Source organism: Ranitomeya variabilis, chromosome 1 (genome assembly GCF_051348905.1).
Source record: "Ranitomeya variabilis isolate aRanVar5 chromosome 1, aRanVar5.hap1, whole genome shotgun sequence".
Taxonomy (NCBI): Eukaryota; Metazoa; Chordata; class Amphibia; order Anura; family Dendrobatidae; genus Ranitomeya; species Ranitomeya variabilis.
Window position 1 is genome coordinate 1,022,032,137 of NC_135232.1, and position 72,089 is coordinate 1,022,104,225.

Consider the following 72,089-nt stretch of genomic DNA (forward strand, 5'->3'; position numbering starts at 1 on the left):
TTCACATCAGGTTTTTGCCATCAGGCACAATCCGGCGAGTTTTGAAAAAAACGGATCCATTTTTTTCCGCCAGATCCGTTTTTTTCTCTTAGAGTTGTATTAGCGCCGGATTGCGACTGATGGCCACACGTTTCATCCGTTTTTTGCCGGATCCGTCAAAAAAGCTGTTTCCGCCGGACGGAAAACACATACAGAGGGACGTTTTTCTGTCCGACGAAAAAACGCACGGCGACGGATCCGGCAAAAAACGTATGAAACTGAGATGTGAAATGATGAATCCGGCCTTGGAATCCGTTTTTTCATGCATGTTTCCATTCAAATCATGCACATTTTCCGTTTATTTATTTCCAAAAATGGCATTAAAACCGAACATAAACCGCAACAAAAAAAGCATTAAAACTGCATCAAAAACTGCATCAAAACTGCACCAAAAACTGCATCAAAACTGCACCAAAAACTGCATCAAAACCTGGTGCAGTTTTGGTGCGGTTTTGAAGCAGTTTTGGTGCGGTTTTGATGCAGTTTTTGGTGCAGTTTTGATGCAATTTTGGTGCGGTTTTGATGCAGTTTTTGGTGCGGTTTTGGTGCAGTGTTGATGCAATTTTGGTGCGGTTTTGATGCAGTTTTTGGGGCAGTTTTGATGCATTTTTTTGTGCAGTTTTGATGCGTTTTTTAATGCAATTTTTGGCACGGTTTTGATGCATTTTTTAATTCGCTTTTGGTGCGGTTTTTGCGCAGTTTTTCTGCGTTTTGGAAAGCTAAATAAAGATGTATTATTGAACAAAAAAAAAGATTTGTGATGTCATTATTGTCCAACCTCTTTTACATTTGTCCAACCCACACTCCATTACACACACAGATAGACATATAGTTGATAGATGAAATGGATAGACAGATCTACATATAGATAGATCTGTAGATGCATACATCTATCTATTCATATATCTATCTATAGATATATCTGGATAGATATATCTATTGATAGATGTATGGATAGCTTAGGGTGTGTATCCACTGTCCGGATTACATCCGAATGAGCTGCAGATTGGATGCTGCGTACTTGTAGTCCCATCGGATGATGCCTGCACACACCCCAAAAGACCCCCCGCACAGCCCCGCACAGCGCTGCACACACCCGAACAGTCCCGCACAGGGCCGCACATATCTGAACAGTCCCGCACACATCCAAACAGCCCGCAGACCCTGCTCACACCTGAACAGTCCCGCACAGCGCCGCACATATCCGAACAGCCCGCAGACCCAGCACACACATACACGCACACCGTCACTGCCCACACACTTCCCTCCTCCCGAACTGCAGCGTTTCTCGGAGCCACATCCGCATGCAAACTGCAGATCTTTTTTACATCTGCGGTTTTGCTGCGGATGTGCCCAACTCAATGAAAGTCTAAAGGTGCAGAAACGCTGCAGTTCCGCACAAAAGAAGTGACATGCTGCGAGAAAAAAAAGCTGCGTTTCCGCAGCATGTGCACAAGTCTGCGGCTCACATAGACTTACATTAGTTGTGCACTACACTGCGGATTTGATGCAATTCAGTGCGGCAAAAAACGCTGCGGATCTGCAATCAAATCCGCAACGAAATCCTAGCAAAAAAGCCAAGCAAAAAACATCTGTGGGATTTGCACTTTTTTGCAATTTCATTGCACTTTGAATTTTTTTCACATTTTCTGTTACACGACATGGTAAAACCAATGGTGTCGTTCAAAAGTAGAACTTGTCCCGCAAAAGATAAGCCCTCACATGGTCATATTGATGGAAAAATTATGGCCGTGGAAAAAAGGGGAGCGATAAATGAAAACAAAAAAGCTCCAGGGGTGAAGGGGTTTAGAAACATGGATATGGACATATCTATGGAAATAGATAGATATATAGAGATATCTGTATGTATGCATCTATCTATTTGTTATCTATCTATCTATCTATCTATCTATCTATCTATCTATCTATCTATCTATGTGTAATGGAGTGTGGGTTGGACAAATGTAAAAGAGGAGGTTGGACAGAAATGACATCACAAATCTTTTTGAAGATAGAGGGTGAGAGGAGGGAGGGGTTGGGGTGTGTTTTGGAGTGGGTGTGCCAGGTGCAGAGTTACAGGCGAGTGCAATGCATCATGGAACTTGTAGTATTAGAGCACAGTAAGTCAGGAGAAAGGAAGTTGTTGATTAACCCCATGAGAGCTGGATCCAGCACTGAAGATGTGCTGCTACAGCATGATAAAAGGTAATATTGCTAAAATAAAGACAGTAGATGTTTTCAGTGGCACATAATAGCAAGATTTATGAAAAAAAAAAAGGTTATAGTAGTGGACAACTTCTTTAATGCCACCTGATGCCCCTCTAAAAATACGCTTTGTATTTGTACGCTTTAAGAGTCCCTCCTTCATAAATTAAACAAGATTTGTCTCCTTATGTGTCACACGTGGCCAGCTAAGGTTGTTAAAAGTTACAATGACATTTCCCTGAGAATTCATTTATATTGGTTGAAAGCAATGTTGAACTTTGAAAAACGCATCAAAAGCGCTGCGTGTGAACATAGCCCAAGTGGTGGAGGAACATTTTGGTCTGGGGTAAATTATTTTGCCTTATACACAAGTCATTAGCCTGGAAAGGATGTACCACAGCATATTTCCCTGAAAAATCCATTTTGGTTACGTTTTTGTATGTTTTTTGGTGCACCTGTAAAAATGGCGTGAAACTCTGACAACAATGCTTACAGCTGAGACCTCGTAGTCAGAAAGGCTTCCAGGGGCAATCCCCATAATGTTCCTGTGTCATTTGAGCAGTGTTTCCATCATTTTATGATGTTTTTAGACCTTAAAAAGACCCCGGGGGGATCGCGGTAAAAATACTCGGGTTTCTCATAGACTTACATTGGGCTCGTTGTTTGGGTCGAGTACCCAAGTATTCCAATTTGATCAACCTGAGCAATGAGCAGCCGAGCATTTTAGTGCTCGCTCATCACTAGGAGACATGCTTGGAAAAACTTAGGCTGGTTTCCAAGCCGATTCCGTTTGATTCCACCTATTGTCCGGTTAGTGGATGAATTGATAATATTCTTAAGAGACAGTGGCACTTACTCCATCAGGATCTTCTACACGTCTCCGAATTTACCTCTCAACCTATTTTGTCTTATAAATGTGGCCACAACTTAAGGGATAAACTGGTTAAATCGGATGTTAGTACCTGTAAAGTTTCCAGTAGTGTTGAGCATTCTGATACCGCAAGTATCGCGTATCGGCCGATATTTGCGGTATCGAAATTCCGATACCGAGTAACGATATTTTCCGTATATCGGATACCGGAATCGGAAGTTCCCAGAATTCAAACTGCCCGAATTCAGCCAATGAGGACTGATTAGAAGTGTGGGCACATCCTGTTCTGCATGGTGGGCATGGAAGTACTGGCATGGCTCTGATTGGCTGCTGAAATGATGTCATGATGCACTATAAAAGTTGCTGCCGCCATTTAGGGCTCACTCTGCTGTGAATTCAGTTAGGGACAGGACGCTGTGTTCTGACTGAGGGCCAGTTTAGAGATAGCGATTTGCTTCATTGTGCTTTACCCAGGCTAATTTAGCAACCGCTGTGTGAGAACCTTGCTTTTGCCTTGCAGCGCTGTTCACAGCTGTCTGCAAGGACTCTGTGTGAGTGCACATCGCTCTGTAGTCTGTGTGCAGCCACAGCCAGTTGTATTCAGCTCAGGGTGCGTCACTGCCTCATACCGTAAAATACATTGTCCTTTATTGCTATTAGTGCAGCCTGCTGCACTTTTTTTCAAATATTTCCTATTAGTGGCTTTCCACCCGTATCCAGCTACATTGTGGAAAAACACTACATAGGATAACCTAGAGGAGGTTTTTTTGGCCTCGCAGCGCTGTTTACGGCTGTCTGCACGGTCTCCATGAGTGCACATCGCTCTGTAGTCTGTCCCCAGCCACAGCCGGTTGCAGGAAGCTCAGGGTGCATCACTGCCTCATACCATTAAATCCATTGTCCTTTTTTGCAATTAGTGCAGCCTGCTGCACATTTTTTCAAATATTCCTATTAGTGGCTTTCCACCCGTATCCAGCTAAATTGTGGAAAAACACTACATAGGATTACATTGAGGAGCTTTTTTTTGGCCTTGCAGAGCCGTTTACGGCTGTCTGAACGGTCTCTGTGTGAGTGCACATCGCTCTGTAGTCATTTCTGCAAAAAAAAATAAATAAATAATAAAGTTCACCAAACACACCACTTTACAGTTATGTAGGCCACATTAGCTCATATTAAAGTCTAGTCCACACTTTAGAAAATTAGTGTTTCTTATACCTGTTAGGAGCTGTTCAGGAATAAGCTCACTAAGCCCTTAGTACTTTTCTGCTTATCTTTATCAGTCAACCAAGATGAAGAGGGCAGGGAGTAAGGCACGTGGGCATGGAGCAGGGAGAGGACGTGGGGATTCTGTGCCTGCTGTGGGCACCAGTGACTCATCATCACCCAGTTTCAGCAGGGAACAGTCCTTCATGCGCAGCTTTGTAGGAGATCGCCGCTGCTGCGTGAAGAACAAATTGAAGCCATTGTCAGATGGATGGCAGCTAACGCATCGACTTCAATTAGTGCCACATCCTCTCAGGCACAGAGCACTGGAGAGCACCCATCTGTCTCTTCACCACCTGCCAAATTGCCCAGGCAGTCAGAGAGCCCAGGACAGGAGCCATCTCTACTTCTGTTCTCTGAATCTCTTGGCTTGGAAACAGGGAGCCAGCCAAGCAGTACTGGAGAAATGGAAGAAGAGTCAGTGTGCAGTGATGCCCTACAGCTTTGTCTCTCTGACTCTGAAGAGGCGGGTGGGCCAGTGCCTCCGGTCACCACACCGCAGTACGCATCTGATGATGAGACTCAGGTGCCACTTTCTGGTCCGTACTGTGCTGCCGAGACTACCCAAGAGGAGCAGTTGGTGGCAGAGGGTAGAGTAGATGATGAAGTCCTTGACCCATTGTGGCCTGAGGTACAGGAAGGTGGTGGGAGCAGCTCTGAGGAAGAGATTATCTGAACGGGCCAAAGAGGGAGAGGGAGGGGGAAGACTGCGGTTCCTGTAGCCTCCACTTCGGCACCCGTTAGGAGCATGCCTCTTCCAAAAGCCAAAACGGGCGCTCCCAAGACTTGCAGTGCCTGGTCCTTTTTTGACACAGTTGCAGATGACATTTGCTTTGTCAAATGCAAGGTGTGTCATCAGAAAGTCAAAAGAGGGAAAAATGTCAGCAACCTCAATACCACAAATATGTGGAAACATGTGCGGACCAAGCACGCGGTGGAGTTACAAAAACACACTGAAGACCTAGGTCAACCAACAGCGGCACCTACAACCTCTTCAGCTCGTGTTGTTGCCTCTTCCTCCAGCTCACACACAGCTGGTTCGGCTTCCTCACAGGGTCGCCATGGAAGAACCTCTGGCACTGTTGTCCAGAGACCCACAGTAATTCCACCCGCAGCACCACGTTCCCAGTCATCCTCGCACTCCCAGCCCAGTCTACAGCCATCGGTAGCACAGGCATGGGAGAAAAGGCGGCCATTCTCGGCAAACCACCCCCGAGCACAGGCTCTGAATGCTGGCATTGCAAAACTACTGTCCCTTGAAATGCTGTCATTCAGGCTGGTGGAGACTGACAGTTTCCGTAACTTGATGGCATTGGCAGTCCCACAATACAATGTGCCCAGCCACTTTTATTTCAGCAGGCAAGCCATCCCTGCCCTGCACAAGCATGTGAAGGGACACATAAAACATGCGCTACTGAACGCCGTCAGTAGCAAGGTCCACCTCACCACTGATACGTGGACCAGTCACCATGGACAGGGGCGATACCTTTCCCTCACTGCCCATTGGGTTAATGTTGTTGAGCCGGGTACAGATCGTGCTAGTGGTGCAGGACGTGTTCTGCCAACTCCAAGGATTGCAGGAATCCAGTCTGTCCGCATTGACTCCTCCTCATACACAAGTTCCTCAGAATTATTGCTGCAGGAGCCGTCACAGTCCACCTCCACATGGACCCGTGAACGTTTACCTGTTACGACCGACATGAGCACAGCTGTGGCCAAACGTCAACAGGCCGTCTTGAAACTAATTTCTTTGGGGAATCGAAGCCACACAGCGCAGGAGCTCTGGAATGCCATCAAGCAGTAGAGCGACGTGTGGTTTGTGCCAGCGAATCTTCAGCCAGGCATGGTAGTGTGTGACAATGGCCAAAATCTGGTGGCAGCTCTGGCCCTAGGCAACCTCACTCACATCCCATGTCTGGCACATGTGCTCAACTTGGTCGTGCAGAGTTTTTTGAGGGACTATCCGGATCTTGATGCACTGCTGCACAAGGTCCGCCTAGAGTGTGCTCACTTGCGGCGTTCCAGCACGGCAAGATCGCACATTGCAGCTCTGCAGTGCCGATTCCACCTTCCGGGAACATCGTATCATATGTGACCTACCCACCAGGTGGAATTCCACGTTACATATGTTGGAGTGGTTGTGTGAGCAGCAGCCAGCAGTAATGTAGTACCAGCTGCATCAGGTGCAAAGAAGTCGCACTCCGCACCGTTCAGACTTCACAACCACTGAGTGGGCCACTATGAAGGACGTCTGCCAGGTTTTGCGTTCCTTCGATGATTCCACGCGGATGGCGAGTGCAGATGATGCACTAGTCAGCATGACTGTCCCCCTTATCTGTCTGCTTCAACAAACACTGCAAGCGCTAAGGAATGATGTTGTGGAAGAGGTGGAGGATGAGGAGTCACCAATTCCATCAACTTCTGGACAGTCAGCGCTACGTGGTTCCTCACAAAGGCCTAGGCAGGGGACACTTTGTGAGGAGGATGAGGAGGAGTCAATGGAGGAGGAAGACATCGGTCCAGAGGAGGGAGTTACACAATTCTCCAGTAGTCAGTGTGTAAAGCGAGGGTGGGGTGATGCAGAGCAGGCAGAGATCACGCCTCAAGCAGGGGACAGCGTTTCTTGGCCAGTTGGCAGTCTGCAGCACATGGCTGATTACATGCTGCAGTGCCTGAGAAATCACCGCCGCATCGCCCACATTCTGAACATGGCTGATTATTGGGTGTACACCCTCCTAGATCCTCGCTACCGGGACAACTTACAAAGCCTCATAACACCGTTGAACCGGGAGCGTAAAATGTGGGAGTACCAAGACACACTGGTGAATTCCATCATCTTCTTCAGTCCAAGTGAGAGCAGTGCTGCTAGTGCTTTACAAAGCAGCTCAGTGCATCGAGGCAGTGGAGGAAGCTCTGCACAAAGAGGGAGCAGAATCAGTGCCTCAGCACAAGGCAAGACCAGTATGGCCCAACTATGGCACAGTTTTGTGTGCCCGCCACACATGTCTACACTATCACAGACGGCTCCAGTCAGCAGGAGGCAACGTTTCCATCAGATGGTGACAGACTACATGTCTTGCCCTCTTACTGTACTCCCAGACAGCTCTTCCCCCTTCAAATTTTGGGTCTCTAAGCTGGATACATGGCCAGAGCTAAGTCAGTATGCATTGGAGGTGCTGGCTTGCCCTGCTGCTAGTGTATTATCGGAACGCGTCTTTAGTGCCGCAGGTGGTGTACTAACAGACCGTTGCATGCGACTATCCTCCGATAACGTTGACCGGCTTACTTTTCTGAAAATGAACAAGGCCTTGATCTCGCAGGAATTTGCCACTCCTCTACCAGATTAAATAATTGGTTGGCTACAGTATCCAGGTCTCCTGTTGCGTTCATATTTCTACCACCTGAACTGTAATCTCTGAGCTCCAACACCGCCAGTTGATGCTCAGAAGTGCAGGCTGCACAGTCAAAACACATGACCCAGTGTTATTGGGTTTCAGTAACGTCAGCTGATCCCCAGCTGTGTAGCCGGCAATGTGTCCTGCAACCGCCACGCTGACTCAACTACTGAAATTTAAGGGAACCTGTCCCCCCCCAGGTGTTTGTTACTGAAAGAGCCACCTTGTGCAGCAGTAATGCTGCACAAGGAAAAGGTAGCTCTTTTAGTTTAGCTCCTTGCACACGCAGAACTTAGCACTTATAAAATGTGTCCCCTCACACCGTGAGATTGTCCCGGAGGTGGGACTTTCCTTCGTAATGGGACACAGCACAGCCATCATTCCAACCCCCTTGGTGCCATGCGCCGCCTCCTCAGCGTTGTTTGAATCTGTCCCATAGCCAGCGCTGTTATGTTATCCCTTGGCCATGTGCACTTACCGCTGCCCGTCTTCTGATATCATTTGTTGTCAGGCTGCCTGCGCCTGTGCGGACGCGCTGCCCGAGATCCCGCCTCGCAGTCTCTTCTGATTTAATCACACTGCGGGCCTGGGATCCATGGGCATGCGCAGTGCATATCTTCACCTCAGGCTCTCACTCATCTCCCTCCGCCTTCTTCAGACTGTGCACCGTCAGCTGATCCCTAATAGCATGCCACGGCCGTGACGCCGCACAGTCTGAAGAAGCCGGAAGGAGGGGAGTGAGAGGCAAAGATATGCAATGCGCATGCCCATGGATCCCAGGCCCGCAGTGTGATTAAATCAGAAGAGACTGCGAGGCGGAATCTCGGGCAGCGCGTCCGCACAGGCGCAGCCAGCCTGACAACGAATGATGTCAGAAGACGGGCAGCGCTATGTGCGCATGGCCAAGGGATAACATAACAGCGCAGGCTACGGGACAGATTCAAACAACGCTGAGGAGGCGGCGCACAGCACCCAGGGGGTAGGAATGACGGCTGTGCTGCGTCCCATTACGAAGGAAAGTCCCACCTCCGGGACGGTCTCTCGGTATCAGGGGACACATTTTATAAGTGTTTAGTTCTGCGTTTGCAAGGAGCATAATAAAAGAGCCACCTTTTCCTTTTGTATCCTTAGTGCTGCACAAGATGGCTCTTTCAGCTACAAACGCCTTGGGGGGGTTAAAGGTTCCCTTTCAACTTCCTCCAATCAGGCTTCGGCCTACACTCTGTTCCTCTGCTCCTCCTTGATTCCCTGGGCTCCAACACCGCCAGTTGCTGCCCGGAAGTGCTGTCTGCACAGTCAACAGTTGCTCCTCTGTTATTGGGGTTCAGTAAGCCAGCTGCTCCCCTGCTGTGTTGCGGCAATACCTCCAGCCTGCTCCTCCTGCTGTCCCTGGGCTTCAACACCACCAGTTGCTGCCCAGAAGTACTGTCTGCACAGTCAACAGTTGCTCCTCTGTTATTGGGGTTCAGTAATGCCAACTGCTCCCCTGCTGTGTTGCGGCAATACCTCCAGCCTGCTCCTCCTGCTGTCCCTGGGCTTCAACACCGCCAGTTGCTGCCCAGAAGTACTGTCTGCACAGTCAACAGTTGCTCCTCTGTTATTGGGGTTCAGTAACGCCAGCTGCTCCCCTGCTGTGTTGCGGCAATACCTCCAGCCTGCTCCTCCTGCTGTCCCTGGGCTTCAACACCGCCAGTTGCTGTCCAGAAGTGCTGTCTGCATAGTCAACAGTTGCTCCTCTGTTATTGGGGTTCAGTAATGCCACCTGCTCCCCTGCTGTGTTGCGGCAATGTGTCCTGCGACCGCCACGCTGACACAACTACTGAAATTTAAGGGAACCTGTCCCCCCCAGGTGTTTGTTACTGAAAGAGCCACCTTGTGCAGCAGTAATGCTGCACAAGGAAAAGGTGCCTCTTTTCTTTGTGGTCCTTGCACATGCTGAACCTAACACTTATGAAATGTGTCCCCTCACACCGTGTAACCGTCCCGGAGGTGGGACTTTCCTTCATAATGGGACGCAGCACAGCCGTCATTCCTACCCCCTTGGCGCCGTGGGCCGCCTCCTCAGCGTTGTTTCAATCTGTCCCATAGCCTGCGCTGTTATGTTATCCCTTGGCCATGCGCATTTAGCGCCGCCAGTCTTCTGACATCATTTGTTGTCAGGCTGCCTGCGCCAGTGCAAACGCGCTGCCCGAAATCCCACCTCGCAGTCTCTTCTGATTTAATCACACTGCGGGCCTGGGATCCATGGGCATGCGCAGTGCATATCTTCACCTCAGGCTCTCAATCATCTCCCTCCGCCTTCTTCAGACTGTGTGCCGTCAGCTGATCCCTAATAGCATGCCACGGCTGTGACGCCGCACAGTCTGAAGAAGCCGGAAGGAGGGGAGTGAGAGGCGAAGATATGCAATGTGCATGCCCATGGATCCCAGGCCCGCAGTGTGATTACATTAGACGACACTGCGAGGTGGGATCTTGGGCAGCACGGCCGCACAGGCGCAGCCAGCCTGACACCAAATGATGTCAGAAGACGGGCAGCGCTAACTGCGCATGGCCAAGGGATAACATAACGGCGCAGGCTCAGGGACAGAATCAAACAATGCTGAGGAGGCGGAGCACGTCGCCAAGGGGGTAGGAATGACGGCTGTGCTGCGTCCCATTACGAAGGAAAGTCCCACCTCCGGGACGGTCTCACGGTGTGAGGGAACACATTTCATTAGTGTCTAGTTCTGCGTTTGCAAGGAACATAATAAAAAGAGCCACCTTTTCCTTTTGCAGCATTAGTGCTGTACAAGATGGCTCTTTCAGCTACAAATGCCTGGGGGGGGGGGTTAAAGGTTCCCTTTCAACTTGCTCCAATTAGGCCTCAGCCTACACTCCGCTCCTCCTTGATTCCCTGGGCTCTAACACCGCCAGTTGGTGCTCGGAAGTGCTGGCTGCACGGAGAAAAACACTTGCCACTGTGTCAGTGGGGTTCAGTAACGTCAGCTGTTCCCCTGCTGTGTAGCCAGCAACATGTCCTGCAAACGCCACGCAGACACAACAGACAATAAGCTGCCTCCAGTGCAGGTTTCGGCCTACACTCTGCTCCTCCTGCTGACCCTTGGCTCCAACACCGCTAGTTGGGGCTCTAGGAAGACATAGAATAGGTCCCCCTGGTTCCAGTACCATCAGCTGGTTCCGGGCAGAGCCTTTGGCTTAGGTATCTCCTTCTGGGTATCCGAGTTCCACCAACGTCAGGTGGTCCTTGGTAGTGCCTTCTGGCATGGGTACCTCCTGCTTAGTAACCGGGTTCCAGTAACGTCAGCTGGTCCTCGGTAGTTCCATTGGCTCTTGTACCTTCGGCTACCCATCCGGGTTTCAGTACCGTCAGCTGGTTCTCAGCAGTGTCTTTTGCTCTTGTACCTTCTGCTCCCCATCCTGGTTCCAGTACCGTCAGCTGGTTCCGGGCAGAGCCTTTGGCTTAGGTGCCTCCTTCTGGGTATCTGAGTTCCACCAATGTCAGGTGGTCCTTGGCAGTGCATTCTGGCACAGGTACCTCCTGCTTAGTAACCAGGTTCCAGTAATGTCAGCTGGTCCTCGGTAGTTCCATTGGCTCTTGGACCTTCGGTTAGCCATCCGAGTTCCAGTTCCATCAGCTGGTTATCGGCATTTTCTCAGCCTTCTTGTACCTTCTGCTACATTTCCAAGTTCAAGACCCTAAAGACGACGACCCGGAAGACCGAGAAGCAGAAGAACAAGAGGCTGCAGAACAAAGAGCAGAAGAACATTAAGCACAAGACTAAACATCAGAGCAAAAGATATTATCTAAATTATAAGCAGAAGAAGACTAAGTAGTGTATGGGGGTGAGTTCGTTCCTCCTCGTGGTGCCCCTGGAAAAAGCCTGCTGCTGCAGGCCTATCTGAACGCGGACAAATCCTGTTGTAACTCTTTTGTGACAGGCAGAATGGAAGGTGTAATCTTCAAACTGTTATAGATAACAACTACAGGAATGCCTGTCACAAATAAGAATATGATGAAGAAGTAGAATATGAAGAAGAATAATAGTTTAATAAAAAGAATATGAAGAATGTAACAAAAAAAAATAATTGGTAGAAGATGAAGAAGAAGATGAATAAGGTGAAGAAGAAGTTGATGTCAAAGATGCTGCTGCTGAGGATGATGAAGAAGAAAGTGTCGGAGAAGTAAAAAAGAAGGTGAAGGTCATGGAAGTAGTGAAACATCAATATCTGACAAAATAAAAAAAATCCTAACATAGTCGATATCTTTGTAACTCTGAACGTCTTAAAAAAAAAATTAAAATTCCTGCTATTCTATTTGATTGGGCTAAACCTCTATGCCTTTAATGTCTCCGCCACCTCCCCCAAAACATCCTACATTATTCTTAGTTGTTTTCCTTCATGTAGAATGAACCTACAAGGAAAGAAAGGGTTTATTTTAATTCCGATATTTTGGTCCCATTGACTTGCATTGGTATCGGTATCGGCGATAGACGATATTTTTTTTAATATCGGCCGATCCAATCCGATACCGATACTTTCCGATATCGGAAGGTATCGCTCAACACTAGTTTCCATACAATGAACACTATGTACTGCCAGACAAGGACATTTTCCCTGCCTGGGTTGTGCATGTGGTGGGAATATGTTGAAGGGCGATTTCTTTTATCCCCCCACATACTGGGAAGAAATTCTCTATAAAGGATAGATACACTTGTACTTCGAGTATTGTTATCTATATGATTGTGTGCCCTTGTGGGCTGGTGTATGTGGGTGAGACTTCCATGGAGGTTAAAGCATACATCAGTAAACATAAAAGTACTATTCGAACCAAATTACTTGATTTTCCAGTCCCTAAACATTTTTTGGGAGTGTAGACACTCAGTAAACCAACTTAGGTGTATGGGGCCGGATCGGGCCTCAGTGGCAGCCTTCTGCCTGTGCAGTAACTGAACCTGCGTCCGAGATGCAGGTTCAGTTAAACCCTATTGCCATGCGGGCTCGGGATGGCAGCTGATGTCAGCACACACGTCGCCGGCGTATGACGTCATTGTAATTTGCCGGCGAGTGCGCACCTGGACTGTGTTGAGTTAACTTTGCCGCAGGAGCGTGGCCAGGTAAGTAGAAAGTTTTTTTAATTTTTATTGAAAGCGGCAGGGGGGCAGGATGGGACACACAGGGGCAGGATGGGAGACACGGGGAAATGATGGAGACACAGGGGGAAGAATTGAGATACAGGGGGAAGAATGGAGACACAGGGGGAAATATGGAGACACAGGGGAAAGTATGGAGACACCGGGGGCAAATGGAGATACAGAGGGAAAGAATGGAGACACAGGGGGAAGAATGGAGACACAGGGGGAAGTATGGAGACACAGGGGAAAGTATGGAGACACAGGGGGAAAGAATGGAGACATAAGGAAGAATGGAGATACAGGGTGGAGTATGAAGACACAGGGGGTAGAATGGAGATACAGGGGGAAGAATGGAGACATGGGGAAGAATGGAGACAAAGGGGGCAGGATGGGAGACACGGGGGGCAGGACGGGAGACACAGGGGGCAGGATGGGAGACACGGGGCCGGATGGGAGACACAGGGGGCAGGTTTGGAGACACAGGAGTAGGATGGAGACACGGGGCAGGATGGAGACACAGAGGGCAGGATGGGAGACAGATCAGAATGATGGAGACACGGGGAAGAATTGAGATACAGGGGAAAGAATGGAGACATGGGGAAATATGGAGACACAGGAGAAAATATGGAGACACGGGGCAGAATGCAGATACAGAGGGAAAGAATGGAGACACAGGGGGAAGAATGGAGATACAAGGGGAAGTATGGAGACACAGGGGGAAGTATGGAGATACAGGGGGGAGTATGGAGACACAGGGGGAAGTATGGAGATACAGGGGGGAGTATGGAGACACAGAGGAAAGGATGGAGACACGGGCAGAATGGAGATACAGGGGGAAAGAATGGAGACATGGGGAAGAATGGGGATACAGGGGGAAAGAATGAAAACACAGGGGGAAGTATGGAGACACAGGGGGAAGTATGGGGACACAGGGGGAAGTATGGGGACACGGGGAAGTATGGGGACACAGGGGGAAGTATTGGGACACGGGGCAGAATGGAGATACAGGGGGAAGAATGGAGACACAGAAGAATGGAGATACAGGGGGAAGAATGGAGACACAGGAGGAAGTATAGAGACACGGGGCAGAATGGAGACACGGGGCAGAATGGAGACACGGGGCAGAATGGAGATACAGGGGGAAGAATGGAGATACAGGGGGAAGAATGGAGACAAAGGGGGCAGGATGGGAGACACAGTGGGCAGGATGGGAGACACAGTGGGCAGGATGGGAGACACGGGGCAGGATGGGAGAAACAGGGGGCTGGATGGGAGACAGGGGGCTGGATGGCAGACATGGGGCAGGATGGGAGACACAGGGGGCAGGAAGAGAGACACAAGGGGCAGGATTGGAGACACAGGGGGCAGGATTTAGACATGGTGCAGGATGGAGATAGATGGGGCAGGATGGAGACAGATTGTAAGGTCAGGTAGCGAGAATGTTTTTTTTAAAAATTTTTATTGAAAGTGTCAAGCCGCAATGTGTTTCAATGGCAGGATGGAGACGGGGCAAGATGGAGACACAGGGGGCAGGATGGAGACAGATGGGGCAGGATCATGGGGCAGGATGGAAACATATGGGGAAGGATCATTAGGCAGGATGGAGACAGGTGGGGCAGGATAATGAGGCAGGATGGAGACAGATGGGGCCGAGTCATGGGGCAGGATGGAGACAGATGGGGCAGGATGGAGACAGATGGGGCAGGATCATGGGGCAGGATGAAGACAGATGAGCAGGATCATGGGGTAGGATGGAGACACATGGTGCAGGATCATGGGGCAGTATGCAGACATGGGGCAGGATGGAGATACCTGGTGCAGGATCATTGGCAGGATGGATAAAATGGAGACAGATGGGGCAGGATCACAAGACAGATGGGGCAGGATCACAGGACAGATGGGGCAGGATCACAGGACAGATGGGACAGGATCGGACATCACATGGGGCAGAATGGATACTCAAGAGCTGCAGGATGGGAGAACATATGGCTGGAGCCAGGAATGAGACACACTGGCACCAGGATGGGGTATAGTATTACCATAAGGGCTAATTAAGGGATATTATTACTGCAGTGATGTATTTATATCATTTTTTGTGGATACTGTTTTAAATGCAGGAGGCGGTCCTGTTACTGTGCAGAGTGACACTATGTCACCTTTTTTCTTCATCTGGTGTTGTTTAGAAGTTGAGAAAAAATTAAGTAATGTGTTCTGCAAGTGGTGTTCTGTGTTATTTCCTGAAGAGACGAGCCCTGGCTATAAGTGATGGCGGTCTGGTCTGGATGAAGATGAAAAGCAAAAGATGAAGGACTTCACCTAGAGATGTCACTGGTGAGTCAATGTGTTATCTGTACACTGACACTATACACTGTATACTATATAAAACGGTCCTGTGTACAATGGAAATTATTACTAAATCACATTGGCGCTCACCACTTAATGACTGTCCGGCCAGAAGTGTATAAGCGAGGGCAGTTCCCCAGCTGCTGGAATCTAATCAGAATATGTGCTGATTCTGTGAAAGTATGAATAGTAACCTCAGTATATGATGCCGCGCTTAGAGGAATATGGCCAGAGATGCCGATGTAAAGAATCGGCAGGTAGAACTAGTCACCTACTACCTACATGAATAAAGTAACTCTAGGTGTTGTATCCTAAATAATCTGCATATTGCTAGATGTGTGCAAAACACACGGGGGCAGATCGACACTAAATATTACAATAATCTTAATAGGATCTCTTAGTATCGATCTACCCTATGATTCCGGCTACTACGGCCGGCCCAACAAACTGACTAAGGGGTTTCGGTAACTTAATAGACATAGGCATATGGATAGTAAGGTGGTGGGGAGCAAAACAGCTGTGCTGCACCAGAGGAGCCTTGCCCGGTGGCATCCCTGGATACAGCTGAAAAAATGGCCGCCAGTACCTGCTTGCGTTTACTCACGTGTGACGTCACAAAACTAAGGAGCAGCATTAGGGCCAAAAAGGGTAACCAACGCCCAACCAACCAAGAAGGTCGTTTCCTTTCGAAACGCGTTGGTTACCCTTTTTGGTCCTAACGCTGCTCCATAGTTTTGTGATGTCACACGCCACCTTACCATCCGCTTCTCAGCAACTTCACGCTCCAAACTGCGCATGCGTAGCTGCATGCAATCCATGACACAGACGTTGGTACGCCATCACTAGGGTAAGTGCCATATCGCATATGCCTATGTCTATTGAGCTACCGAAACCCCTTAGTCAGTTTGTTGGGCCAGCCGTAGTAGTAGCCAGAATCAAAGGATAGATCGATACTAAGAGATCCTATTAAGATTATTGTAATATTTAGTGGCGATCTGCCCCCATGTGTTTTGTATACATCTAGCAATATGCAGATTATTTAGGATACAACACCTAGCGTTACTTTATTCACTGAGGTAGTAGGTGACTAGTTCTACCTGCCAATTCGTTACATCGGCATCTCTGGCCATATTCCCCTAAGCACGGCATCATATATTGAGGTTACTGTGTTCAATGTCACCAGTGATTGCTGTATTACCTTTACACTGACATTATATACAGAGCTTCTGTGTATAATGTCATTGATCACAGTTAGTGTTGAGCGATACCTGTTATGATCTGGTGGCCTAGGAGCAGCATGAGACGTACCCTGGAGAAGGTGGTGCCTGTACTGACCGCAGACCCTGAACTTAACACCGCAACTAGAAGTAGCCGTGGAATGTACCTATCACTCCCTAGACATCTTGACACAGCCGGAGGACTAATTACCCCTAGAGATAGAAAAGGGAAAACTATCTTGCCTCAGAGAAAATCCCCAAAGGATAGACAGCCCCCCACAAATATTGACTGTGAGAGGAGAGGGAAATAACATACGCAGACTGAAATCAGAATTTAGCAAAGGAGGCCACTTCTAGCTAAATAGAAAGGATAGGACAGAGTACTATGCGGTCAGTATTAAAACACTAGAAAATATCCACCACAGAAAATACAAAATCTCCACATCTAACTAAAGATATGGAGGGTATATCTGCATCTCCAGAGATACTAGCTTGGCTAAACAAATCCTTATGCAGACCAAGCTGGACAAGACAAAAACATAGAAAAGAACTGAACAATAAGGCCCACAGCATGTGGACTGCAAAAATCAGGGCCAGAACTTATCTTTGTTGAAATGAACAGCAAAGCAGGAGAGACCAGGCAGGGATGTGAATCCTCCAGGAACAATGGACAACTGGCACTGAAAGGGTCAAACAAGACTAAATAGCCCAGTCAGATTTGCAAAAAGTGGACACACCTGATGAATGCTGCGATCCAGAGACAGCAGCGCTACCACTTATAACCACCGGAGGGCGCCCAAGAGCAGAATTCACAACAGATACCTTCCGATATGCATTGGTATCGGTATCGGATAGTATCGGCCGATACCGGCAAAATATCGGATCTCGCCGATACCCGATACCAATGCATTTCAATGGGACGCAAAGTATTGGAATGGTTCCCAGGGTCTGAAGGAGAGGAAACTCTCCTTCAGGCCCTGGGATCCATATTCATGTGTAAAATAAAGAATTAAAATAAAAAATATGGATATACTCACCTCTCCGGCGGCCCCTGGACCTTACCGCTGTAACTGGGAGCCTCCGTTCCTAAGAATGAGCGCGTGAAGGACCTGCGATGACGTCTCGGCTTGTGATTGGTCGCGTGAGCGGTCACATGAGCGCTCACGCGACCAATCAGAAGCCGCGACGTCATTGAAGGCCCTTCACGCGCTCATTCTTAGGAACGGAGGCTGCCGGTTACAGCGGTAAGATCCAGGGGCCGCCGGAGAGGTGAGTATATCCATATTTTTTATTTTAATTCTTTATTTTACACATGAATATGGTTCCGATACCGATTCCCGATATCACAAAAGTATCGGAACTCGGTATCGGAATTCCGATACCGCAAGTATCGGCCAATACCCGATACTTGCGGTATCGGACTGCTCAACACTAATCACAGTATAACCTGTACAATATATATAGTTCTCATGTGTATAATGTCACTGTTTATCACTGTGTTACCTGTACACTAATACTGTATACAGAGCTCCTGTGTTTAATGTCACCTGGATCACTGTATTACCTGTACACTATACATTGTATACAGAGCTCCTGTGTATAATCTCACCGGTAATCACTGTATTACCTCTACATAGACACTGCACACTAAGTACAGATCTCCTGTTTATAATGCAACTTATGGTGATATTAATATTGTGTTGTTTTTTTTTTTTATTAAACCCTTTACCCCCAAGGGTGGTTTGCACGTTAATGACCAGGCCAATTTTCACAATTCTGACCACTGTCCCTTTATGAGGTTATAACTCTGGAACGCTTCAACGGATCCTGATGATTCTGACACTGTTTTCTTGTGACATATTGTACTTCATGATAGTGGTAAAATTTCTTTGATATTACCTGCGTTTATTTGTGAAAAAACAGAAATTTGGCCAAAATTTTGAAAATTTCACAATTTTCCAAGTTTGAATTTTTATGCAATTAAATCAGAGATATGTCACACAAAATACTTAATAAGTAACATTTCCCACATGTCTACTTTACATCAGCACAATTTTGGAACCAAAATTTTTTTTGTTAGGGAGTTATAAGGGTTAAAAGTTGACCAGCAATTTCTCATTTTTACAACACCATTTTTTTTTAGGGACCACATCTCATTTGAAGTCATTTTGAGGGGTCTATATGATAGAAAATACCCAAGTGTGACACCATTCTAAAAGTTTATTAACCCTTCAGGTGTTTCACAGGAATTTTTGGAATGTTTAAATAAAAATGAACATTTAACTTTTTTTCACAAAAAATTTACTTCAGCTCCAATTTGTTTTATTTTACCAAGGGTAACAGGAGAAAATGTACCCCAAAAGTTGTTGTACAATTTGTCCTGAGTACGCCGATACCCCATATGTGGAAGTAAACCACTGTTTGGGCGCATGGCAGAGCTCGGTAGCGAAGGAGCGCCATTTGACTTTTCAATGCAAAATTGACTGGAATTGAGATGGGACGCCATGTTGCGTTTGGAGAGCCCCTGATGTGCCTAAGCATTGAAACCCCCCACAAGTGACACCATTTTGGAAAGTAGACCCCCTAAGGAACTTATCTAGATGTGTGGTGAGCACTTTGACCCATTAAGTGATTCACAGAAGTTTATAATGCAGAGCCGTAAAAATAAAAAATCATATTTTTTCAAAAAAATAATTTTTCGCCCCCAATTTTTTATTTTCCCAAGGGTAAGAGAAGAAATTGGACCACAAAAGTTGCTGTCCAATTTGTCCTGAGTACGCTGATACCCCATATGTGGGGGTAAACCACTGTTTGTGGAGAGCTCAGAAGCGAAGGAGCGCCATTTGACTTTTCAATGCAAAATTGACTGGAATTGAGATGGGACGCCATGTTGCGTTTGGAGAGCCCCTGATGTGCCTAAACATTGAAACCCCCCACAAGTGACACCATTTTGGAAAGTAGAACCCCTAAGGAACTCATCTAGATGTGTTGTGAGAGCTTTGAACCCCCAAGTGTTTCACTACAGTTTATAACGCAGAGCCGTGAAAATAAAAAATCTGTGTTTTTTCCACAAAAATTATTTTTTAGCCCCAAGTTTTGTATTTTTCCAAGGGTATCAGAAGAAATTGGACCCCAAAAGTTGTTGTCCAATTTGTCCTGAGTACGCTGATACCCCATATGTGGGGGGGAACCACCGTTTGAGCGCATGGCAGAGCTCGGAAGGGAAGGAGCATCATTTGGAATGCAGACTTAGATGGATTGGTCTGCAGGCGTCACACTGCGTTTGCAGAGCCCCTAATGTACCTAAACAGTAGAAATCCCCCACAAGTGACCCCATATTGGAAACTAGACCCCCCAAGGAACTTCTCTAGATGTGTTGTGAGAACTTGAACCCCCCAAGTTTTTCACTACAGTTTATAATGCAGAGCCGTGAAAATAAAAAATCCTTTTTTTTTCCACAAAAATTATTTTTTAGCCCCCAGTTTTGTATTTTCCCAAGGGTAACAGAAGAAATTGGACCCCAAAAGTTGTTGTCCAATGTGTCCTGAGTATGTTGATACCCCATATGTTGGGGTAAACCCCTGTTAGGGTGCACGGGAGAGCTCGGAATGGAAGGAACACTGTTATAATTTTTCAACGCAGAATTGGCTGGAATTGAGATCGGACGCCATATCACGTTTGGAGAGCCCCTGATGTGCCTAAACAGTGGAAACCCCCAATTATAACTGAAACCCTAATCCAAACACATCCCTAACCCTAATCCCAACGGTAACCCTAACCACACCCCTAACCCTGACAGACCCCAAACCCTAATTCCAACCCTATTCCCAACCGTAAATGTAATCCAAACCCTAACCCTAACTTTAGCCCCAACCCTAACTGTAGCCTTAACCCTAGCCCCAACCCTAACCCGAGCCCTAACCCTAACCCTAGCCCTAACCCAAGCCCTAACTATAACCCTAGGGCTAACCCTAGCCCTAACCCTAGCCCTAACTCTAACCCTAGCGCTAACCCTAGCCCTAACCCCAACCCTAATGTGAAAAAAGAAATAAATACATTTTTTTAATTTTTAAATTTTTTGCTAACTAAGGGGGTGAAGAAAGGGGGTTTGATTTACTTTTATAGCAGGTTTTTTAGTGGATTTTTATGATTGCCAGCCATCACACACTGAAAGACGCTTTTTATTGCAAAAAATATTTTTTGCGTTAACACAAACGCAAAAAAGAGAGAGAGCTATAAGTTTTCCATATTTTGGTCCACAGAGTCATATGAGGTCTTGTTTTTTGCGGGATGAGTTGACGTTTTTATTGGTAACATTTTCGGGCACGTGACATTTTTTAATCACTTTTTATTCCAATTTTTGTGAGGCAGAATGACCAAAAACCAGCTATTCATGAATTTCTTTTGGGGGAGGCGTTTATACCGTTCCGTGTTTGGTAAAATGGATAAAGCAGTTTTATTCTTCGGCTCAGTACGATTACAGCGATACCTCATTTATATCATTTTTTTATGTTTTGGCGCTTTTATACGATAAAAACTATTTTATAGAAAAAAAAATTATTTCTGCATCGCTTTATTCTGAGGACTATAACTTTTTTCTTTTTTCTTTGATGATGCTGTATCATGGCTCATTTTTTGCGGGACAAGATGTTGCTTCCAGCGGTACCATGGTTATTTATATCCGTCTTTTTGATTGCGTGTTATTCCACTATTTGTTTGGCGGTATGATAATAAAGCGTTGTTTTTTGCCTGTTTTTTTTTTTTGCCGTGTTCACTGAAGGGGTTAATTAGTGGGACGGTTTTATAGGTCGGATCGTTACGGACGCGGCGATACTAATTATGTGTACTTTTATTGTTTTTTTTTATTTAGATAAAGAAATGTATTATAGGAACAATATTTATTTATTTTTTTATTTCTTTTGGAATTTTTTTTTATTTTTTTTTACACATGTGAATATTTTTTTTTTTACACTATAACATTGCCCCGGGGGGGCATGATGTTATAGTGTAAGATCTCCGATCTGACACTTTGCTGTGCACTGTGTCAGATCGGCGATCTGACATGCACAGCTCCTGGAGGCTTCTCGGCGCCTGCTCTGAGCAGGCGCTGTGAAGCCACCTCCCTGCAGGATCCGGATGCCGCGGCCATCTTGGATCCGGGCCTGCTGGGAGGATGAGGTAAGAGACCCTCGGAGCAACGCGATCACATCGCGTTGCTCTGGGGGTTTCAGGGAAGCACGCAGGGAGCCCCCTCCCTGCACGATGCTACCCTGTATCGCCGGTACACTGCAATCATGTTTGATCGCAGTGTGCCGAGGGTTAATGTGCCGGGGCGGTCCGTGACCGCTCCTGGCACATAGTGCCGGATGTCAGCTGCGATAGTCAGCTGACACCCGGCCGCGATCGGCCGCGCTCCCCCCGTGAGCGCGGCCGATCGCGCTGGACGTACTATCCCATCGGTGGTCATACGGGCCCACCCCACCTCCACGGGATAGTACGTCCGATGTCAGAAAGGGGTTAAAAATTAGTATTGTAGTATTCAGTCACTATGTGGTGGTAATATGTTGTATGGTCATGGTGTGATGGTATTTGTTCCATGTATGTGCTTTTATTTGGTCACTATGTGGTGGTAATATGTGATCTGGACATGGTGCGGTGGTATTTGTCCCTTGTATGTGATATTATTTGGTCACTGTGGTGGAAATATGTGGTCTGGACATGCTGTGGCGGTAGTTGTTCCTTGTATGTGGTATTATAGGTCTCTATGTGGTGGTAATATGGTGTCTGGTCATGGTGGGGTGGTATTTGTCCCTTGTATCTAATATTATTGGTCATTTAAAAAATTGAAAAATAAATAAAAATATACCTAAATTGTAATGGATTTTTTAACAAATGTTTAATAGGTTAGAGTAGAGTAGAGCTCGGCCAAAAGAGTCTACCTTGTCGTGGTAGCGGCTTAAAAAATATTTTGGCCAAAAGAAAAGCTGCTGGCTATATGTGTGATCTGGTGATAGGAACTGTTAATGTGTGATTGGTGAGAAGTGGAGTTTTTCCAAGACAGAGTGGTGGGGCTGTGGACAGTTCGAGGGGTGGAGGCGGGGCTGTGGTGGAGCCTGGGCGGAGTCTCAGGGGGCCCTGAAAATTTTGCCAGTATGGGGCCCCAAAATTCCTAGCGGCAGCCCTGGTGTCCCTGTGTAGAGGAGTGGGTGGGATAGATTGAAAATCTTGAAGAGAAAAGAGATGACATGGATTTCATTACAACCCAGGGGACTCAATGTTGATTATAATTTGCCGATATGCATAACCTGATCCCCCTATCCCTTTGTTATTTAATGGAATCTCATTAGTGTATTGTTTTTTATGTTTTTTCACTATTCTTTTCTTTTCTCTTTTTTATATAGGAAATGAGATCCGGGTACAACTCGAGAATATGGGGAATGGGAGTCCTGAAGATGAATTTCAGTGATTATTATGTCTATGTCCAAGTTTGTATCATTTTATTACTCCCTCTGTTCATCCCCCGATCGTTATTTTTATTCACATGTATAAATATGAGATATATCTCTGTGTATATGTGTCAGCCTCCCATGTGATTAATGTTACTGTACATTGATATATTTGGTATGGTGATTTAATTTTGATTGATAAAACCTATAGATTTTTTATAACAATGCTTTAGCTTGTTTGTGCTTTATATATGATCCTTAGAGATTGCTGTGCAAAATTACATACAGTTGAGATGCCTTGATACACTGTGTTCCAAATTATTATGCACAAAGAGTTTAGGAGTGATAAGGTTAGAATTTTTTTGTTTGTCATTTAAACTCATTGATGGTGATGTGTGTCAGGGCTCTTTATATCACTGAAAGCAATTGCAGATACCTGTGCAAATTAGTTTGGCACGTGTGTCCAAATAAAGGCAAGACTACTTAAGAAGGCTGTTCCACATGATTAAGCAGCCTATATTTTTTGCCAAAATGGGAAAGAAAAAGGATGTGTCGGCTGCTGCGAAGCAACAAACTGTGGAGTATTTAGGTCAAGGCATGACTACAATCAACATTGCCAAGACACTTCATCGTGATCATCGCACAATCTAGAAATATGTAGCTGATTCCCAGCACACACGTGTGCGTGCTGATAAGGAAAAATTGAAGACTCTTTCCAACAGGCAATTGCGTAAGGTTAAAAGAGCAGCTGCAAAAATGCCTTGTCATAGCAGCAGACAAGTTTTTGAAGCTGCTGGTGCCTCCAACGTCCCCAGAACAACAAGATGCAGGGTCCTTCAGAGGTTTGCAGCTGTGCGTAAGCGATCCTGTCGACCACCTCTATCCTCTGCACACAAGCAGAAATGGCTCCAGTGGGCCAAATGATACATGAAGACTGACTTCCAAACTGTTTTGTTCACCGATGAGTGCCGTGCAACGCTCGATGGTCCAGATGGATGGAGTGGAGGATGGCTGGTTGATGGACACCCCATGAAAACACAGCTAAGGCGCCAACAAGGAGGAGGTGGAGTAATGTTTTGGGCTGGAATCATGGGGAGAGAGATTGTCAGCCCCTTTATGATCCCTGAAGGGGTAAAGATGAACTCCATAATCTATGTGGAGTTTCTAAAACAACACTTCCTGCCATGGTTCAAGAGGAAGAACCGTGCTATCCGCAGCAAGATAATTTTCATGCATGATAATGCACCGTCTCATGCTGCAAAAAACACATCTGCATCTCTGGCTGCTATGGGCATAAAAGAGGACAAACTTATGGTGTGGCCACCATCTTCCCCTGACCTCAACCCCATTGAGAACCTCTGGAGCATCATCAAAAGGAGTGTCTATGATGGCGGGAGGCAGTTCACATCTAAGCAACAGCTCTGGGAGGGTATTCTGTCCACATGCAAAACAATTGAAGCAGAAACCATCCAAAAACTGACAAATTCAATGGACGAGAGAGTTCAGAGGCTTCTTTCGAACAATGGGTCTTATGTGCAAATGTAACATCACCTAGAATAAAGTTTTCACTTGAAAACTGTTTGATTTCATTTTGTAATAAGCTGATAATGCTTATAACTTCACAATTGACGATTTTTTGTTCAAAATAATAAAAAAAAAGGTTGAAAACTCTGCTGTGCATAATAATTTGGAACATGCATTTTGGGTGTTTATTTTTTTTTTTAAAAGATACTGTTTTCATAGGCAGTTTGTTCCAAAACATTGCAATTATACTAGAATAGTAGATGACTGGAAAATAACAATGACTGCAATTCAGATAGGTAATTTAGAGAAAATGTGAGGAAATATTATTTGCATAATAATTTGGAACACAGTGTATTGATAAATCGCTCATTTAATATAATTGGGTGACTAAAGAGTTTTTCCCTTTTGCAGTGCACTCATGGTGCCATGGATATGACCTGTTGTGAGCATCCCTCCGTCTCTAGGCTGCAAGCTGCGCACTGGACTCGGTGTCCGGAAAGTGCGATCGTGTCACTTTGACATGTGGTCAGGCTCCTGTGGCCTGGGCGGTGGCGCATGCGCATGTGGGCGCTTGCTTGCCGGCTGTGCGACAGCGTGCAAAAATGCAATTTGGGCTGCTTATGGCAGTGTAAGTACATACAATTGGTCTGCAAACACTGCAGTTTAGGTACCAATACTGTCACTGTTGGACTGGTGAGTAAACTGGGACCAGGGGCACTTTTCCTAGCCCTGGCTCTAGGGGGCGCCCTGACTCGCCCTGCTCCCCGGGATACCTCAGATGGCGAGGATGCCAGGCCTCTGCCCTTGTCCTGTCTCCTAACAGCAGCCCTCCTTCTGTCCCCTTCCCCCACCCGGGGAAGAGAGGCGCTACCGTGTACCGCGGTACACCAACCCGACAGACAGGGAAACAAAGACAAGGGTAAAAGAAAATTCCACTCACAAATAACAGGAGTATTCACCAGGGTGTGAAGGATGGGGGAAGAAAATAAAGCAGGTAAGGATGAGGAGTTTCCAAGCGTACAAACCAAAAAACTGTCGCACAATAATATCCTCCAGCTCTCCAGACACCAGCTCCTCACTACTCCAGGTCTATCTAGCAAGTGCTATCTCAGACAAGGACCTAGCCAGAAGGCCTAGCTTTTATAGGAGAGAGGAGTGGCTAACCAAGCACCGCTGAATGCAAGAATTACCACATGGTCGATTAACCCCTGTCCTGCTGAAAGCAAACAAACACATTTAATATACTGGAGAAGTGCATCTTCTCAGCGGTGGAGCAGGAGCCATCAGACGCTGCGGTCTTCTGGTACTGCTCTGTCGCGGTAACTCCGTGACAGTACCCTCCCTTCTATGAGGGACCTCTGGAACCTCAGGCCTGGTTTATCTGGGTGGACCACATGAAATGCCCAAACCAGTCTGGTCGCATGGACGTCAGAAGCTGGAACCCACATCCTCTCCTCAGGACGTACCCCTTCCAATGTAACATGTATTGAAGTGACCGACGAAGAAGACGAGAGTCTAAAACCTTTGCTATCTGGAACTCCAGATTACCATCGACAACGACAGGAGAAGGTGGCAGAGGTGAAGGTCCGGCAGATGCCACGCACTTCTTGAGAAGTGAACGGTGAAAAACATTGTGGATTTTAAAAGTAGATGGCAGAGCAAGGCGGAATGCTACCGGATTGACGACGGCTAAGATCTTATAAGGACGAATAAACCTGGAACCCAATTTCCAAGATGGAACCTTTAGCTTAATGTTCCTGGAGGACAGCCACACCAAGTCACCAACACACAGGTCCGGACCCACCAAACATCTCCGATCAGTCACACTCTTATATTTGGTACCCATCTTTTGCAAGTTATTAATCACCCCTGCCTTATTGTAGAAATAGAAGAACAGAACCATTCCTCCTCTGGTAAACCAGAAGGAGGATCACCATTGAAGGAACTAAACTATGGATGGAACCCATATGCCCCCAAAAACGGGGACTTACCAGTTGATTCCTGACAGTGAATATTAACTGCAAATTCAGCCAATGGTAAGTAAGTCACCCAGTCCTCTTGATTCTCAGACACAAAACATTTAAGATATGTCTCTAAATTCTGATTAACCCATTCAGTCTACCCGTTATACTGGTGAAAAGCCGAAGAAAAAGACAAATGGATCCCCAGACGGGTGCAAAACGCCCTCCAGAATTTGGAGATAAACTGCACCCCCGGTCCGAAACAATATCCGTAGGAATCCCATGCAGTCTTATTATTTCCCTGACGAAGATTCGCGCAAGAGTTTTGGCATTAGGCAAAGCTGGCAAAGCAATAAAATGAGACATTTTGCTGAACCTGTCCACCACCACCAGGATTACAGTGTTCCCTGCAGACACCGATAGATCCACAATAAAATCCACCAACAAATGAGTCCAAGGTCTGCTGGGAATCTCCAATGGTAGGAGAGCCCCTACTGGACGAGTATGTGAGGTCTTAGAACGTGCACAGATATTGCAGGCAGCCACATACTCCTGAACATCCTTATATGCACCTGGCAACCAAAAAAGCCGAGTAAGTAGATCCGCGGTGGCCTTATTCCCCGGATGTCCAGCCAGCACCGTATCATGATGTTCACTGAGGATTCTAAGACAGAGATTGACCAGTACAAACAGTTTACCAAGTGGACAGGTAGCAGGGGGGTCCCCCTGAGCGTCAGCAACCTCTCTTTCAAGACTGGAGCATATAGACCCCATCAATACCCCTTTTTGTAAAGTAGGTACCAGTTTGCACTTACCGCCTCCCCTAGGAATGCAACGGGACAAAACATCTGCCTTAATATTTTTGCTAATGTTAAAGTTAAACCTGGTAAAGAATAATGCCCATCTCGCCTGACGAGGTGTAAGACATTTTGCCGACTCCAAGTAAACCATTCCTATGGTCAGTGATCATCATCACTGGGTGAACCGCTACTTCCAAATAATGACGCCACTCCTCAAATACCCATTTGATAACTTAGAGTTCCCTATTACCAATAGCATAGTTTCTCTCAGCTGATGAAAGTTTTTTAGAAAAGTATGCACATGGTTGCCATTAACCAGGAGACACACCCTGCGACAATACAGCCCACACCCCACCTCGGATGCAGCCACCTCCACAATAAAAGGCTGAGTGACATCAGGCTGAATAAGAATTGGTGCAGAAGCAAAACACCTTTTCAATGTGTCAAATGCCTCCCTGGCAGGACTGGACCACTTGGAGAAGTCCGTCCCTTTTTAGTCATATCAGTGAACGGTTTGGCTAATACTCAAAAGTTTTTTATGAATATATGGTAGTAATTGGCAAAACCCAAAAACCTTTGTAAGGCCTTCAATCCTCAGGACGATCCCACTCCAATACCGCCTGGACTTTCGCTGGATCCATGCGAAAACCAGTGGCAGATAATACATATCCAAGGGAAGGGATCTCCTCAACTGAGAACATACACTTCTCAGGGTTTGACATACTATTTATTGTCACGTAATATGTGCAGGACTTGTCTGACATGTTGCTGGCGTGAGTCAAAGTCAGGTGAATAAACAAGAATGTCATCCAGGTAGATAACAACAAACCTGCCTGCTAGGTGACTAAAGATGTCATTAATAAAGTGCTGGAAGACGGCGGGTGCGTTCGTCAACCCAAAAGGCATCACCAGCTTCTCGTAGTGTCCTTCTGCCGTATTGAATGCAGTCTTCCACTCATCCCCCTCCTTAATGCGGATGAGGTTGTACGCCCCCCTGAGGTCCATCTTAGAGAACCACTTTGCCCCAACAATTTGATTAAAAAGGTCAGGGATAAGAGGTAGCGGATACGGATCACAGACAGTGATCGCATTAAGTTCCCGGAAATCCAGGCAAGGACGTAACCCGCCATCCTTCTTCATGATGAAAAAGAACCCCGCAGCAAGAGGAGAAGAGGATGGTCGTATATGACCCTTAGCCAGACTTTCCATAATATAGTCCTTCATGGCCTGTCTCTCTGGACCTGAGATGTTATAGAGTCTGCTCTTGGGCAGCTTGGCACCAGGAACCAGATTGATGGCACAATTATAAGGACGATGAGGGGGAAGCTCTTGGTTCCCTTGCTCAGAAAACACATCCTCGAAGTCTGACAGGTAATGGGGCACAGACTGGGTATCCACCCTTGCTAACCGGGTACCCAAACAGTGTCCTTGACAGTATGCACTCCACTTCACGACTTCCTGTGTCTGCCAATCAATTACCAGATTGTGCAGAGCGAGCCAAGGAATTCCCAGCACCACAGGTGAGGGCAGGCGCTCAAGCACATAGCAGTTTAACACCTCAGAGTGTATGGCCCCTGTTATGATCCCTAGTGGCTGAGGATCACAAATAGATAAGCAAGTGATTAAACTAAGGACGAGCTCTAGGGAGATGGTAACTGGACTGATCGCAAATCTGAACCTATCCAACACAACTAGAGGTAGCCGGTGAACGTGCCTAAAAATTTCCTAGACGTCTCGAGCCAGCCTGAGGAACTAGCTACCCCCTAAAGAGAAAGAAAGACCTCGCTTGCCTCCAGAGAAATAATCCCCAAAGATATAGAAGCCCCCAACAAATATTAACAGTGAAGTAAGAAGAAGGCACATACATAGGGATGAAATCAGATTCAGCAAAAGAGGCCCACTAGTACTAGAAAGCAGAAAATAGAGCAGGGGTCTATGCGATCAATAAAAACCCTTACAAAATATCCATCCTGAGATTTCAAGAACCCACACACCAACTAACGGTGTGTGGGGAGAAACTCAGCCCACTAGAGCAACCAGCAAGCGAGAGAATTACATTTTAGCAAGCTGGAACAGAAAACATGATAAACACTGCTGATCAAAAAATGAGCAAACAAAACTTAGCTTATCCTGGATGGACTGGGAGCAAGGTAGTCAGAAGGAATCTGAGTAGCACTGATTACATCGACAGCCGGCAACAAGTGGAAGTAAAACAGAGCTATATAGGAACCTCCCAGAGGATAACGAACCAGCTGATAGCCAGAGACCAGCAGGATAACAGACAAAGCCACCAGGGGGAGCCCAAAGCAAAAGTCACACCATACCACCAGTGACCACAAGAGGGAGCCTGAACACAGAGTTCACAACAGTACCCCCCCTTGAGGAGGGGTCACCGAACCCTCATGAAAACCACCAGGGCGATCAGGATGAGCCACATGGAAGGCACAAACCAAATCGGCTGCATGAACATCAGAGGCGACAACCCAAGAATTATCCTCCTGACCATAGTCCTTCCATTTAACCAAATACTGGAGCCTCCGTCTAGAAATACGAGAATCCAAGATCTTCTCCACCACGTATTCCAGTTCTCCCTCAACCAGCACCGGGGCAGGAGGCTCAACCGGAGGAACTACAGGCACCACATACCTCCACAACAACGAGCGATGGAACACATTATGAATAGCAAATGATGCTGGGAGGTCCAGACGAAATGACACAGGGCCAAGGACTTCCAGAATCTTATAAGGACCGATAAACCAAGGCTTGAACTTAGGAGAGGAGACCTTCATAGGAACGAAGCGAGAAGACAACCACACCAAGTCCCCAACGCGAAGTCGGGGACCCACACAGCGACGGCGGTTGGCAAAGAGCTGAGCCTTCTCTTGAGACAGCTTCAAATTGTCCACCACATGATTCCAAATCTGATACAACCTATCAACCACAACATCCACTCCAGGACAGTCAGAAGGCTCCACCTGACCCGAGGAAAAACGAGGATGAAACCCCGAATTACAAAAGAAAGGAGAAACCAAAGTAGCAGAACTAGCCCGATTATTAAGGGCAAACTCGGCCAACGGCAAAAAAGTAACCCAGTCGTCCTGATCAGCAGAAACAAAACATCTTAAATAAGTCTCCAAGGTCTGATTAGTTCGCTCGGTTTGGCCATTCGTCTGAGGATGGAAGGCCGACGAAAAAGACAAATCAATGCCCAATTTAGCACAAAAGGTCCGCCAAAATCTAGACACAAACTGGGATCCTCTGACAGAAACAATGTTCTTAGGAATCCCGTGCAAACGAACCACATTTTGAAAAAACAGTGGAACCAACTCGGAGGAGGAAGGCAACTTAGGCAAGGGCACCAAATGGACCATCTTAGAAAAACGATCACACACCACCCAGATGACAGACATTCTCTGAGAGACAGGGAGATCTGAAATAAAATCCATGGAAATGTGCATCCAAGGCCTCTTCGGGACAGGCAAAGGTAACAGCAAACCACTGGCTCGAGAACAGCAAGGCTTAGCCCGAGCACAAATTCCACAAGACTGCACAAAGGAATGCACATCCCGCGACAAGGAAGGCCACCAAAAAGACCTGGCCACCAAGTCTCTGGTACCAAATATTCCAGGATGGCCCGCCAATGCCGAAGAATGAACCTCGGAGATGACTCTGTTGGTCCATCTATCCGGGACAAACAGTCTCTCCGGTGGACAGCGATCAGGTCTATCCGCCTGAAACTCTTGCAGCACACGTCGCAAATCTGGGGAGATGGCAGACAAAATCACCCCTTCTCTAAGAATACCAGCCGGCTCTGAATCTCCAGGAGAGTCAGGCACAAAACTCCTAGAAAGAGCATCAGCCTTCACATTCTTCGAACCAGGCAGGTACGAAACCACAAAATCAAAACGAGAGAAAAACAACGACCAACGAGCCTGTTTGGGATTCAGCCGCTTGGCCGACTCGAGATAAATCAAATTCTTGTGATCAGTCAAGACCACCACACGATGCTTAGCTCCCTCGAGCCAATGTCGCCACTCCTCAAATGCCCACTTCATAGCCAACAACTCCCAATTACCGACATCATAATTCCGCTCGGCAGGCGAAAACTTTCTTGAAAAGAAAGCACATGGCTTCATCACAGAGTCATCGGAGCTTCTCTGCGACAAAACAGCCCCCGCTCCAATCTCGGAAGCATCAACCTCTACCTGGAAGGGAAGTGAGACATCTGGCTGACATAAGACCGGAGCCGAAGAAAACCGGCGCTTCAGCTCCCGAAAGGCCTCCACAGCCGCAGAGGACCAATTAGTCACATCAGAACCTTTCTTGGTCAAATCCGTCAAAGGCTTAACAACACCAGAAAAATTAGCTATGAAGCGACGGTAAAAATTAGCAAAACCCAAGAACTTCTGAAGACTCTTAACCGATGTAGGCTGCGTCCAGTCATGAATAGCCTGAACCTTGACTGGGTCCATCTCAATAGTAGAAGGAGAAAAAATGAAACCCAAAAAAGAAATCTTCTGGACTCCAAAAAGACATTTTGAGCCCTTCACAAATAAAGCATTGTTACGCAGGACCTGAAAGACCATCCTGACCTGCTTAACATGAGACTCCCAATCATCCGAAAAAACCAGAATATCATCCAGATACACAATCATAAACTTATCCAGATATTCACGGAAGATGTCGTGCATAAAGGACTGAAAGACTGAAGGAGCATTAGAAAGTCCAAAAGGCATCACCAGGTACTCAAAATGGCCTTCAGGCGTATTAAATGCAGTTTTCCACTCATCACCCTGTTTTATACGCACAAGGTTATACGCACCACGAAGATCTATCTTGGTGAACCAACTAGACCCCCTAATGCGAGCAAACAAATCAGTTAACAATGGCAAAGGATACTGAAATTTGACCGTGATTTTATTCAAAAGGCGATAATCAATACAAGGTCTCAGGGAACCATCCTTGTTAGCCACAAAAAAGAATCCCGCACCAAGAGGGGAAGAGGACGGGCAAATATGTCCCTTCTCCAAAGACTCCTTTATATAACTCCGCATGGCAGCATGCTCCGGCACAGATAAATTGAAAAGTCGTCCCTTAGGAAACTTACTACCAGGAATCAAATTTATAGCACAATCACAGTCCCTATGAGGAGGTAGAGAATTGAGTTTGGGCTCCTCAAATACATCCTGGTAGTCTGACAAAAACGTAGGGACTTCAGAAGGAGTGGACGAAGCAATTGACACCACAGGAGCGTCACCATGAATTCCCTGACAACCCCAACTTGACACAGACATAGCTTTCCAATCCAGGACTGGATTATGAGTCTGCAACCATGGTAGACCCAACACGACAACATCATGCAAATTATGCAATACAAGAAAGCGAATCACCTCCTGATGAACAGGAGTCATGCACATGGTCACTTGTGTCCAGTACTGAGGTCTATTCGTAGCCAATGGCGTAGAGTCAATTCCCCTTAGTGGAATAGGGAATTTTAAAGGCTCCAAATCAAAACCACAGCGCCTGGCAAATGACCAATCCATCAGACTCAGGGCAGCACCTGAATCTACAAAGGCATTAACTGGGTAAGATGACAGGGAACAAATCAGGGTAACAGACAAAATGAACTTAGGCTGTAAAGTACCAATGGTGACAGATTTATCAACCTTTTTTTTGCGCTTAGAGCATGCTGAGATAACATGAGCTGAGTCACCACAGTAAAAGCACAACCCATTTTGCCGTCTATAATTTTGCCGTTCACTTCTGGTCAGAATTCTGTCACATTGCATAGATTCAGGTGTCTGTTCAGAAGACACCGCCAAATGGTGCACAGGTTTGCGCTCCCGCAACCGCCGATCAATCTGAATGGCCAGAGTCATTGACTCATTCAGACCTGCAGGCGTAGGGAACCCCACCATGACAGTCTTAATGGCTTCAGAAAGACCTTCTCTGAAATTTGCAGCCAGGGCACACTCATTCCACTGAGTAAGCACCGACCATTTCCGAAATTTCTGGCAGTACACCTCTGCTTTATCTTGCCCCTGCGAGAGGGCCAATAACGCTTTTTCAGCCTGGTTCTCAAGATTAGGTTCCTCATAGAGCAATCCAAGGGCCAGAAAAAACGCATCCACACTGAGCAATGCAGGATCCCCTGGCGCCAATGCGAAGGCCCAATCTTGAGGGTCACCACGCAAAAAGGAAATGATAATCTTAACTTGCTGAACGGCATCACCAGAGGAACGAGGTTTCAAAGAAAGAAACAACTTACAATTGTTCTTAAAATTCAGGAACCTAGATCTATCTCCAGAAAACAACTCCGGAATAGGTATCCTAGGCTCAGATATAGGACTGTGAACAACAAAATCCTGAATACTTTGAACTCTAGCAGCAAGATGATCCAGACTGGAAGCCAAGCTCTGGACATCCATGTCAGCAGCTGAACTCAGAGCCACACCAAGATTAAGAGGAGGAGAGAAGCTAGCACAGCAGCTAGACACACGGCAACAACAAGAAAAAAAAAAAATTCCTCAAGGCTTCTTTTCTCCTGCTTCTGCCATGCAATTAACACTTTGCAGGCTGGCTGTACTGTTATGATCCCTAGTGGCTGAGGATCACAAATAGATAAGCAAGTGATTAAACTAAGGACGAGCTCTAGGGAGATGGTAACTGGACTGATCGCAAATCTGAACCTATCCAACACAACTAGAGGTAGCCGGTGAACGTGCCTAAAAAATTCCTAGATGTCTCGAGCCAGCCTGAGGAACTAGCTACCCCTAAAGAGAAAGAAAGACCTCGCTTGCCTCCAGAGAAATAATCCCCAAAGATATAGAAGCCCCCAACAAATATTAACGGTGAAGTAAGAAGAAGGCACATACATAGGGATGAAATCAGATTCAGCAAGAGGCCCACTAGTACTAGAAAGCAGAAAATAGAGCAGGGGTCTATGCGATCAATAAAAACCCTTACAAAATATCCATCCTGAGATTTCAAGAACCCACACACCAACTAACGGTGTGTGGGGAGAAACTCAGCCCACTAGAGCAACCAGCAAGCGAGGGAATTACATTTTAGCAAGCTGGAACAGAAAACATGATAAACACTGCTGATCAAAAAATGAGCAAACAAAACATAGCTTATCCTGGATGGACTGGGAGCAAGGTAGTCAGAAGGAATCTGAGTAGCACTGATTACATCGACAGCCGGCAACAAGTGGAAGTAAAACAGAGCTATATAGGAACCTCCCAGAGGATAACGAACCAGCTGATAGCCAGAGACCAGCAGGATAACAGACAAAGCCACCAGGGGGAGCCCAAAGCAAAAGTCACACCATACCACCAGTGACCACAAGAGGGAGCCTGAACACAGAGTTCACAACAGGCCCCCACCTGTACCCGTAAGTCACGGACCATCTGCGTGAAGTGCCCCTGTATTAGAGGGCCAGAATCAATAGCTATCAATAGCTATAGGTCTGGACAAGGTATGTGAGACAAGGCCTTGGTCCCGAACGAACCTAGCGTCGACCAAATTATACCCCGCCCCACTATCCAAGAAGGTGGAAACGTCCACCTTATTTTCACCCACGTACACAATAGCTGGAAGGAAAAAGCGAGTCTTTCCCACAGAGGTTATGAGGACACCCGAGTTGCCAACCTACCCGCAACCCGGGCCCTCTAGTTTTTCGGCGGTTGTTTAACCAAGTGACGGGTAAGACATGTGCTCACAAAATGACCCTTCTTGCCACAACAGACACACACGCCCCCCCTTACGCCAGATTAATGCAAGTTTGCTTAGCTGGGATGCCGCACCCACTTGCATGTGTTCCACAGTGGAATCAGTACTGGTCACGCTCAACCTTGGACCTCCTGCCCCGAGAGGTGTCTCCCTGTGTCTCTGGCGAAGATGGCGATCAACCTGAATTGTCAGAGACATGGCCGCCTCAAGGGAGTCAGGAGTCTCATAGAGAGCTAACACATCCCTTACTCTCACAGAAAGACCCTCACAGAACTGACTACGGAGGGCCGGGTCATTCCACCTAGTGTCAGTGGCCCACTGCCGGAACTCGGAGCAGTATTCCTCTGCCAGACGGTCTCCTTGCCTAAGTTGGTGCAGAGATCACTCAGCCAAGGAGACATGATCAGGGTCATCATACACCAAGCCCAAAGGCTGAAAGAAGCCCTCTACTGTCTGGAGTGACTGTGAGTCAGATGGGAGAGAAAATGCCCATGCTTGTGGGTCCCCCTGCAGGAGCGAGATAACAATCCCCACCCGTTTCTCCTCTGTACCAGAGGATACCAGACGCAGCCGGAAATAAAGATTACAGGCCTCAAGGAACACAACAAACTTGTCCTGCCCACCAGAGAACCTGTCTGGCAGCGCGACCTTGGGCTACACAATGGTTTGCCTGGAGGACGAGATCCCCACACCAGATGTAACAGAATGTTGTGAAACCACTGTGCGTAAATCTGCCTCCTCCAAACTGAGCTGCTGCAACTACCCTGTCAGCGCTGTGATAGGATCCATCATGGATCAGATACAGCTTTCTGTCTGAGATAATGTCACGATTGGACTGGCGAGTAAACTGGGACCACGGCCACTTTTCCTGGCCCTAGCTCTAGGGGGCGCCTGACTCGCCCTGCTCCCCGGGATACCTCAGATGGAGAGGATGCCGGGCCTCCGCCCTTGCCCTGTCTCCTAACAGCAGCCCTGCATCTGTCCCCTTCCTCCACCCGGGGAAGAGAGGCGCTACCGTGTACCGCAGTACACCAACCCGACAGACAGGGAAACAAAGACAAGGGTAAAAGAAAATTCCACTCACACAAATATACTCTCACAGATAACAGAGGTATTCACCAGGGTGTGAAGGACGGTGGAAGAAAATAAAGCCGGTAAGGATGAGGAGTTTCGAAGCGTACAAACCAACCAACTGTCGCACAATAAACTCCTCCAGCTCTCCAGACACCAGCTCCTCACTATTCCAGGTCTATCTAGCAAGTGCTATCTCAGAAAAGGAACTAGCCAGAAGGCCTAGCTTTTATAGGAGAGAGGAGTGGCTAACCAAGCACAGCTGAATGCAGGAATTACCACATGGTCGATTAACCCCTGTCCTGCTGAAAGCAAACAAACATTTAATATACTGGAGAAGTGCATCTTCTCAGCGGTGGAGCAGGAGCCATCAGACGCTGCAGTCTTCTGGTACTGCTCTATCGCCGTAACTCTGTGACAAATTCTATGTGTAGACATCTATTGGTCGATGGCATTGTTGTCCTTGATTCATAGGTGTCAGGAGATTTGATTGATCCGCGGTCTCTCTGACCATTGGGATGCTTAGCAGGAATTGGTCTGACAACACAGAGGGGGGGACAGTATGTTATATTATTTGTTAAATATCAATATTATTTTTTATTTTATGATTGTCACAGGGGAATTTATGTTATATTTACTGATTTTATGAATTATGTGAGATTTTGTACCTGTATTTTCTATAAAAAGCAAGTGGGCAGCACCTTGATAGTGATTGGTATACATGTGTCTCCACACTATATAAGGCTGCCACTTTTATTATTGTGTATACTTGACAAAGACCAACACTGGTCGAAACATTGCATCATGGCGGAATAAAGATTTTTTCTCTTTTTCACCTGGACTGGATGCTGCTCCTTTTTTTCTTTTGATTGCCAATTTTTGTCTCATCTGACCACAGCACCTTCTCCCAGTCACTCACAGAATCATCCAGGTGTTCATTGGCAAACTTCAGATGGGCATGCACATGTGCTTTATTTGGCAGGCGGACCTTGCGGGCACTGCATGATTTTAAACCTTAACGGCGTAATTTGTTACCAATGGTTTTCTTTATGACTGTGGTTCCAGATGCCTTGAGATCATTAACATATGCATATTTCTTGCATTTTCTTTCTATTGCACCAACAGTTGTCTCCTTCTCACCCAGCGTCTTACGCATGTTTTTGTAGCTTATTCCAGCTTTGTGCAGGTCTATGATTTTGTCCCTGACATCCTTATGAAGCTCTTTGGTCTTGCCCATGTTGTAGTGGTTAGAGTCTGACTGATTAATTGAGTCTGTGGACAGGAGTCATTTATAAAGGTGACTATGTAAGCTGTCTTTAATGCAGGTAACGAGTTGATTAGGAGCATCTAACTGGCCTGTAGGAGCCATAACTTTTAATGGTTGGTAGGGGGTCAAATACTTATTTCTCACTGCAAAATGCAAATCTAATATATAAAGCTGAGTGTGTGTGTGTGTGTATGTGTGTGTATGTGTGTATGTCCGGGATTGGCATCTGCACCGTCGCAGCTACAGCCACAAAATTTTGCACAATCACATGTCTGGACCCCGAGAGCGTCATAGGCTATGTTGTGAGGTGAAATTTTAACCCCGCGCTTTCCAATTCACCAAACAATTTCGCCCCTATCTACATAATGGGGAAAAAGTGAAAGGAAAAGTGTTGGAGGCAAATTGACAGCTGCCAGATGTGAACAAGGGGGACTTAAAGAATGAGAGCGATGGCGCCAAAGAGTATATACCATACAGTTGCTAAGGTGGGGCCCCAACCTGGGATACTCACCACACACGGGGATATGAACACACACACAAAATGCACCACACACTACCACGTGCTTGAACACATATACCACCCTCAGCACACATTTCACCACACATACCCCAACCTCGCCACATAAAAGTCGAAACACAAAAGTCGCCACTCAAAACTCGCCACGTGCAAAATTCGCCACATGCAAAACTCTCCACATGCAAAACTAGGCTCACGCAAAACTAGCCACACGTGCAAAACTCACCTCATGGAAAACTCACCACATGCAAAACTTGCACACGTGGAAAAATTGCCACATGCACAAAAGTTGTAACACATGCAAAAGTTGCCTCACACAAAACTTGCGCATACTCAAAATGCACCACACATAAAACTCGCCACGTGCAAAACTCGCCATGCGCCAAACTTGCTGCACACAACTTGCTACACTAACCTGTCACATGCAACTCGACACACAAAAAGTTGCTACATGCATGTCGCTACACAAAACTCATCTCACAAAAGTCGCTACATGCATGTCGCCACACGCAACTCAACACACACAACTTGACACATGAAACTCGCCCTAAAACACACACAAGTCTGGTATTATCCTTCAAAAATAAAAATCTGATTAATAAGCAGACAAACTACAAGAGCAACAAATGTACCATATAGGAAATACGGCAGCTGTCAGTCACATGATCTGTCTATTATGTGTATGTGTGAGCTAATATATAATGCCAGGGGGAGGGCTTCCTGTTGCCTGGGGATTTATCATGCTGCCAATTTTGCTTACAAATACTGAGGTAAAAATACTGACCAAATAACGTGTGAACGAGGTCTAATACAGGAGATGACATACAGGTACATACTATATACAGGGGAGATGACACACAGGTATATACTATACAGGAGCAGATGACACACAGGTATATACAATATACAGGAGGAGATGACTTACAGGTATATACTATATGCAGGAGGAGATGACATACAGGTATATACTATATATAGGAGATGACATACAGGTATATACTATATACAGGAGGAGATGACACATGTATATACTATAGGAGGAGATGACACATAGGTATATAGAGGAGGACATGACATGCAGCATATATATATATTATATACAGGGGAGATGACATACAGGTATATACTATATACAGGAGGTGACATACAGGTATATGCTATATATAGGAGGAGATGACATACAGGTATATACTATATACAGGAGGAGATGACACATAGGTATATACAATATACAGGAGGAGATGACCTAGAGCAGGTATATACTATTTACAGGGGAGATGACATACAGGTATATACTATATACAGGGGAGATGACATACAGGTATATACTATATACAGGAGATGACATACAGGTGTATACTATATATAAGGGAGATGACAAACATGTATATACTGAGGGGAAAATGAGAGGTGAGAGGTGTGAGGTGAAAATGAAAAGGTGTAAGTGCAAAATGAGAGGAGTGAGGGAAAATAGTGGACTGATCGGAAAATGACAGATGTGAGGTCGAAATGACAAGTGTTAGGGGGAATGAGAGGAGTGAGGGAGAAAATAAGAGGAGTGAGGGGGAAAATGAGAGGTGTGAAGGGAAAATAAGAGAAGTGAGGTGCTATAACTAACCACAGATATTTACTATGCCCAGGCAACGCCGGGCTCTTCAGCAAATAAATGTATATAATTTATACAATGTGTTTTTCTGGATTTTATTTTTGATATTCTCTCAATGTTGAAATTAACCTAACCTTAAAATTATAGACTATGCATGTCTGTATCAGTGGGGAAACTTATAAAATCTGCAAGGGATAAAATACTTATTTCCCCACTGTAGATGATGACCAGATAGACTTTAAAATGAAAAGTTGTTAGAAAATCTTTGTGTGTTTAAGTTCACACTTTACATTTTTAAGATGGTAGGAGACGTACAGTATATAATATATTTGGTAGTTGTGTAAGTTGTATAAAACAGATAAAATACGTTCTGCAGTCTAATCTGCAATGTGAATATAAAGCATTATCCATTGGTGACTCGAAAAGTTTTCATGAAGGATAACATTGTCTTCTATTAAGTCCCAGAATGTACAGATGATCAGATTAGAACATCTGTTTCTTTTTTTGTAACAATTCAATCTTATCTGGGAATATTTCCTGTGATCATCTCATTTCAGAATTCCTGGACTGTATCAAAAGTGATTCCAAGAAACTGGAACTAGAGCAATAATCGTTGAAACCAAAAGTAAAGTCGCACCAACAAGTACTATCTTCTTATCTGGTGCAGCTTTTTTATTTTAACGCATGAGAAACTATAAGACCATTGATTCCTAAACCATTAGAGAAAGATGTGGCTTCAAATGGGAATGGCATAGCTCCCAACCATCCTGGATTCAGCGGGACTGTCTTAGGTCGGCGTCACTGTAGAGTAGAAAGACACCGTATGCACTACCAGAAGTGGTGCACAAGTAGGGTCTAACACCATATATAGAGAAAAGTAGACTTAGGCACTCCAGTTATGTGTAGTTCTTTTGTGATTTATTGCAGTCATCAAATAAACGTTTCGGCCACAATGCACGGCCTTCTTCACTAACAATAAATTCAAAGGAGGATGAGAGCGTAGGTGAACGCGGTTCAACAACATCGGCACATAAGCAATAATAACTGCGTAAGGCAAAATGTCCAAAACGGAGTGTCCAGTAAATATTGGAGGCCCAGAAGGGAGAGTGTACTGGCGTGTCTGGCAGGGACGCGGCATCCACCGCTAGTCTGCTTACAGTAGAGAGAAATACGGATGAGTGAGAGGCTCAAAAACAATGCATTGCACTCAAACCAATGATTCTCTATGGGGCAGCTTCCATCAGCCGTGAATTTCTCGGCCGTATTTTACAGGCTGAGAAAATCGCAGGGAAAGGCAGTGACTGAGGGCCGAAATTAATAGCCTAGAGAGGGACCATGGTTATTGGACCCCCCCTGGCTAAAAACATCTGCCCCCAGCCACCCCAGAAAAGGCACATCTGTAAGATGCGCCTATTCTGGCACTTAGCCTCTATCTTCCCACTCCCTTGTAGCGGTGGGATATGAGGTAATAAGGGGTTAATGTCACCTTGCTATTGTAAGGTGACATTAAGCCTGGTTAATAATGGAGAGGTGTCAATAAGACACCTATCCATTATTAATCCAATAGTAGAAAATGGTTATAAATACACACACACATTAAAAATAAAGTATTTTAATAAAAGAAACACACAGGTTTTTAATATCTTTATTGTACGCTCAATCCAAAGCAAAGCCCTCGTTCTTCTGAGAAAATACAAAATAGAAAAACAACTATATCCCATACCTGTCCGCCATACAGTCAAGTCCCAGAATGTAAATCCATCTGAAGGGGTTAAATACATTTACAACCAGGAGCGCTGCTAATGCGTCCGTTCCCTGCTGTAGACGACTGGGGAATGAATGGAATGCAGGGAACGGAGCTTCAGTGTCTAGCGGTGCCATCACCGAAGCTGCGCCCCCTGGTGGCATGAACTCATTTAACCCCTTAATCCCGTATGACGTACTATCCCATCAAGGTGACCTGGGACTTAATTCCCGGTGACGGGATAGTACGTCATATGCGATCGGCCGCGCTCACGGGGGCTAAAGTTAGGGTTAGGGTTTGGATTACATTTACGGTTTGGATTAGGGTTGGGATTAGAATTATGGGTGTGTCAGGGCTAGGGGTGTGGTTAGGGTTACCGTTGGGATTAGGGTTAGGGGTGTGTTTGGGTTAGGGTTTCAGGTAGAATTGGGGAGTTTCCACTGTCCAGGCACATCAGGGGCTCTCCAAGCGCGACATGGCGTCCAATCTCAATTCCAGCCAATTCTGCGTTGAAAAAGTAAAACAGTGCTCCTTCCCTTCCGAGCTCTCCCGTGCACCCAAAAAGGGGTTTACCCCAACATATGTGTTATCAGCGTACTCGGGACAAATTGAACAACAACTTCTGGGGTCCAACTTCTCTTGTTATCCTTAGGAAAATAACAATTTGGGGGGCTAAAAATCATTTTTGTGGGAAAAAAAAGATGTTTTATTTTCACGGCTCTGCGTTATAAACTGTAGTGAAACACTTGGGGGTTCAAAGTTCTCACAACACATCTAGATAAGTTCCTTGGGAGGTCTAGTTTCCAATATGGGGTCACTTGTGGGGGGTTTGTACTGTTTGGGTACATCAGGGGCTCTGCAAATGCAACATGACGCCTGCAGACCAATCCATTTAAGGCTGCATTCCAAATGGCGCTCCTTCCCTTCCGAGCTCTGTCATGCACCCAAACAGTGGTTCCCCCCCACATATGGGGTATCAGCGTACTCAGAACAAATTGGACAACAACTTTTGGGGTCTAATTTATCCTGTTACCCTTGTGAAAATACAAAACTGGGGGCTAAAAAATCATTTTTGTGAAAAAAAAAAAAGAATTTTTATTTTCACGGCTTTGCGCTATAAACTTTAGTGAAACACTTGGGGGTTCAAAGTTCTCAAAACACATCTAGATAAGTTCCTTGGGAGGTCTAGTTTCCAATATGGGGTCACTTGTGGGGGGTTTGTACTGTTTGGGTACATCAGGGGCTCTGCAAATGCAACGTGACGGCTGCTGACCAATCCATTTAAGTCTGCATTCCAAATGGCGCTCCTTCCCTTCTGAGCTCTGTCATGCGCCCAAACAGTGGTTCCCCCCCACATATGGGGTATCAGCGTACTCAGGACAAATTGGAAAACAAATTTTGGGGTCCAATTTATTCTGTTACCCTTGTAAAAATACAAAGCTGGGGGCTAAAAAATCATTTTTGAGAAAAAAAAAATATATATTTTCACGGCTCTGCGTTATAATCTGTAGTGAAACACTTGGGGGTTCAAAGCTCTCAAAACACATCTAGATAAGTTCCTTAGGGGGTCTACTTTCCAAAATGGTGTCACTTGTGGGGGGTTTCAATGTTTAGGCACATCAGGGGCTCTCCAAACGCAACATGGCGTCCCATCTCAATTCCAGTCAATTTTGCATTGAAAAGTCAAATGGCGCTCCTTCCCTTCCAAGCTCTGCCATGCGCCCAAACAATGGTTTACACCCACATATGGGGTATCAGCGTACTCAGGACAAATTGCACAACATTTTTTGGGGTCCAATTTCTTCTCTTACCCTTGGGAAAATAAAAAATTGGGGGCAAAAATATCATTTTTGTGAAAAAATATGATTTTTTATTTTTACGGCTCTGCATTATAAACTTCTGTGAAGCACTTGGTGGGTCAAAGTGCTCACCACACATCTAGATAAGTTCCTTAGGGGGTCTACTTGCCAAAATGGTGTCACTTGTAGGGAGTTTCAATGTTTAGGCACATCAGTGGCTCTCCAAACGCAACATGGTGTCCCATCTCAATTCCAGTCAATTTTGCATTGAAAAGTCAATGGCGCTCCTTCCCTTCCAAGCTCTGCCATGCGCCCAAACAATGGTTTACACCCACATATGGGGTATCAGCGTACTCAGGACAAATTGCACAACATTTTTTGGGGTCCAATTTCTTCTCTTACCCTTGGGAAAATAAAAAATTGGGGGCAAAAAGATCATTTTTGTGAAAAAATATGATTTTTTATTTTTACGGCTCTGCATTATAAACTTCTGTGAAGCACTTGGTGGGTCAAAGTGCTCACCACACATCAAGATAAGTTCCTTAGGGGGTCTACTTTCCAAAATGGTGTCACTTGTAGGGGGTTTCAGTGTTTAAGCACATCAGGGGCTCTCCAAACGCAACATGGCGTCCCATCTCAATTCCAGTCAATTTTGCATTGAAAAGTCAAATGGCGCTCCTTTCCTTCCGAGCTCTGCCATACGCCCAAACAGTGGTTTACCCCCACATATGGGGTATCAGCGTACTCAGGACAAATTGTACAACAACTTTGCGGGTCCATTTTCTCCTGTTACCCTTGGTAAAATAAAACAAATTGGAGCTGAAATAAATTTTGTGTGAAAAAAAGTTAAATGTTCATTTTTATTTAAACATTCCAAAAATCTCCTAACACCTGAAGGGTTAATAAACTTCTTGAATGTGGTTTTGAGCACCTTGAGGGGTGCAGTTTTTAGAATGGTGTCACACTTGAGTATTTTCTATCATATAGACCCCTCAAAATGACTTAAAATGAGATGTGGTCCCTAAAAAAAAATGGTGTTGTAAAAATGAGAAATTGCTGGTCAACTTTTAACCCTTATAACTCCGTCACAAAAAAAATTTTGGTTCCAAAATTGTACTGATGTAAAGTAGACATGTGGGAAATGTTACTTATTAAGTATTTTGCGTGACATATGTCTGTGATTTAAGGGCATAAAAATTCAAAGTTGGAAAATTGCAAAATTTTCAAAATTTTCGCCAAATTTCCAGTTTTTTCACAAATAAACGCAAGTTATATCGAATAAATTTTACCACTAACATGAAGTACAATATGTCACGAGAAAACATTGTCAGAATCGCCAAGATCCGTCAAAGCGTTCCAGAGTTATAGCCTCATAAAGGGACAGTGGTCAGAATTGTAAAAATTGGCCTGGTCATTAACGTGCAAACCACCCTCGGGGCTTAAGGGGTTAAACTGTAGCGTGGGAAAGTTTCTTAATATTTTTTCACGCTACACTTCAAATGAGTTCATGCCGCCAGGGGGCGCAGCTTCGGTTATGGCACCGAATTACCAGCTTTTCTACTATCTATCTCTGTATTATATATAAATATATATATATGTATCTCTACCATGTGTCTGAGCCCATGGATCTATTATATGTCTATTTTGCGAGAAAATCTCACCATACGGATACTTTTTGGAGAAAAGATCGCATCCTCGCATTGATTACGGATCACTGTTCAGGAACTTTTCTGTGTATCTAGGCCATAAAAAAAACGGACCGTATTTTTATACATTAGGTGTGATGCAGCCTTACTTTGACATCAGAGGTTTTGTCCCGGCTTCTATACTCACTTCTCTGTGATGGCTTCATCGCTCTGCTACCCCTCCTCTTCAGGAGGGAGGCGGGATAGCTCTCTGCATAAATTGTATTTATTGTATTTATTTACTACTCCTGTGTTCAGGTCTTCTGGGACTCAAACTCACATCCCTATGTTCATAGGCAGCAACCCTATTATGGATGAGCCACAGATTATAATGATACACATAGAAGAATTTTGCAATCTTGACATGTAGTTCAGGCAGTGACCCCAGAAGCAGCTTGTACTTATACATTGGATACAGCCGTCTATTTCGTTGTACTTATATACAGAGGTGAAGAAAAAGTCAGATTTTGTTGTTCCTATAAAACTACTAAAAAGTACAAAAAGCAATTATAAAAATGTATTTTTTTGTGAGTCTACATGGTAATAGAACCCACAACCCACAAACTTCATCATCGCAAGCAGGAATTAAACATGCTGAGCTACAAGCTTTGGTGATGTATGTGTTTTATTACAAACTCATTGGATGATAAGTCTGATTATTTAAGTCAGTATCTTGTATAATCCATGGTGTGAGGCAGTGATCAGGGTCATATACGAGGGTCGCTATGTGTCCCCCAGGATGCGCAGACAACCGTATTGAGGCCATAGGAGTGCATTGCAGTCACAAGCTTAGCTGTGATTGCAATGCAGAATAAAAGTGAGTTTTGGCTTTGAGCAAGCTATTTGTCCAAAGCAGATTTAGGAAAACCTGCTGGGCTTTGTTTTTGAAACAGGATGGAAGTAAGGTAGTCTGTTTCCTCCCTGGTCCAGGTTTTCCATGTGGCCTACGGCCACAGGGTATTGTGAGAACCCTTGCAGCAGAGGGTTGGGTGTGTCGGTGTAGAGTTTACAAGTTGCAGAGTAGACGGCTCTGCAAAAACTCAGCCTGTGTGAGGGAACACAGAACCAAGCAGAGCAAGCTCCTAGCACCCTGCAGTATAATCCGTTGGCGAGGTCACCCTTGGCAACCGGATGCATTTATGGACTGTCTTGTTTCTTGGATATGATCCGCAGGATACCATTTCTTTTGTTTGTAAGTTTTGGACATTAAACCTATGTTTTATTTGAACTTTCTTTGGTCACTGCCTCATCACTGCACAGTGTGGACACCGCTGCACTACATATGGTGGAGGATGCGGCAGTGTGAACTGAGACATACCCCAAAGCATGCTGCATGTCGGTTATTAGGTCTGCAATGCTGCAGCTCATGCCAGCTGACAAGATAGAGGAAATACTAAGACAGTTGGCCCTCTCTTAAGCAGTGGCGTATCTAGGGGGGGGCAGCCGGGGCATGTGCCCCGGGCGCAGCCGGCAGGGGGGCGCAGTCGGGCTGCCTAATTCGGCGGTCCGCAGTGTCTCCCCCGGCGGCTGCATTCTGCTGCCCCCGGTCTGGGAGTCAGCTGTTCTCTGTGCCGACTGTCAAGCTGACAGCCGGCACAGAGAAGCTGTAGAGTGCCGGCTCCAAATGTATGCAGAGGTGGAGAGGAGCCCCTGCAGAGTGGCTGCGGCGGGCAGGGAGAAATCCCTTCAGCTCCGCTGCCCAGCGATCTGTCTTCCTGCTTCCTCTTGCTTTCTCTCACACAGACGCGCCGCTGGATGATGTCATCATTCAGCGGCCGGCTGTGTGAGAGGAAGGCGATGGAGATGCTGCGGCAGAGCGCGAGGAGAGGTGAGAGGTGTGTGTGTATGTGAGTGTGTGTGAATGTGTATGTGTGTGAGTATGTGTATGTGTGTGTATGTGTGTATGTGAGTGTGTGTGAATGTGTGTATGTGTGTGTGTATGTGTGTATATGTGAATGTGTGTGTATGTGTGTGTGAATGTGTGTATGTGAGTGTGTGTGTGTGTGTGTGTGTGAATGTGTGTGTGTGTGAATGTGTGTATGTGTGTGAGTGTGTGTGTATGTGTGTGTATTTGTGTGTGTGAATGTGTGTGTGTGTGAATGTGTGTATGTGAGTGTGTGTGTATATGTGTGTGTGTGAGTGTGTGTGAATGTGTGTATGTGTGTGTGAATGTGTGTGTGTGTGTGTGTGTGTGTGTGAATGTGTGTGAATGTGTGTATGTGTGTGTATTTGTGTGTGTGAATGTGTGTGTGTGTGTGTGTGTGTGTGTGTGTGTGTGTGTGTGTGAATGTGTGTATGTGAGTGTGTGTGTATATGTGTGTGTGTGTGTGAATGTGTGTATGTGAGATGCGCCCTCACCAACGACCTCGATCTGTTCTGAGACCCGGTACAAGATCCAGTCGGCACTGAGGAAGATGAGTCCTAAGGATGATATGGAGGCTTTCCTTACAGTGTTTGAGCGCACAGTGGAGCAGGAGAGCTTGTCGTTTTCCCAGTGGGCTGAAGTGGTGGCCCCCTTCCTGACGTGAGATGCCTAGAAGACCTATTTGGGCCTCAATCAGGAGAATGCCGTGGACTATGAGAAACTAAGAGGTGAGATCCTTGCCCGACTTGGGGTTAATACATATGTGTATGTGTATGGCATGTGCCAACTCTCTGGAATGCACTTCCCCAGACGATCAGACTGATACCTAGCCCCGACCTATTCAAGCGCGCTTTAAAAACCCATCTCTTCAAACAAGCCTACCACATCAACTACTCAGTAAACTAACTTTGCCCTGTTCCCTCCTTCCAAATATTACTCTTAATCTGCACCCTACTATTCATCTGTCTCCACACCCTCCATGCACATGATAACTGCACTTGATACTTGACTATTGCACTTAAACACACGGGCTGATGACCGGATCATGCAGCTTTTATATGAAAATCCCTATTTATTATAATTTCCAGACCAGAAATAATGAGCACTTTTCACCTATTGTGTCCCCCCACTTCCTTGCAGATTGTAAGCTTGCGAGCAGGGACCTCACTCCTAATGTCACTGTTTAAATTGTCTTAACTTGTATTGAATTTATTGCCTGTACATGTCCCCGCTTAATTGTAAAGTGCTGCGGAATATGTTGGCGCTATATAAATAAAAATTATTATTATAAATTATTACTATGTGTGGGCCCAATGGGTGTTCCAATGGTCCTTTGCCGAGTCTTGCTCTGCCAGGTCTCAGGCTTATGACTTGCTGCAACTGGTTAAAAAATGGCTCCAGCCTTAGACCTTAACCTCCAGCCTGAGACAGGTCTTTATGATTTTGTAATGACTTTAGGAAATTGAATAAGGTATCTAAGTTTTACCTCTATCCAATTCCCCGAGTGGACGACCTAATTAAGAGACTGGGGAAGCCCAGTACTTCAAAATGCTCGATCTTACCAAATGTTACTGGCAGGTCTTGTTAATGGCATCGGCAAAAGAAAAGACGTCTTTTATCACACCAGAGGGTCTCTATCAGTATGCTGTCTTCCTTTTGGGTTACATGGGGCTCTGACCGCATTCCAGAGGCTTATGGATATTGTGTTAGAGCCTCATCGGAAATATGCTTCGGCCTGTTTGGACGACATAGTCATCTTTAGTACTAACTGGGATACGCACCTGTCCCAGGTACAAGCAGTGCTGGAGTCTCTCAGAATCACGGAGTTAACCGCAAACCCAAAGAAATGCTCGATAGGACTCATGAAAGCCCAGTACTTAGGTTACGTGATCGCCTGCGAGGTTATCAAACCCCAAGTAAACAAGATTGAGGCCATTCAAAACTGGCCCAAGCCATTAAGTACCAAACAGGTGAGGGCATTCCTTGGCATCATTAGGTACTACCGCTGATTTATACACAATTTTTCAGGGAAATAAGCACCCCTAATGGACCTGTTAAAAGGTAAGAAGATGGTGATGGTCTGGTGGAATCCTCAGGCGGAGGAAGCATTCCAGTCCTTGAAGTCGGCTTTGTGTGGACAACCAGTCCTAATCAGCCCCAACTTCAAGGAATCATTTATCGTGCAGACAAATGCCTCAGAGGTAGGTCTGGGAGTGGTGCTATCGCAAGAGGTGAATGGGGGTGAACATCCAACTGCTTACTTGAGCAGGAAACTGACCCCCGCGGAAAAAAATTATAGCATAGTGGAGAAGGAGTGCTTGACGATTCAGTGGGCCTTGGAGTCCCTATGCTACTATTTGCTCGGGTGTCAGATTCTACATGAGCAATGCAAAAGAGAGGAATGCTCGAGTCACCAGATGGTTCCTGTCCCTACAAAACTTTAGGTTCTCAGTGGAACATCGGGCGGGGAAGTCACAGGGAAATGAGGATGCCCTGTCACGGGCTTCCTGTATGGTGACAAATGTTTAACTCTACAAGTTTGAAGAGATGGCATGTGAGGCAGTGACCGGGGTCATATGCTTCACTACAGCACTTTGCTAGTGACTTTTTTACATATCACCACCCCCTTCTGCTCAAAGCTAGTTTTTTTTGCACCTCTACTCACTAAGCTGGGAAGTCTGGACAGGGCATCTGCATTACGGTGTAGTTTCCCTGGCCTATGATCCATGAGGAAGTTGAAGCACCAGAAACCATCTAGTCACCCGGGCATTCTTCCCCTTTTTTTCCCTCATCCATCTCAAGCGTGCATGGTCTGACACTAACCTGGACTTCCAGCCTAACAGGTAGTACCTCAGCATGTCAATTGCCCGTTTGATGGCCAACCACTCTTTTTCCACGATGTCGTAGTTTTTCTCACAGTCAAAGTTTTCTGCTAAAGTATAGCATGGAATTTTCTTCCCTGTTTACTTCTTGGGACAACATGGCCCCCAAACCGACCTCTGAGGTGTCCGTCTGGATAACAAATTCCCTACTGAAGTCAGGTGTGATCAAGACTAGCTGCTTACAGGGTAAGTTTCAACTCCTGGAAATGCCATCTCTGCTTCAGAGGACCATTTGGCCATTGATGTCTTCATGCCCCTAAGAAGATCAGTCACGGGGGTGGCTATCTTGATGAAATTCTGAAAAAATCGACGATAGTATCCCAAAATTCCCAGAAACTCCTGAACTTGTTTCTTTGAGACCAGCCAATTCTGGATTGCCTCTACCATATTTACTTGCTGCCTGATTTAGCCTCTTCTGACAAAATAGCCCAAGTATTTTACCTCTTCTTTCCCCATAGTGCACTTCTTTGGGTTTATGGTAAACAGAATTACCAGTGGGGACTTGAGGTGCCTTCCTGCCTTACCCTCCCTCTGACTGGTGTTGATCAACAGTAGACAGCCACATCAGCCCCCATCCTTGGCAATTGGAAATGCTGGGCAAATCTGACATTTGTCTTAGTGATCCCTAGATGTCCAGCTGTTGGGATCTTGTGCTCAATCTGCAACAACTCCACCCTGAATGGATAGGATATCACTAACAACTATGCCTCCGATGAACCCTGCTGGACTGTTACCTGGTACTGTTGTCCTTGGTCCCAGACCTCCTCGCTCGGGGTCTGTGCTGCCTGCTCCTTGAGAGCTTTCAGGTTGTCATCAGTTTCCAATGCCGCCTGAAACTCCGGACTAGACGTGGCTAGAATAGACGAGACTGCCACTTCTGTCAGTTCCCTGGGACCTGTCTTCTGGCCTCCGTCTGACCCGGCAGCCACTTGGTCAGAAGGGAGGAAGCTATCAAACCACCAAGAGGCCCCTGGCCTTGGCACTACCACTGCGAGTGACAGCGGCCATGATGACCAAATTGCTGGTCCAGAGTGACTAATCTGGTCACACACTGGAACACGAGCTTTTCCAAGTCTGTCCCAAGCAAAACACTCACGGGAATAATCAAAGATAACTCCTGTGCTCCCTTTCCAGTCCGAATCCACCTTTGTGATAGGCAGCGCTGGTTCAACTCCTCCAATCCCAGAGACACCAAGGATTTTCCCAGATACTAAATTGTTGTGAATTCCGTTCTTGGACTCCCTCCTGTGGTCATGAATGGTACTTCAGTGAGTTCTGTCTTTGGACTCCCTCTGGTGGCTTTGAGTGGTACTGCTGATCCTTGAGGTTGCTTTCCCAGCTGCCCTCGTTTATCGCTAGGCTGGCTTCTCTATTTAGCTCCACTCAGATCGTTGCCTCATGCCTGCTGTCAATGTTTCAGTACTGGTTCAGATCTCTCTTGGATTTCTCTGATGACCTGACTGTTCCAACAGAAGCGAAGTCCCTGCTAGCTTATTTATTGTTTATTGCGTTCTGAATATATTTCTTAGTACTTTCTAAGTTCGGTCCAGCTTGCTATCATGATATCTCCTTGCTAGCTGGAAGCTCTGGGGGCGCAGGGTTGCACCTCCACACCGTGAGTCGGTGTGGAGGGCTTTTTGCACACTCTGCGTGGTTTTTGTAGTTTTTGTGCTGACCGCATAGATCCCTTTACTATCCTCTGTCTATCTAGTGAAGACTGGCCTCCTTTGCTAATACCGGTTTCATTCCTGTGTTTGTGACTTCCCTCTTAACTCACCATCAATATTTGTGGGGGCTGCCTTTTCCTTTGGGGAATTTCTCTGAGGCAAGGAAAGGCTTATTTTCCTATCTTTAGCTCTTAGGCTGTGAAGAGGCGTCTAAGGAGAGTTAGGTACGCTCCACGGCTATTTCTAGTGTTTGTGTGATAGGATTAGTCTTGCGGTCAGCAGAGCTTCCACTCCCCAGAGCTTGTTCCGATTTCCAGTTTAACCATCAGGTCATTCTGGGTGCACCTAACCACCAGGCCCATAACAGTACAGCAGGCCACAAAGTGTTAATGCATCTCAAAAGAGGGATAAGAGAAGTTCTGAGACCATTTTTTTTCTCTGCAGTGTGTTTTGTCTTTCTTCTCCCCTTAACCTCTGGGTGGTTCAGGACTCAGGTGTAGATATGGATATTCAAGGTCTGTCTTCTTGTGTCGATCAACTAACTGCAAGGGTACAAAGAATTCAAGATTATGTAGTTCAGAATCCGATGTTAGAGCCTAGAATTCCAATTCCTGATTTGTTTTCTGGGGATAGATCTAAGTTTCTGAATTTCAAAAATAATTGTAGACTGTTTCTTGCTCTGAAACCCCGCTCCTCTGGTGACCCCATTCAGCAAGTAAAAATTATTATTTCTTTGTTACGTGGCGACCCTCAAGACTGGGCATTCTCCCTTGCGCCAGGAGATCCTGCACTGCTTAATGTAGATGCGTTTTTTCTGGCGCTTGGATTGCTTTATGATGAACCTAATTCTGTGGATCAGGCAGAGAAAATCTTGCTGGCTTTGTGTCAGGGTCATGATGAAGCGGAGGTATATTGCCAGAAGTTTAGAAAGTGGTCTGTGCTTACTCAATGGAATGAGTGTGCCCTGGCAGCAATTTTCAGAAAGGGTCTTTCTGAAGCCCTTAAGGATGTTATGGTGGGGTTCCCCACGCCTGCTGGTCTGAATGAATCAATGTCCTTGGCCATTCAGATCGATCGGCGCTTGCGTGAGCGCAAAATTGTGCACCATTTGGTGGTTTCCTCTGAGCAGAGGCCTGAGCCTATGCAGTGTGACAGGACTTTGACCAGAGCTGAACGGCAAGAACACAGACGTCAGAATGGGCTGTGTTTTTACTGTGGTGACTCCACTCATGCTATCTCTGATTGTCCTAAGTGCACTAAGCGGTTCGCTAGGTCGGTCACCATTGGTACAGTACAGCCTAAATTTCTTTTGTCCGTTACTCTGATTTGTTCTTTGTCGTCCTACTCTGTTTTGGCATTTGTGGATTCGGGCGCTGCCCTGAATTTGATGGACTTGGAGTTTGCCAGGCACTGTGGTTTTCTCTTGGAGCCCTTGCAGTATCCTATTCCACTAAAGGGAATTGATGCTATGCCTTTGGCCAAGAATAAACCTCAGTACTGGACTCAGTTGACCATGTGCATGACTCCTGCGCACCAGGAGGATATTCGCTTTTTGGTGTTGCATAATTTACATGATGTGGTCGTTTTGGGTTTGCCATGGCTGCAGGTTCATAATCCAGTATTGGATAGGAAATCAATGTCTGTGTCTAGTTGGGGTTGCCAAGGGGTACATGGTGACGTTCCGTTGTTGTCAATTTCTTCTTCTACTCCTGCTGAAGTTCCTGAGTTTCTGTCGGATTACCGGGATGTATTTGATGAGCCCAAATCCAGTGCCCTACCTCCTCATAGGGATTGTGATTGTGCTATCAATTTGATTCCTGGTAGTAAGTTTCCTAAGGGCCGACTTTTCAATTTATCTGTGCCAGAGCACGCCGCTCTGCGAAGTTATATAAAGGAGTCCTTGGAGAAAGGGCATATTCGCCCGTCATCGTCACCGTTGGGAGCAGGGTTCTTTTTTATGGCCAAGAAGGATGGTTCTCTGAGACCCTGTATAGATTACCGCCTTCTCAATAAAATCACGGTCAAATTTCAGTACCCTTTGCCTCTACTGTCTGATTTGCTTGCTCGGATTAAGGGGGCTAGTTGGTTCACCAAGATAGATCTTCGAGGGGCGTATAACCTTGTGCGTATTAAACAGGGCGATGAATGGAAAACAGCATTTAATATGCCCGAGGGCCATTTTAAGTACTTGGTGATGCCATTCGGACTTTCTAATGCTCTATCTGTGTTTCAGTCCTTTATGCATGACATCTTCCGAAGGTATCTGGATAGATTCATGATTGTATATCTGGATGATATTTTGGTCTTTTCGGATAATTGGGAGTCTCATGTGAAGCAGGTCAGAATGGTATTCCAGGTCCTTCGTGCTAATTCCTTGTTTGTGAAGGGGTCTAAATGTCTCTTCGGAGTTCAGAAGGTTTCCTTTTTGGGCTTCATTTTTTCCCCTTCTACTATCGAGATGGATCCTGTTAAAGTTCAGGCCATTTATGATTGGACTCAGCCTACATCTGTGAAGAGCCTTCAGAAATTCCTGGGTTTTGCTAATTTTTACCGTCGCTTCATCGCTAATTTTTCTAGTGTTGTTAAACCGTTGACTGATTTGACCAAGAAAGGTGCTGATGTCGTGAATTGCCATCTACGGCCGTTGAGGCTTTTCAGGAGTTGAAATGTTGTTTCTCTTCGGCCCCTGTGTTGTGTCAGCCAGATGTTTCGCTCCCTTTTCAGGTCGAGGTTGATGCTTCTGAGATTGGAGCAGGGGCTGTTTTGTCTCAAAGAAGTTCTGATGGCTCTGTGATGAAGCCATGTGCCTACTTTTCTAGAAAGTTTTCGCCTGCTGAGCGTAATTATGATGTTGGCAATCGGGAATTGTTGGCTATGAAGTGGGCATTCGAGGAGTTGCGTCATTGGCTGGAGGGAGCCAAACATCGCGTGGTGGTCTTAACGGATCACAAGAATCTGACTTATCTCGAGTCTGCCAAGCGGTTAAATCCTAGACAGGCTCGATGGTCGCTGTTTTTCTCCCGTTTCGATTTTGTGGTTTCATACCTTCCGGGTTCTAAGAATGTGAAGGCTGATGCCCTTTCAAGGAGTTTTGTGCCTGATTCTCTGGGAATCCCTGAGCCGGCTGGTATTCTCAAAGAGGGGGTGATTCTGTCTGCCATCTCCCCTGATTTGCGGCGGGTGCTGCAGGAGTTTCAGGCTGAGAGACACGACCGTTGTCCAGCGGGGAAATTGTTTGTCCCTGATAGATGGACTAGCAGAGTTATCTCTGAGGTTCATTGTTCGGTGTTGGCTGGTCATCCTGGGATTTTTGGTACCAGAGATTTGGTGGCTAGATCCTTTTGGTGGCCTTCCTTGTCACGGGATGTGCGTTCTTTCGTTCAGTCCTGTGGGACTTGTGCTCGGGCTAAGCCCTGTTGTTCTCGTGCCAGTGGGTTGCTTTTGCCCTTGCCGGTCCCGAAAAGGCCCTGGACGCATGTTTCCATGGATTTTATTTCAGATTTTCCTGTCTCTCAAAGGATGTCTGTCATCTGGGTGGTTTGTGATCGCTTCTCTAAGATGGTCCGTTTGGTGCCCTTGCCTAAATTGCCTTCCTCCTCTGATTTGGTTTCATTATTTTTCCAGCATGTGGTTCGTTTGCATGGCATTCCAGAGAACATTGTGTCGGACAGAGGTTCCCAGTTTGTTTCGAGGTTTTGGCGGTCCTTTTGTGCTAAGATGGGCATTGATTTGTCTTTTTCTTCGGCTTTCCATCCTCAGACAAATGGCCAAACCGAACGAACCAATCAGACCTTGGAAACCTATCTGAGATGCTTTGTTTCTGCTGATCAGGATGATTGGGTGACCTTTTTGCCATTGGCTGAGTTCGCCCTGAATAATCGGGCCAGTTCGGCTACTTTGGTTTCGCCTTTTTTTTGCAATTCTGGTTTTCATCCTCGTTTTTCTTCGGGGCAGGTTGAGCCTTCGGACTGTCCTGGCGTGGATTCTGTGGTGGACAGGTTGCAGCAAATTTGGACTCATGTAGTGGACAATTTGACATTGTCCCAGGAGAAAGCTCAACGTTTCGCTAACCGCCGTCGCTGTGTTGGTCCCCGACTTCGTGTTGGGGATTTGGTTTGGTTGTCATCTCGTTATGTTCCTATGAAGGTTTCTTCTCCTAAGTTTAAGCCTCAGTTCATTGGTCCTTATAAGATTTCTGAAATTCTCAATCCTGTGTCGTTTCGTTTGGCCCTTCCAGCTTCTTTTGCCATCCATAATGTGTTCCATAAGTCGTTGCTGCGGAGATATGTGGCGCCTATGGTTCCCTCCGTTGACCCTCCTGCTCCGGTGTTGGTCAAGGGGGAGTTGGAGTATGTGGTAGAGAAGATTTTGGATTCTCATGTTTCGAGACGGAAACTTCAGTACCTGGTCAAATGGAAGGGCTATGGTCAGGAGGATAATTCCTGGGTTGTTGCCTCCGATGTCCATGCTGCCGATTTTAGTTTGTGCCTTTCATTTGGCTCGTCCTGATCGGCCTGGGGGCCCTGGTGAGGGTTCGGTGACCCCTCCTCAAGGGGGGGTACTGTTGTGAATTCCGTTCTTGGACTCCCTCCTGTGGTCATGAATGGTACTTCAGTGAGTTCTGTCTTTGGACTCCCTCTGGTGGCTTTGAGTGGTACTGCTGATCCTTGAAGTTGCTTTCCCAGCTGCCCTCGTTTATCGCTAGGCTGGCTTCTCTATTAAACTCCACTCAGATCATTGCCTCATGCCTGCTGTCAATGTTTCAGTACTGGTTCAGATCTCTCTTGGATTTCTCTGATGACCTGACTGTTCCAACAGAAGCGAAGTCCCTGCTAGCTTATTTATTGTTTATTGCGTTCTGAATATATTTCTTAGTACTTTCTAAGTTCGGTCCAGCTTGCTATCATAATATCTCCTTGCTAGCTGGAAGCTCTGGGGGCGCAGGGTTGCACCTCCACACCGTGAGTCGGTGTGGAGGGCTTTTTGCACACTCTGCGTGGTTTTTGTAGTTTTTGTGCTGACCGCATAGATCCCTTTACTATCCTCTGTCTATCTAGTGAAGACTGGCCTCCTTTGCTAATACCTGTTTCATTCCTGTGTTTGTGACTTCCCTCTTAACTCACCGTAAATATTTGTGGGGGCTGCCTTTTCCTTTGGGGAATTTCTCTCAGGCAAGGAAAGGCTTATTTTCCTATCTTTAGGGGTAGTTAGCTCTTAGGCTGTGAAGAGGCGTCTAGGGAGAGTTAGGTACGCTCCACGGCTATTTCTAGTGTTTGTGTGATAGGATTAGTCTTGCGGTCAGCAGAGCTCCCACTCCCCAGAGCTTGTTCCGATTTCCAGTTTAACCATCAGGTCATTCTGGGTGCACCTAACCACCAGGCCCATAACAGTACAGCAGGCCACAAAGTGTTAATGCATCTCAAAAGAGGGATAAGAGAAGTTCTGAGACCATTTTTTTTCTCTGCAGTGTGTTTTGTCTTTCTTCTCCCCTTAACCTCTGGATGGTTCAGGACTCAGGTGTAGATATGGATATTCAAGGTCTGTCTTCTTGTGTCGATCAACTAACTGCAAGGGTACAAAGAATTCAAGATTATGTAGTTCAGAATCCGATGTTAGAGCCTAGAATTCCAATTCCTGATTTGTTTTCTGGGGATAGATCTAAGTTTCTGAATTTCAAAAATAATTGTAGACTGTTTCTTGCTCTGAAACCCCGCTCCTCTGGTGACCCCATTCAGCAAGTAAAAATTATTATTTCTTTGTTACGTGGCGACCCTCAAGACTGGGCATTCTCCCTTGCGCCAGGAGATCCTGCACTGCTTAATGTAGATGCGTTTTTTCTGGCGCTTGGATTGCTTTATGATGAACCTAATTCTGTGGATCAGGCAGAGAAAATCTTGCTGGCTTTGTGTCAGGGTCATGATGAAGCGGAGGTATATTGCCAGAAGTTTAGAAAGTGGTCTGTGCTTACTCAATGGAATGAGTGTGCCCTGGCAGCAATTTTCAGAAAGGGTCTTTCTGACGCCCTTAAGGATGTTATGGTGGGGTTCCCCACGCCTGCTGGTCTGAATGAATCAATGTCCTTGGCCATTCAGATCGATCGGCGCTTGCGTGAGCGCAAAATTGTGCACCATTTGGTGGTTTCCTCTGAGCAGAGGCCTGAGCCTATGCAGTGTGACAGGACTTTGACCAGAGCTGAATGGCAAGAACACAGACGTCAGAATGGGCTGTGTTTTTACTGTGGTGACTCCACTCATGCTATCTCTGATTGTCCTAAGCGCACTAAGCGGTTCGCTAGGTCGGTCACCATTGGTACAGTACAGCCTAAATTTCTTTTGTCCGTTACTCTGATTTGTTCTTTGTCGTCCTACTCTGTTTTGGCATTTGTGGATTCGGGCGCTGCCCTGAATTTGATGGACTTGGAGTTTGCCAGGCGCTGTGGTTTTCTCTTGGAGCCCTTGCAGTATCCTATTTCACTAAGGGGAATTGATGCTACGCCTTCGGTGTGGAGGGCTTTTTGCACACTCTGCGTGGTTTTTGTAGTTTTTGTGCTGACCGCATAGATCCCTTTACTATCCTCTGTCTATCTAGTGAAGACTGGCCTCCTTTGCTAATACCTGTTTCATTCCTGTGTTTGTGACTTCCCTCTTAACTCACCGTCAATATTTGTGGGGGCTGCCTTTTCCTTTGGGGAATTTCTCTCAGGCAAGGAAAGGCTTATTTTCCTATCTTTAGGGGTAGTTAGCTCTTAGGCTGTGAAGAGGCGTCTAGGGAGAGTTAGGTACGCTCTACGGCTATTTCTAGTGTTTGTGTGATAGGATTAGTCTTGCTCCCCACTCCCCAGAACTTGTTCCGATTTCCAGTTTAACCATCAGGTCATTCTGGGTGCACCTAACCACCAGGCCCATAACACTAAATCCTGTGGGGGCACCAGCTCATCTCAGCAGTGTCCCGCAATTCAATGGCCACGGCCTGGCCTATGGTGATGGGCTGAAAGTTGTCAAGGGATCTTTCACCACCATCACCCAAAAAAAAACCAGTGGACAGCTTCTTGGACAGGGACGAGCCCCTCTGGCACTTGGGACACATGGCTTTGAAGTGTTCCGGCTGTTTGCAGAGATGACATAGTTAAAGTTCCCACACCAATGTGGAGAGGGAAGCATGGGCCGGTACCCCCTTGGACTTGGGGGCAGGGACAGCTGGCACCGCGTTCGTCTTACTCCCTCTCCAGTCAGCAGGTTTCTTGGCCTTCGGAGTCCTGTTGTTGAAGTACTCATCAGCAAGTATCACTGTTGCAGAGGCCTCCTTTGCCTTCTGGAAATGGAAATACTGCTGGAGATCCTCTGAGCAGTTCCACAAAAGCTGCTTAGTTGCAATGAGCTATTTCAGCTGGTGGACGGTGGTGAGCTTTAATCCCATGGTCCATTGGTCAGCTGCTCTCAGTAGGAACCGAATTTGATGGGCCCAGCTGTCTGGATGACTCTGCTGCATACTCCGGAGCTTTTTCCGATACCTCTCGGGTCAAGTTATACTGCAGGACAAGAGTCTGCTTGATATTTTCATAGCTCAAGTTGGTCTTGCTGGGCAGGTACCCAAAGATTTCCAAGGCCTTACCCCTGAGGCGAGGGGTTAAGAACCGGACCCACTGGTCCCCTGGCAGATGATATTGAATTGAAGTTTTCTGAAATGCCAACAAGATGTCCCCTACTTGGTCTAGAAGGAGGAAGTCCTTTACCCGTAGCTTCGTGACCTTGTTCTCAGTGGACTGGCGACAGGTTTGGGACTGCAGCTGGAGCTGGAGTTGAAACTGAAGTATTTTTCGATGGTACTCATGCTCAAGCTGACGTTCTCCTGCTGTTGCCTCCTGGCATTCTACTGCTGCCATGTGAATCTCATAGGTGGCCTTTTCTCCAGCCTTGAGCCTGACCAGCTTGCAGGAGGGTATCCAAGCCTGCCTGGCTGGGGGGAAGGGCAGGTGGTGAGCTGCCCACTACAGAAATGAACTTCAGCAGCTGGCCCCTTGGAAGTCTGGGCTGGACTCTCCCTCTACTTGAGCAACCTCATTTTCCACCTCCTCCCCATCATGCGTAACATTGGCCATACCCCTGGCTATGCCCCTGGTGCCACTGGTCATCTTTGAAATCTTTGGTCACTGATACAGAGCTGCAACCCAGTGCACCCACACATTTTACAGTATTTGCACTCAGACTGTCTAGTATTGTGCTGATATTAAGACATCAGTAGCAAAAATCTGCTGCTGGTAATCTTTAGTGTCTGGCAGCATGGGTCCACCACTCACACATGCTATTTTCTCAATCACAGCCCTGCAACCACGTGATGAACCCATACCTCACCACCCTGCCTGATGTCACTATTATGTCGGAGGGATCATGCGGTATGGTGATGGCACTTGCACCAACTTGACATTCTGCACCCCCTGGGGTCATGTAAGATCAGCTTGGCACAATTTTGTACAGAAATGCCCTGTCCACATACCAGGGAGGCACGGGGAGTGAGAGAAGGTGGCCCAAACAGTCACTGATGTGGCACCACACTCACTCACAACCTTTGGATGGCCCTTTCACTAGCATCGGTGAAACACAGCCTTGTCAGCCATCAGGACTGCCATCAGTTCTTCATTAGATATAAGCCTGGCCCATTAACGGAATTATATCTTGCCATAAACCAGCCCTGGTAGCATATGAAGTTAAAACCGAGAACACAGCGGTGTGAATTAGTGGGTCAAGATAAAAGAGCAGCCCAAGGTTAAATTATATGTTTAATTGCCTTAAGGGCACACTAGACAATACACTATATACACAATGGTTATACATATACAATGGTCAAATATGCAAACACAGGTGAAGTACAAAAGATATAAGCAAACGAGTCATGTCAATTACTGGTTTGATGTTGAACTATGTGTGCTGGGCTGCAGGAGGCATGTGCTGAAAGCTGATTCCTGCTCCATCCAGCATGTTACTAGACATGGCCCCCTGTTGTGAATTCTGCTTTTGGGTTCCCTCCGGTGGTAGTAGGTGGTAATGCAGTTGTCCCTGGGTTGCAGTCCTGGTCAGGTGTGTCTGCTGATTGCAGTTCTGACTGGGGTATTTAGGTGTGCAGGATTCATTAGTCCTTGCCAGTTGTCAATTGTTGTTGGGAGGTGTGGACCTCTGCCTGGTTCCTCCTGTCTTTCTGCCAAATCAGCAAAGATAAGTGTCTGGTTTTTTTTTCCTGTGGCACACATGCTGTGTGCTTCACAATTCAGTGCTATTCTTTGTGTTTTCTTGTCCAGCTTAGATTGTGTCAGTATTTTCTCAGTCTTGCTGGATTCTCTGGAGTGGCAGATATACATTCCATGTCTTTAGTTAGATTGTGGAACTTTTTGTATTATCTGTTGTGGATATTTTTGGAAGGGTTTTAATACTGACCGCCTAGTAATCTGTCCTATCCTTTCCTATTTAGCTAGAGTGGCCTCTTTTGCTAAATCCTGTTTTCTACCTGCGTGTGTCTATTCTTCTCCTACTCCTGATTTGTTTTTTGGTGATAGGTCCAAATTTTTGGGTTTTAAAAACAATTGTAAACTGTTTTTTGCTCTGAGACCGCGATCCTCCGGTGATTCCATTCAGCAGGTTAAAATTGTCATCTCCCTGCTGCGTGGCGATCCACAGGATTGGGCATTTTTCCTGGAATCTGGGAATCCGGCCTTGCTTAATGTAGATTCCTTTTTTCAGGCTTTAGGATTATTATATGATGAACCGAATTCTGTGGATCAAGCGGAGAAAACCTTGTTGGCCCTGTCTCAGGGTCAAGAGGCGGCAGAATTGTATTGTCAGAAATTTAGAAGATGGTCTCTGTTGACTAAATGGAATGATGATGCTTTGGCGGCAATTTTCAGAAAGGGTCTTTCTGAATCCGTTAAAGATGTTATGGTGGGGTTTCCCACGCCTTCCGGTCTGAGTGATTCTATGTCTCTGGCCATTCAGATTGATCGGCGTTTGCGGGAACGTCAAACTGTGCGCGCTGTGGCGTCGTCCTTAGAGCAAAGTCCTGAGCCAATGCAGTGTGATAGGATTTTGTCTAGAACGGAACGACAAGGATTCAGACGTCAGAATAGGTTGTGTTATTATTGTGGCGATGCTTCTCATGTCATTTCAGTCTGCCCTAAGCGGACAAAAAGGATCGCTAGTTCATTTACTATCAGTACTGTACAACCTAAATTTCTGTTATCGGTGTCCTTGATCTGCTCATTGTCATCATTTTCTGTCATGGCGTTTGTGGATTCAGGCGCCGCCTTGAACTTAATGGATTTTGAGTTTGCCAGGCGTTGTGGTTTTCCCTTGCAGCCTTTGCAGAACCGTATTCCTTTAAGGGGGATTGATGCTACACCTTTGACTAAAAATAAGCCCCAGTTTTGGACACAGGTGACCATGCACATGGCGCCAGCCCATCAGGAAGATTGTCGATTTCTGGTGTTGCATAATTTGCATGATGTTATCATGCTGGGTTTCCCGTGGTTGCAGGTACATAATCCTGTGTTGGATTGGAAATCTATGTCTGTGACTAGTTGGGGTTGTCAGGGGGTTCATAATGATGTTCCTTTGATGTCAATCTCCTCTTCTTCCTCTTCTGAAATTCCAGAGTTTTTGTCTGATTTTCAGGATGTATTCGATGAGCCCAAGTCCAGTTCCCTTCCACCGCACAGGGATTGTGCGATTGACTTGATTCCAGGCAGTAAGTTTCCTAAGGGACGACTTTTCAACCTGTCTGTGCCTGAACATACTGCCATGCGGAGTTATGTTAAGGAGTTTTTGGAGGAAGGGCATATTCGGCCATCTTCTTCACCGTTGGGAGCAGGTTTTTTTTTTGTTGCTAAGAAGGATGGCTCCTTGAGACCTTGTATTGATTATCGCCTCTTGAATAAGATCACGGTCAAGTTTCAATACCCTTTACCTTTGCTTTCCGATTAAGGGGGCTAGTTGGTTTACGAAGATTGACCTTCGGGGGGCATATAATCTTGTTCGTATTAAGCAGGGTGATGAATGGAAAACTGCGTTTAATACGCCCGAAGGCCATCTTGAATACCTTGTGATGCCATTCGGGCTCACTAACGCTCCATCTGTTTTTCAATCCTTCATGCATGATATCTTCCGGACTTATATTGATAAATTCTTGATTGTATATTTGGACGATATTTTGATTTTTTCCGATGATTGGAAGTCTCATGTGGAACAGGTCAGGATGGTATTTCAGATCCTTCATGACAATGCTTTGTTTGTGAAGGGGTCTAAGTGCCTCTTTGGGGTGCAGAAGGTTTCTTTTTTGGGCTTTATTTTTTCTCCCTCATCTATGGAGATGGATCCATTTAAGGTTCAGGCCATTCATGATTGGATTCAACCCACATCCGTGAATAGCCTTCAGAAATTTTTGGGTTTTGCAAATTTTTATCGCCGGTTCATTGCTAACTTCTCCAGCATGTTTAAACCCTTGACTGATTTGACGAAAAAAGGTGCTGATGTGGCGAATTGGTCCTCTGCGGCTGTCTCTGCCTTTCAGGAGCTTAAACGCCTATTTACTTCTGCTCCGGTGTTGCACCAACCAGATGTTTCTCTTCCGTTTCAGGTTGAGATTGATGCTTCTGAGATTGGGGCAGGGGCCGTTTTGTCTCAGAGGGATTCTGTTGGTTCTTTGATGAAACCGTGTGCCTTCTTCTCCCGCAAGTTTTCGCCTGCTGAATGCAATTATGATGTCGGCAATCGGGAGTTGTTGGCTATGAAGTGGGCGTTTGAGGAGTGGCGACATTGGCTTGAGGGAGCTAAGCACCGTATTGTGGTCCTGACCGATCATAAGAATTTGATTTACCTCGAGTCTGCCAAACGGCTGAGTCCTAGACAGATGGTCCTTGTTTTTTTCCCGTTTTGATTTCGTGGTTTCGTATCTTCCGGGTTCTAAGAATATTAAGGCTGATGCCCTTTCTAGGAGTTTTTTGCCTGATTCTCCTGAGGTCCTTGAACCGGTCGGCATTCTGAAAGAAGGGGTGGTCCTTTCTGCCATTTCCCCTGATTTACGGCGGGTTCTTCAGGAATTTCAGGCTGATAGACCTGACCGCTGTCCTGTGGGGAAATTGTTTGTTCCTGACAGATGGACTAGTAGAGTGATTTCTGAGGTTCACTGTTCTGTGTTGGCTGGTCATCCTGGTATTTTTGGTACCAGAGATTTGGTTGGTAGGTCCTTTTGGTGGCCTTCGTTGTCACGTGATGTGCGTTCTTTTGTGCAGTCCTGTGGGACTTGTGCGCGGGCCAAGCCTTGTTGTTCCCGTGCTAGTGGGTTACTTTTGCCATTGCCGGTCCCTGAGAGGCCCTGGACGCATATTTCTATGGATTTTATTTCTGATCTTCCGGTTTCCCAGAGGATGTCGGTTATCTGGGTTGTTTGTGACCGGTTTTCCAAGATGGTTCATTTGGTGCCTTTGCCTTAATTGCCTTCCTCTTCAGAGTTGGTTCCGTTGTTTTTTCAGCATGTGGTTCGTTTGCATGGTATTCCAGAGAATATTGTGTCCGACAGAGGTTCCCAGTTTGTTTCTAGGTTTTGGCGGGCCTTTTGTGCTAGGCTGGGCATTGATTTGTCTTTTTCTTCTGCATTTCATCCTCAGACAAATGGCCAGACCGAGCGAACTAATCAGACTTTGGAGACTTATTTGAGATGCTTTGTGTCTGCCGATCAGGATGATTGGGTGGCCTTTTTGCCATTGGCCGAGTTTGCCCTTAATAATCGGGCTAGTTCGGCTACTTTGGTTTCGCCTCTTTTTTGTAATTTTGGTTTTCATCCTCGTTTTTCTTCTGGGCAGGTTGAGCCTTCTGACTGTCCTGGTGTGTATTCTGTGGTTGACAGGTTGCAGCAGATTTGGGCTCATGTGGTGGACAATTTGGTGTTGTCTCAGGAGGAGGCTCAACGTTTTACTAACCGTCGTCGGTGTGTTGGTTCCCGGCTTCGGGTTGCGGATTTGGTTTGGTTGTCTTCCCGTCATGTTCCTATGAAGGTCTCTTCCCCTAAGTTTAAGCCTCGGTTTATTGGTCCTTATAGGATTTCTGAGATTATTAATCCGGTGTCTTTTCGATTGGCGCTTCCGGCCTCTTTTGCTATCCATAATGTCTTCCATAGATCTTTATTGCGGAAATATGTGGTGCCCGTTGTTCCCTCTGTTGATCCTCCGGCCCCTGTTTTGGTTGATGGGGAGTTGGAGTATGTGGTTGAGAAGATTTTGGATTCTCGTTTTTCGAGGCGGAGGCTTCAGTACCTTGTCAAATGGAAGGGTTATGGCCAGGAGGATAATTCTTGGGTTTTTGCTTCTGATGTCCATGCTGCTGATCTGGTCCGTGCCTTTCATCTGGCTCGTCCTGATCGGCCTGGGAGCGCTGGTGAGGGTTCGGTGACCCCTCCTCAAGGGGAGGGTACTGTTGTGAATTCTGCTTTTGGGTTCCCTCCGGTGGTAGTAGGTGGTAATGCAGTTGTCCCTGGGTTGCAGTCCTGGTCTGGTGTGTCTGCTGATTGCAGTTCTGACTGGGGTATTTAGGTGTGCAGGATTCATTAGTCCTTGCCAGTTGTCAATTGTTGTTGGGAGGTGTGAACCTCTGCCTGGTTCCTCCTGTCTTTCTGCCAAATCAGCAAAGATAAGTGTCTGGTTTTTTTTTCCTGTGGCACACATGCTGTGTGCTTCACAATTCAGTGCTATTCTTTGTGTTTTCTTGTCCAGCTTAGATTGTGTCAGTATTTTCTCAGTCTTGCTGGATTCTCTGGAGTGGCAGATATACATTCCATGTCTTTAGTTAGATTGTGGAACTTTTTGTATTATCTGTTGTGGGTATTTTTGGAAGGGTTTTTAATACTGACCGCCTAGTAATCTGTCCTATCCTTTCCTTTCCTTTAGCTAGAGTGGCCTCTTTTGCTAAATCCTGTTTTCTACCTGCGTGTGTCTATTCTTCTCCTACTCACAGTCATTATTCGTGGGGGGCTGCCTATCCTTTGAGGGTCTGCTCTGAGGCAAGATAGCATTCCTATTTCCATCTATAGGGGTATTTAGTCCTCCGGCTGTGTCGAGGTGTCTAGGGTTTGTTAGGCACACCCCACGGCTACTTCTAGTTGCGGTGTTAGTTCAGGATTTGCGGTCAGTACAGGTTCCACCGACTCCAGAGAAAGTTTTCATGTGGCTCCAAGGTCACCGGATCATAACAGCCCCCCACTTTAGAAGTGAACAGCAAGCATGACAAAGACAGAGAGGGAGAGCACATGGCCTTACACAAGCCTTTCAATCCCTTGGTCAGTTACACCCTTCTGCCCCTGGGATACACCTTATCCCCTTCCCCTGGGTGTTTGTAGCTAAAACTCTCAAAACCTATGAAGGATCATAACTTCCCAACTGAAGGTCATAGGGCAGCAGTTTTGGTGCCATCGGATCCAGCTGGGCCCCTGTTACACTTGGACACCAAAACCCATATCAATGAGTCACTTTGTACACCCATCTTCATCCCCAAAAGCACTGCCCCAATCCCCTGTGTACAGTAAGACTACAACGGAAGTCACAGAGAACACAAACGTCTTTTTCAACAGCCTGGTCATCCCTTTCTCTGCTCCCTTGGCTCAGATCTCTTAGCTCTGGTCTCTCATCTATGGTACCAGCTACCCAGCACTGGCTACTTGCCCCTGATTCTGGTTACTCGCTTCTTCTCTTAGTTTGGGAAAGTGAAATGGAGATTACACCTCATGTTTGTATAGAATAGATGAAGACCCATCGGAGAGACTTTAAATGTAAAGAAAAAGGAAACAAAACCAAATGCAAGAGTCTGATAGAAAAATGGTATAACTTTATTAACCCCTTTCTGCCATTGGACGTACTATACCATCCATGTGACCTGGGACTTAATTCCCATGGACGGGATAGTATGTAATACGCGATCAGCCGCGTTCATGGGGGGAGCGTGGCCGATCGCGGACGGGTGTCAGCTGATTATCACAGCTGACATCCGGAACTATGTGCCAGGAGTGGTCACGGACTGCTCCCGGCACTTTAACCCCCCGGACTACTGCGATCAAACATAATGGTAGTGTTCCGGTGGCATAGGGAAGCATCGCACAGGGAGGGGCTCCCTGCGTGCTTCCCTGAGACCCTCAGAACAACATGATGTGATCCTGTTGTTCCGAGGGTCTCCTCCTGTCATCTCCCTGCTGGCCTCCAGATCCAAGATGGCTGCGGGGTCCTTATGGCTCCTGCAGGGAGGTGGCTTGTCAGTGTCCGCTGAGAGCAGGCACTGGCAAGCCTCCTGCACTGCCTGTCAGATCGCTGATCTGACACAGATATATATTTAGCATAAAGTGCATAGGTGCATAAAGGTGGCTGATTAGCTTAAATGCTTAGATGGAGAATTGCTAACAGGAAGTATAATGTATGTATGTATCAAGTTGTTATTATGGATTTGCAACACAGGACTAAGGTAGAAGGGGGAAAACTGACCCTGCACTATGACTAGGCTGAAACCCTACGATGGAGTGGGCAACCCATTCCTTGCGAATAGACCCACTGACGATCCTAGGTTAATCTCTATAGACTAAGACCTATAGATAAGGGGAAGGGGTTCCCTAAAAGAACTAAGGACTGGGTACAAAAACGGGTCACCTCCTAGTAGAAAACACAGAGAAGGCTGCAGAAACCAGTAGAAAACAGAAACTAAGGCTAACAGAACCAGAGGTACCAGCACTGCACAAATAACACGCTGAAACACACAGAACAGAAAGCAAAGCACCAAGCTAGAGCTCAAGCAGATTAACACTGTTGTCCAGCAAGGACTGGGAGACAAGTGCTGGTTAATAAAGAGAGAAACAAACACCTGACCCAAGACAAACTCGGCACCAGAGGAAAAAGACCAGCAGTCAGAACTCCACAAGAAAATGGCGGAGAGTAACAAACTAAACAGATTCTAACAGTTGTATGATATGGACACAGGTAAGTAGGATGGTAAGTAACTTAAGTAAAGTGCATGAGGCATGATACAATAGGTATCAAAGATATGGTGCATGTGCATGCGGATTGTTTTATCTATTTTTCACAAGTGGTGTATCGAGGCCACATATAAAAAAATTCAAACATGCTGGGGATAAGTGTGAATACTGTTACATTACCTGTGTGTGGGTACAGATACAGATGTTTCTGGATATGCCCATCCCGACTTGCGTTTCGGCGTGTGCCTTCATCAGGGGGATGTATCCAGTGACAAGGCAGATGCCGAAAAGTGTTTATTTACCAAAGTGTATGCGCTGTTTAAAAGGGGGTGACAGGGGTGGCAGGGGTTACAAGGAATTAAGGACATCAGAGGTTTCACCCACTTGATTGCTCCAATAGTCTTATTTTAGAAACGTACACATGCCACCTGGATACAGTGACCAGTTGAAAGTGCTAACTTGTGGCAAGTTATTGTATCTATATTTTATGGTCCAATCCTAGTTTGTAAGGGTACGTGGCTATTTTTTCTTCACCTTTTATATAAAAGGTCTCTTTTTATTTTTGGAATATCTGTTTTAGTTAACATCTCAATCACAGAACAATAATGTAGCTTCTGACAGTGACACCATCTGCTGGAGTCCGAGTTCTGCTCAGTCTACCTCCTCTACTGCCATAACAGTTAATATTGTACATAGAGGATTTTCCAATGACACTTGTTTCTCTTCCAGTTTATATTTTGGAACACATGAACACTCAGCCTTTGTTCATGTGAGACATGGTGCTGGAGGAGATTGGCAACACAATTCTAATTTCAATCTGTTTTGGAGACTCTGTGAGCCGAGGTGGTAGAGGCACTGTCCATGGTGGTAGGGCAAACCTCGGGATGGTAATCAGGTGAGGGGGCAAGTAGCACTTGCCATTTCACACACTGAGTCATCCGAATTATGGATGATGATAATGATTCTTTGAATGACAAAACCTGGGAGCCAGACAGGGAAGACAAGGAATTAAAGTCATCAAAGGAGGAGTTGCTGGCATCAGCGAAACGCAGCAAAGGTGACATACATGAAAACACCCTCTAGGGTCAAATCAGTTTTTCCTTTGATAATTTCTGAAGCATGTAATGCACATTCTATTGGTGGAGGAGGCTCAACAGAGCCTGAAAGGTCTGGTCACGGAGGTGATGAGTCATACGTGAGCGCTTCTTGTGTGTGGAAAAGAATTTCCACGTTACTGGGGGACCAATCTACTGCATTTTGTAGTATGGGCTTTTGGAAAATAAACCAGGTACATCCTAGGAAATATCACTCTATCAGCATATGAAACAGCTTCAATCACCAGCTCATGTGTAAAATGCAAACTGACATGCAAGATGAGCAAGGCTAAAGCTGCACTTCAGTCCTCTAATTAACTTGAAATTTTACTTCCATATGTACAAGTTCACCACAATTGATGCCAGACCACCTGCATTGTAATGCCTTTTGTGAAAGAATTGCGTGCACTCATATATATCTTATTTAAATATTATCATGAGTTTATCTGGGTTGAATTTTCCAGGTAGATCCCAACCAGTGAACTTCATAAGTGATTTTTTTTTTTTAAATTATCAATTTCATTTCCAAAATTGTTCAGAAACTTTTAAGTCGGTTTTGTGTTCCCTAATCGGTGAAGCTTTTGCACAGCTAATGGTTGACAACTGTAAGTTTGACTAGGAGATCTCTCTCTCTGCAAATTCAACACTTTCACATGAATAAAGGCCCTACAAAGGTGAGGTTATTAAGAGAAAAATTGTTAGAATGGCAGAATTATTAAAAATTATCAAACCAAAATTCTTTGACTTCCATAACTGCAACCTTCTTTATATAAAATATATATTTATATAAAATTATATTTTTTCAAAAACTGTTCCTATATTTATGGAACATTGGAATTTGCATATTAGCAGGAAAATGTGATTTCCCTAATTGGTAAAGCTTTTGTACAGTGCATGTATTGCATGACCAGGTGACCACTATGCCCTCCATGCAGAGTCAACACTTCTCCATATGCGGCTCCTGCAGAAAACAGGTCAGAAAGGACTAAATTGTTTAGGATAATGAAACAAAATTTCTTTTAATTTGTTACATTTATTTTTTTGTCCAAAAATTATCAGTTTTTTTAAATTATTCAGTGTAATTTGCATATTAACAGGAAATCTGATTTCCATAATTAGCAAGCTTGATGATATGAGCTTGGTCCACAGCCAAGGCTTTGGACATTTGACCAGGATCGATGCTGGTCTCAATGCTAAGCTATATGTGAGAATCTTACAAGACGATTTACTTTGTATACTCAAGTTCTATGGGTATGAATAGCACTACATAGTGTTACAGCAGGACAATGACCCAAAGCATATGTCAAGATTGGAGAAGAAAGGGTTCAGTGAGGTGCTGGATTACCCTCCACAGTCCCCAGACTTCAATCCAATTGAACACTTGTGGGTAGACGTGAAAAAAACCTGTATACATACTCAAGGGAGTTGACCTCTATGCTCCAACTTTGGGAATGTGTACAAGAATGGGGTCAGTTTTAAGGTTGGGTTTCTTCTGTACTAATACCTCAGGGGCTATGCAAATGTAATGTCTTATCAATTCTTATCTATTACTAACCCTTGGGCTTGACGTCACCTGACAATACAAGGGTGACATCAACCCTACAAATATTACCCCACTGGCCACCAATAGAATTAGGGAGACTGTGGGCTGCTATTTTTAGGCTAAGGTGGACCAATATCTATGGCCCCTTTCCAGCCTGAGAATACCAGCCCTCCGCTGTCTGCTTTAGATTGAATGGTTGTCAAAAATTGAGAATGGGCATGCTGTATTTTTATTATTTATTTAAATAACTTTAACCAGCCATGACAAAGCTAACAACTGAGAGTTGTAGCCTGGAGCTCTCAATTTTTCCACGCTGGTTATCAAAAATAGAACAAACCACCATGCCATTTTATTTATTTATTTTGTCAGGACTCTGAACATTTTTTATTATCTTTTTGTGCATTACTGCCCTTTTCCAAGATGGTGTCTTTGGTCTCATGTGCACTGTGTCTTCCTGCTATAAAACTCCACCCTAGCCTTCAGTCTGTGCTAGAGTATTCTGTCTTGCATCCAGCTCCTGACCTCTGGTGACTCCCTGGCTATATACCTGCTCCTGTGAACCTGTGGGGTTATCCTGCTACTCTGCTCTGAGTTCCTGCTGCATACACCAGTTCCAGTAATCCTCCTTCATCTGCTGCTCGTGTTTGCTTCCATCTGCATTTGCTGGACATGTAAGCTGTTTCTGCTCTGCAAGAACCTGAGACTATTACCCAGACCTCCCTGGTTGAGCTAAGATATTATTTGAACTGCCTTATAAGCATATCTATCTGTGTTGTGGACTAAGCAAGGACTTATTTGTGTCAAGTATCCTCAAGAATAATTGTGCTTCATAGACTTTCTGCGTGATTGCATTTTCCTCTGAAGTTTCCTATAGCTGCATTTGATATTTGCACCAAGTGTTGTGGACTTCAGTTTCTCTCTGCACCTGTTTGAATCACTGTGTGATAATATAGACTTTACCACTTATAAAACTGTGCCCTGTAGTTGTCTTGTTCCACGCAAAGAGTCTCCTGGGTTATCCCCTATAATTATTACAGGATACTCTAGCCTAAAAAAAAAAAAAAAAAAGGAGACTGCTGGAACAATGACTGCAGAAAGCAGACTAGAGCAGGTGTTTTCCATAATTAGATCACTGCAGAAAGATGTGGAAGGTCTGCAAAAGAAGTTTGGAAGCTTTGAACTCAATCAACAAGTGTTTGGACAGACTTTGCAGGACTTAAGCACCCGCATCGCAGCCCAGGAAAACAAACTTGCTGGCATAGATTCCCAGTATGGACGGGCTTTTCAGGACATAAGCACGCAAATAGCTGCACAAGCGACTTTTCCCTCTGGGCAACCGCCACCAGCTAGCCCACCTAAGTTGCCCCCATTCAGTTTTAATGGTGATCGTGACAAATTTCGTGGCTTTGTGAATCAATGTATGCTATATTTTGATGTGCATGCTGACCGTTTTCCTAATGATAGATCCAAAGTATTGTGTGTAATAATGCTGCTGACCGCACGAGCGCTCGCCTGGGCGAATCCGATGATTGAGTCTCGTGACCCACGCTTAAATAACTTGGATGATTTCTTGGCCACTATGGCATTAATGTTTGATGATCCTAATCGCCGTGCAACCACTGAATCTGCTTTATTGTCTCTACGCCAGGCAAAACGTTCTGTTATTGAGTATGCTACTTAATTCAGGAGATTAGCGGTAGATACCAATTGGGACAGTTATGCACAATTGCCTATTTTTAAAAGGGGTCTGTCTAGTATTGTAAAAGATGATCTAGCTCACTCTGAGTCACCGCAAGAGCTAGAGACATTTATACAGCATTGTGTGCGCATTGACATTCGCCTTACTGAGCGTAGGCAGGAGAAGTTTGCTGCATATAACCGTATTTCTAACTTTTCCCTTCCTTCCAAAGAGCCTGCAGGTAAAACATCTCGGGAGGTGGAGGAGGTGCCCATGCAAATTGATTCCATTCAGAGGCGCGAGATCAATGAGCTCCAGGAGCATTGCCTTCGTGAAAGTCTATGTTTCTACTGCGGCCAGTCTGACCACTTCTTGATCAATTGTCCTAAGTGTCCTAGACGGCCTAACAAGGTGCTAGCAGCAGTAGGAGAGTATGACAACTGTGATGATGAATCTGACATCTCTGAATGTAGCCTGCCTTTAAATGCTGTATTCCATTCACTTTCTATGACTTTACCCCCCAAGGAGCTTAAGGAAAAGAACTCTCACTGTTCTCTCCCTATCAAGATCCTGTGTTCAGGACAGTGGATTTCCAGTGCAGCTATGATTGACTCTGGTGCAGGTGGCAATTTCATGGATATCGCATTTGCCAAGGAACATGGTATTGAAATTCAGCAAAGAGCCTCTCCAATTACCATGTAAACAGTGGATGGGTCACCTTTAATCTCTGGGCCTGTGGATCAGGAGACCGTACC